The sequence below is a fragment of the Onychomys torridus genome, chromosome 22 (genome assembly GCF_903995425.1).
Source record: "Onychomys torridus chromosome 22, mOncTor1.1, whole genome shotgun sequence".
Lineage (NCBI taxonomy): Eukaryota > Metazoa > Chordata > Mammalia > Rodentia > Cricetidae > Onychomys > Onychomys torridus.
The window spans coordinates 32,042,798-32,113,307 of NC_050464.1; the positions used below are offsets into that span (position 1 = coordinate 32,042,798).

The 70,510-nt window shown below is 49.8% G+C and overlaps 4 protein-coding genes across 4 annotated transcripts in view; 3 read left to right on the forward strand and 1 right to left on the reverse strand.

Moving 5' to 3' along the window:
- Nucleotides 1-5,298, forward strand: part of LOC118572208 (2'-5'-oligoadenylate synthase 1A-like) — a 9,241-nt gene extending 3,943 nt beyond the window's left edge. Inside the window, exons 3-6 of the mRNA XM_036171654.1 lie at nt 216-397; nt 1,690-1,922; nt 2,610-2,763; nt 5,257-5,298. Coding sequence (XP_036027547.1) covers nt 216-397; nt 1,690-1,922; nt 2,610-2,763; nt 5,257-5,298 — 611 coding nt within the window. The remainder of the gene's footprint in view (nt 1-215; nt 398-1,689; nt 1,923-2,609; nt 2,764-5,256) is intronic.
- Nucleotides 5,299-12,649: 7,351 nt separating this feature from the next.
- On the forward strand, nt 12,650-25,190 carry LOC118572522 (2'-5'-oligoadenylate synthase 1A-like). Its single transcript, XM_036172230.1, has 7 exons — nt 12,650-12,832; nt 14,390-14,679; nt 17,237-17,438; nt 20,779-21,011; nt 21,673-21,826; nt 22,982-23,008; nt 25,133-25,190. Exons 1-7 carry the CDS (start codon nt 12,650-12,652, stop codon nt 25,169-25,171), a joined length of 1,128 nt encoding a protein of 375 aa, XP_036028123.1. The 3' UTR covers nt 25,172-25,190.
- Nucleotides 25,191-36,401: 11,211 nt separating this feature from the next.
- Nucleotides 36,402-44,791, reverse strand: LOC118572521 (2'-5'-oligoadenylate synthase 1A-like). Its single transcript, XM_036172229.1, has 8 exons — nt 44,609-44,791; nt 43,214-43,502; nt 40,569-40,750; nt 39,048-39,280; nt 38,238-38,391; nt 36,762-36,788; nt 36,636-36,659; nt 36,402-36,493 (listed from the first exon to the last, which is right to left on the reverse strand). Exons 1-8 carry the CDS (start codon nt 44,789-44,791, stop codon nt 36,461-36,463), a joined length of 1,125 nt encoding a protein of 374 aa, XP_036028122.1. The 3' UTR covers nt 36,402-36,460.
- An 8,891-nt stretch (nt 44,792-53,682) lies between these two features.
- The window catches only part of Oas3 (2'-5'-oligoadenylate synthetase 3), a 20,493-nt gene continuing 3,665 nt past the window's right edge, over nt 53,683-70,510 (forward strand). The window contains exons 1-13 of the mRNA XM_036171655.1: nt 53,683-53,856; nt 57,153-57,435; nt 58,041-58,216; nt 58,717-58,955; nt 60,231-60,384; nt 60,724-61,236; nt 63,094-63,376; nt 64,429-64,604; nt 66,064-66,314; nt 66,634-66,778; nt 67,826-67,999; nt 68,747-69,032; nt 70,312-70,487. Of these exons, the coding sequence (XP_036027548.1) occupies nt 53,683-53,856; nt 57,153-57,435; nt 58,041-58,216; nt 58,717-58,955; nt 60,231-60,384; nt 60,724-61,236; nt 63,094-63,376; nt 64,429-64,604; nt 66,064-66,314; nt 66,634-66,778; nt 67,826-67,999; nt 68,747-69,032; nt 70,312-70,487 (3,030 nt within the window). The remainder of the gene's footprint in view (nt 53,857-57,152; nt 57,436-58,040; nt 58,217-58,716; nt 58,956-60,230; nt 60,385-60,723; nt 61,237-63,093; nt 63,377-64,428; nt 64,605-66,063; nt 66,315-66,633; nt 66,779-67,825; nt 68,000-68,746; nt 69,033-70,311; nt 70,488-70,510) is intronic.

Sequence of the window (70,510 nt, forward strand, 5' to 3'; positions counted from 1 at the left end):
CACTAGGACCAGTAGGTGACAGGTACTTTCCAGGGCCACATGGTGTTTGCAGTCCTGAGGTATGGGGCATATGGCTGTATGGGGAGTGAGGCTCGCTGTGGTAAAAACTCTGCCCTATTCCCTGAAACCCACAGCCTGTGAGCTTGTCACCCTAGATAAACCAAAGTACCTGAGAGAAGGGCTGAGGTGTTAGCTGAATGAAGCCTTCTTGACAGGTCAAATCAACAACATCAAGCCTGACCCTCAAATCTATGCCAAGCTCATCAGCGAGTGCATCTCCCTGGGGAGGGAGGGCGAGTTCTCCACCTGCTTCACAGAGCTCCAGAGAAACTTCCTGAAGCAGCGTCCACCCAAACTGAAGAGTCTCATCCGCCTGGTCAAGCACTGGTACCAACTGGTAAGGCAACTGGCCCGTCTACCATGGGCCCCATCTATACAGGGGGTGGGGAATGGAAGGGGTGATGAAGAGAAGGAAACATGAGGAGCAAGGGGAAGGGAAGGAGTGGTGGGAATGGAAGAGAGAGAATCCAGAGGTGATGGATGTCAAGGGAGGGAGAAGGAGGGGAGAGAGGACCTGGGAGGAAGGACTTCCCATGCTTGTTATGGATGATTTCTTCTAGTCCTGTTTCCAGTCAATTAATTCACTCTTTAGCTGTATCTAATTCATTCTTAACATGTCATTTTGATCTTAGGATTTCTATTTTTTCTTTTTCTTTCTTGAATTATTTTGAGACTTATTCTCACTAGGTAGTTATTGATGTCCTAAATCTCACTATGTTGACCAGGCTGGCCTTGAACTCTCAGATCTGCCTACCTCTGCCTCCTAATGCTGGGATAAAACATATGCACCATCACACCCAACTTAACCTATAGATCTCTAGTTTGTTTGTTTGCTTTTTAACATGTACTGCTATTTCCTATGGCTCTGATTTTCATGATGTATCAAGCTATGGTTGCTTTAAACATCCATCCTGCAATATTTCTGAAGTTTTGATATGTGTGTGAGATGTATATGGTGTGGGTATTATGTATACCTGTTCATGGGAGCACATGCCTGTGTGTGTGTGTGTGTGTAAGTACATAAGCTGAGACCAGAGAGTGATGCCAGATCCTCAGTCACTCTCCACCTCTTATATCCAAGCAGGATCTCACACTTGAACCACTGTGTGCTGAATCATCATCTCTGGACCTTCATCAGGTCCTGGGGACCCCCATTTCCATCTACTTGGGCTGGGGCTATGAGTCAGCTCCCTCACAAGCCTGAGGTTCAGGTGCATGCTGGGGAATCTGAACTCTAGTTATTACCCTTGCAAGGAGAGGAGAACCCTTCAGCCACTGAGCTGTCTTCCTAGCCTCTAGTTATTCCAGAGCCTGTGATAAAACCTTCAAGAGTGAGCATCATTACTATCCCGCCCCCAGCCTCACTCCCTGACTGTCACTCAAGATGTCAGGATTCCACCTGTGCCTGCTGGTAAATGCTCAGTCTTTGTGGACCACACAGTCTTCATCTAAACCACTCAGCCATTGGTAATAGCACAGGAGCATCCATGGACTGAATCTATATGAACAGGTGTGGCAGTGTGCCTGTAATGACATCATCAGGTTGCTGCTGAATTGACCCTGTGAGAAGTTGTCCTCACATAGCAGCTGACTGACAGCCTGTTTTTCTCATTGTCTTTCTCTTCTCAGTGTAAGGAGAAGCTGGGGAAGCCGCTGCCTCCCCAGTATGCCCTGGAGCTGCTGACAGTCTATGCCTGGGAACGTGGGAGCGGAGATACTGAGTTCAACACAGCCCAGGGCTTCCGGACAGTCTTGGAACTGGTCACCAAGTACAGGCAGCTTCTAATCTACTGGACAGTGTATTATGACTTTCAAAACCCAGACATCTCCAACTACCTGCACAGTCAGCTCAAAAGAGCCAGGTAGTCTGTCCCCTCATGGCTCAGCTCCCCACAGGGAGGACCAGGCTGCAGCAGTGTGGAAATGGGGAGGTGGGAACTCTGAATCAATGGAGGATTTCCTTTCCTGTCACTGTGCTGGGCCCTGTCCTGCTGTCAGCTGATTGACATGAGGACCTCCAGTCCTGGGAGGCAGGCTGGGCATTCCTGTCTGCAGATGTGGAGACCAAGTCTCTTACCTTGCCCAGACTCAAACAGCAGAGGGAGGGGTGTCCATGGAGTGGTAACTGAGATGTTCTAGCTGTAACAGTATCATAAGGGCTACTATGCATAGTACAGGGCTGGACTAATTAACTGTAAACAATATAGTGAAATTATCATCTGAGGAAAGGACCTGTCTTGATCCTGTGTTATCTTCACCCTTCACACCCCATCTTTTGAGACGGGCTGATTCAATTCTCATCATTACATAGATCAGAGAGACTGGGGGACCTATCACAGGATACACAGCTACTAAAGGGTAGAGGATTTGAACCCAGGCCTTCCAGATCATGGTCAAGGATCCCTCCATTCTTGCTCTATGCTGTGGGGTATAGTCTCAGGACAAACTTTGGATAGGGGTACTCTGCCGGGCTCCTCCACTGCCCCTGTGCAGTGGTTCCTGGGACACTACACAGCTGGTCAATTCCCTCTCTGAATGTTGCTCTGCAGGCCTGTGATCCTGGACCCTGCTGACCCAACAGGAAATGTGGCTGGTGTGAACCCAGAGAGCTGGTGTCGGCTGGCTGGAGAGGCTCTGGCCTGGCTGAACTACCCATGCTTTAGAAATTCGGATGGCTCTGGAGTGCTCTCCTGGGATGTGCTGGTGAGAACCTGTCACCATCATGTCCCCTTGCACACAGCTTTGGTCACTCCATCTATTGGGAGAATATTCAGACAAGCATGTGGTCTTCCCAAAGATGCCCAGGCTTGCAGGTTGTCCTGCCACACTGCTTGCTTCTCAGTCACTCTGGCCTCAGAGACTGTCACTTCCCCACTGCAGAGTTCCTGCCAATCAGTGTCCTAAGGAATGACAGCCTCTGCACTGAGTGTCTGCTTTGTGCTCAGGCTCCGTCCTCTGATTTTTTTGATAACCATAACTCACTGGATCCTCACACATGCTCATCCTGTGTTCTTTATCATACAGTAACTCACTGGATCCTCACACATGCTCATCCTGTGTTCTTTATCATACAGTAACTCACTGGATCCTCACACATGCTCATCCTGTGTTCTTTATCATAGATAGAGTAACTCACTGGATCCTCACACATGCTCATCCTGTGTTCCTTATCATACAGTAACTCACTGGATCCTCACACATGCTCATCCTGTGTTCTTTATCATACACTAGCTCACTGGATCCTCACACATGCTCATCCTGTGTTCTTTATCATACAGTAACTCACTGGATCCTCACACATGCTCATCCTGTGTTCTTTATCATACAGTAACTCACTGGATCCTCACACATGCTCATCCTGTGTTCTTTATCATACAGTAACTCACTGGATCCTCACACATGTTCATCCTGTGTTCTTTATCATAGATAGAGTAACTCACTGGATCCTCACACATGCTCATCCTGTGTTCTTTATCATAGATAGAGTAACTCACTGGATCCTCACACATGCTCATCCTGTGTTCTTTATCATACAGTAACTCACTGGATCCTCACACATGCTCATCCTGTGTTCTTTATCATACACTAGCTCACTGGATCCTCACACATGCTCATCCTGTGTTCTTTATCATACACTAGCTCACTGGATCTTCACACATGCTCATCCTGTGTTCTTTATCATAGAGTAACTCACTGGAGCTTCACACATGCTCATCCTGTGTTCTTTATCATACAGTAACTCACTGGATCCTCACACATGCTCATCCTGTGTTCTTTATCATACACTTGCTCACTGGATCCTCACTAGTCCTCTACAAGGTATACTTAATAACATCTTTCTCTTTCTGATGAGCCGAGAAGGCTCAGGGCCTGGGATATGGCTCAGTCAATAAAACACCTGTCATGTAGTTAGGGATGAGAAGCCTAATATCATCCCCAGACACATGTAAAAAAGCCAGACAAGGAGACATGCCCTTGACATTCCAGTGCATACATGGACAGCAAGATCCCTGCACAGGCTGAGAGGGAGCAGAGTTTCCTTGGTGAGTTCCAGTCCAGTGTGACCCAATGCCAAGGTGGACAGCACTTGAGGAAAATAGCACGCTCTGCTATTTTCACACACACACACACACACACACACACACACACACACACACACACACATACATGCAGGACAGAAGGGAGAATCAGGAGGATATGCAAGCTGAAGCCAATGGCTCTGGGACACTCAGCTAAGGAATGGTCGGGCTGGGATTCCTGTGGACTCTGAAGCCAGTGCTCAGGTCCAGGAAGCACCCCATCTTTCCTGTCTCATTGTCATGTGGTCAATGGGACTGGGGGCAGGGGAGGCATAGTGTCATAGCCAAAGAGGCACAGAGGGACCTGCACTTGGACTTTTCCTCTCATGGGGCAGGGGACTTTCTGATGCTAGGGAACAGATGAGGTCATGTGTGGACTCAGGATGCAGCTTTGTATGGGCGCAGGCATGTGGGAAGCAAACTTCAGAAGGTCAGGAAGGAAAGAAGGGACCCAGGAGTGAGGCGGCTGTGGCTGCTCTGGCCTCTGGGACTGTCACACAGCACACAGGTGGCTAGGCTCTGTCCCCCATTTGGCAGATCTGTAACTGAATTAGGGGACCTCCTTTGGGGCCATATATACCTTCATTGTGCTGACCCCCCACAAAGTCCTGATGGCCATCTTCCCAATGGATATATGCTGTCCCTTTTCCTGATGGGCTCTGGTTGCCAGTCATGGTACCCACTCTCAGAGTTCATTTGTATACCCTTCCAAGTAGAAATGCAGGCTGTGACATGATTGTATGTTTTCTATTACAGACCTAAGTTCCTGTGCCAGAATAACAGGTTAGCTATTTTTCTTTGTTGTTTTTGCTTTGGTGAGGGTGTAGTCCTAGGTGGCCTGGAGCTCCCCAGCCCCCTGCCTTAGTGCTGGAATGAATGCAGTATAGGCTTGATGAACCCTGCCTTCCCTCCAGCTGCAGATGGACAAGGATTGAGTCCTCCTGTGAGCACAGCAGCTCCTGCCCAGAGGGCTCTGGAGTCTGGGGATGTGCTCCTCTGCTGCAGGCCTTGAGCAAAGATGGCAGGATGCTGCCCAAGGCCCCAGGGAGGGAGTCTCCAAACTGGGGTCAGGTTTCTGACCCCTGACTTCTGACCCTTCCATCCTGTCCCATCACAGACACCCTTCCGGAAAGCCTGCTTCATCTGCCTTATCCTCTGACATGTTCTCTGGGAGACAAGAGATTAAGAAGGGGAGAGAAGAACTCCAGCTGGACTCCTGTCTGTGCACTGATTGGAGGTTCTGTCCAATGTCTGATCAACAACAATAAACCACAGCACATGTCATGAGGGGGTGTGAGACGAGTCATACATGTATAGGAGTGTGTGTGTGTGTGTGTGTGTGTGTGTGTGTGTGTGTGTCTGTGTGTGTGTGTGTGTGTCTGTGTCTGTGTGTGTGTGTGCATGGTTCAACCTGATGCATTTATTGAGCACATATTACATGTTTTTCATGGGCCCAAGCACAGCACACTCTGTAGAAAACAGACACGAAGCAGAACCAATACACTACAGCTTTGATGCTAGGCAGCTTAGTATTCTACCATATTCTCTTATTTCATATAAACCTGATACAGGAATCCTTGGTCCCTTCTGTCCATGTCTCCAAGCAAGATTTTAGACCTGCTCCATGCGGCACAGGAACTGTTCCCCAGCTGCACATGGCTGAGAGGCATTGGGAATGTGAGCATTGCATATGAGGATGCACTGTGGCTGCAACATGCAGGCTGGGGTTTGAGGAAGTGCATGAAAAAAAAAGTGCATGGAATTTGTGACTCTGGTGGTCACAAAAACAGAAGCATGGTTGCCTGTGGTGATGACGAGCTTTGCATGCACTGAGTTAAACCACAATGAATGTCTACTTCCTCATTCTGTTTCTGAGACAAGATCTCATTATGTGGCACAGGCTGGCCTGGAACTAACAGGCATCCTCCTGCCTCAGTCTCCTAAGTTCTGGAAACAAATACACACACACACACACACACACACACACACACACACACACACACATGACCCTCCACACAGAGACCTAATGGTTCCATAGTTCCATGTTGCAAACCAGAGGCTTATTAGTCAGACCCAAAGACACACATGTAAGCTGACCTCTTGTAACCTGCTTACTTAAGAGTTCAGGGCTTTTTTTTTTTTTTTTTTTTTTTTTTTGCACAGGGCCATCCACTCCCAAAGCAGGCTCATATCCCCAGTGCTCACTTTCTCAATAACTCTGTGTGTGTGTCCTTCCAATCCTATTTCATTCAGTTCTCATTCTAGTGACCCTGACAACAAGGAGCCCCAATGTCCTGGGGCATGAGAAGACACATGTCCCCTAGACATCAGAATACACCACATTCTGCCCTATGCTCTGAGCCCTTGGTGGACCCCATGATGCTGGTCTATGATTCCAGTCTTGCCTCTTCTGAAACACCACCAGATACACAGAGAAAGTTTCAACAAACAATGGCCAGAGGGGCCACCATGTCTCCTGCCCAATTGAGGGAATACATCATGTGACCCAATCATGTACCCCACAGAAAAGCAAGTCTACATGTGACATGTAATGGACACATCCAGAGTCTCCATGATGGAATGACTCCCTGTGTGGACCTCTGAGAGCCTTCCCAATGATAAAGACCATGGAGGTTAACAGCAGGCCATAGGATGTGTGATGAGCAGTCCTAGGGAGGAGCCACAATGTGGCAGGATCAGGTTTGCATGACAACAGAGTAACTGAAGATCATCTCTCAGATGGAAAAAGATGTCCACAGTTGACATTTGCACACCCCTGTGTCTGACTGCCATGTTGTGAAGCATCATGCTTGTTCCAGACTAGACCTACTCAAGAGCCCTTTGGCCCTAAGCACAGTGCTCATCCCTGCTCTTCCTGTGGGTGCCATGTTGGTTCTGACTTACCATCCACCCTGTTCAGGAAAGAGCTGGAGTTTGATGACAGAGACTTTGGGTTTCCAAACCCAGTCTTCAACTTTGATCTTCTGCCCAAGGTCAGGCGCCTCCTCCTTTCCAGCCTCCACCCACTGAGTAAGTAGTACAAGCCAACTGAGGGGAAGCATGGCTCTGTCCACCATATTACCACAGAGTTTGGTTTCCCAGGAAGCCACTTCATCTACACTCAATGGGTTCAACTCTGAAACTCAATCCAGGTCAGTAACTGGGGGACAGACCTGCTGTGACGGCCATGGCTCTCACCCTCTAGACATCCCTTGTGGTTCCTTCTAATGGCCCACAATGGCTCCTCTTCATGGCCAGCTTCACCAGCCTTAGACCCTCCATGGAAACACCTCTGGATGTGTCTGTGGGGACATTTCCAGAAATGTCTACTGACTGCTTCCTTCACTGAGCAATGTTCCATAGCCTGCTGTCAGCCCACCTCCCCATTTGTGGAGTTTTGTGTGGATTCACATGGGCTAAATGATGTTAGAGAAGATCAAGCATCACAATGTTTAACTGGTTTCTGACCAGGTTACCAAGAACACATAATGGGGGAAGAAGGGCCCTTCTGCAGAGGGAACTGGGAAAGCTGGATCTCCACTGACTGGAATCAATCCCACCCTCACTTTGGGCCCTGTACAAAGGCCATCCAAAATGGAAGCAGAGACTCCCCAGGAAACAGAGAACAGCTTAGCCATGATGACCTTGGCTGTTTTCTGGACTTTGTCATCAAAACCAAAGGCAACTCAGGAGGATTCTTTTATGTCAGGCCTCATGCATGCTGGGTAAGCACTCTGCAATTGAATCACACCCACTGCCTCTCACTGGAACACTCTAGAAAGTCTTTCCCTGCTGAGCCACACCCCTGCTGCCTTTCTGCTCTCAAAGGTCCACACAAGGGGGCTCATTCCATTGTGGAGGAATGGGATGAGGCCATGACATACAACATATGGACTTAAATTGGTGTGGGGTAACATGACATGTTGAGTCCACAGCATGGCAGGAGACCTGGGGGACACCTGGGCATTGTTACTAAAATGGTCTCTGTGTATTCAGGATTGTTTCAGAATGGGCAAACATGGAATCTTAGACCAGCATCATTGTGTCTGAGGGTCAGAAAGAACATAAGGCTGAGTGTGATGTGTTCTGTGGTCAAGAGGACATGATGTTCTCACACCCCAGGACACTGGGGTTCCTGGTTCTCAGAGCCACTAGAGTGAGAACTGAATGAATGAGGGTCAGGGAGACCCACCCCTCCCCCACCACAGTGATTAAAGAGTGGGCTTTGGGGACAGGAGCTGGTGAGTCTGAGCAATGTCCTGCTCCTTGAGTGAGCAAGGTCCATGTGATCACACATGTGGGTCTTTGTGATCATGGGATTTGTGTATTTATGCATTCAACACACTGAACTATGGAACCATTAGGTCTCTATGTAAAGGGTGGTGTGTGTGTGTGTGTGTGTGTGTGTATCTGTGTGTCTGTGTAATCCCAGAACCTGGGAGACTGAGGCAGTCAGGTTTCTGTGAATTCCAGGCCAGAGTTGGATATACAATGAGATCCTGTCTCAGAAAGAAGGAAAGAGTAAGAAAGAAAGAAAGAAAGAAAGAAAGAAAGAAAGAAAGAAAGAAAGAAAGAAATAGATTTAAGATTGATCAGTGAATTTTTATTTAATTTCACTGCTTCAGATGTCATCATTCCTCAGACGACTAAGTTTAAAGTCACTGCTGTCCCAGATTCCAGGCAGTTTTAGTGTCCTGCACTGCACATCCCCTGACTCTGCAGCCTTCTGGGCAGGAGCTGCTGCTCCCATAGGAGGATGCCATCCTTGTCCACCTGAGGATGGAGGGAAGGCAGGGCACATCAGGCCTACACTGCAGTTATCCCAGTACAAGGCAGGAGGATGGTGAGATCTAGGCCAGCCTGTGCTAATTATCAGAAGCCCTCATCAATACACACAAAAAACAACAAAGAAAAATAGGCAACCCGTTGGTTTGTTTCAGGATCTCAGGTCAGTAACAGAAAACACACAATCATGTCAGGAGCACACGTCCCTACCAGGAAGGGTATGCAAACGAACTCTGAGGGTGGGCACCTGGAAGAAGCCCACAGAAGAAGCACATCCCTACGTTGGGAAGATGGCCATCAGACATCTTTTCAGCTCAGCTCCCTGAGGGTCCATGGAGCCCTACCTGAGGTCCCCTCATTCAGTGACCCATCTGCCAACTGGAAGAGAGGCCTCGCCACCTGTCTGCTGCGGGACAGCACTAAAGGCCACCACAGTCACAGCTGCTTCCATCCCGTGAACTCCCCCACTCAGCTCACCTCACATTTCCATCTCACTTCCTTCCTGACCTTCTGAGGTTTGGCTCCAAGTCACTACACCCATAGTAAGCTCCATCCTAGGCCATGCATGACAACATCCGTTCCCTAGCATCAGAAAAACCCCTGCCCTAGGAAGGGAAAGGCCTGTGATGTCCCGCCACACGTCTTTGGCTGTGGCACAGCCCTGCTGAGTCTCACTGGCCACATGACAATGAGACAGGAAAGATGGGTTGCTTATGGACCTGAGAGCACTGGCTTCAGAGTCCATCTGAATCCCAGCGACACAACTCCTTAGCTGAGCATCCCTGAGCCAGTGGTTTCAATCCAGTATGAGTTTCCTTCACACTCTCTATGCGTGTGAATGTATGGGTGCACCTGTGTTTCCATGTGTGTGTAAGAGTATGTATGTGTGGGTATGTGTGTGTGAAAGTGTTTTAGTGTTTCTGTATGTGTGAGCATATGAGTTTGCATTAATGTGTGAGCGAATGTATGTATGTGAGGTGTGTGTGTGTGTGTGTGTGTGTGTGTAAATGTGTGTGTGTATTTGTGTGTGTGTTCACTTGTGGAACAGCACAGAGGTGAAGGTCAGAAAAAACTTGGAGGAGTTGGTCTCTCCTTCTACCATAGGCTTCTAGGGATCAAGCCCAGGTCACCAGTGTTGGCAGCACAGGCTTTACCCGCTGAGCCATCTTGCCAGCCTGTGACATCTCTGAATGCTGCTAAATTGGCTGGAAAATGAGGAGGGAGCTGGCCTCCCTAGGAGTGTGGAGACTTTCAGCCAAAGACCACATCACTTTTAGAGTATTCTCCAAAAACATGAGTGTCAGACGCAGTGTGCAAGAGGACAGGGTACATGCGTGCATGAATGTGCCAAGATTGCACAAGTGTGGGACAGATAGTCATCTTGGTCTGTTTTTAGGGTTCTGTCTATGTTGGAAATCTGGAGTCTTCAAATGGTGATCATAGCTGGCAGACAGACAGAAAGAGACAGACAGACAGGCAGACAGGAAGTGATAGACAGACAGACACAAACACATACACACACACACACACACACACACACACACACACACACACCAAACACAGGAGAGACAGAGAGAGAGGCAGATAGAAAGAGAAAGAGCTTGCTTTATACCAATCCAGGTCTCGCCAAGCTAGTATGGACACCCCTAGACCCACATGCTGTTCTAGGCACACAATTTGGGCACTCCAGGACAGCATACGGTTTTAGGAAACAGTCTGATGGTGCTGATGTCTGCTCCGCCCCCAGCCTGCCTTGGGCATCACACACCGTGATTCTGTTCATGCAAGAGGTCATGGCCCTGGGGATTGCTGGAAACCAAAGGTGTCCTTAGTCTGCTGTGATCACTTAGCTGGGGAAGGAGCTAAGGGGGCTCAGAGCTATGCACCAGGATTAGGAAGTAAAAGGTGTCGGGAAACATCTGAGTGTGGGAGCCCCTGGGGATGTGTTCCATGTTTTAGAGCAGCTGGCTCAGGCTACTACACTGTCCACTGAACTCCTAGCATCCACACTTTCTATAGAATCCAGGTACAGAATTACCAGCCTGTACCTACAGGTCCGGAGAGGGACAGAGGGTCTGGGACATGCTCCAGTCTTTCTCAAAGAAGAGAGACTGAGGTCTAACTCTCAGGACCTCAGGGTGAAATGTTATTAAGAAGTGGGGCTGTGCTAAGTGATGGTCTTTAGGATGGCTCCTGGCCTGAGGCTGCTGTCTCTCTGGTGTGATGGAGACATTGGACAGAGCTGTGCACACAGGGCACTGTGATGTGAGGGAGGAGGCAGGGAGTGGACAGCAGGAGCCAGCAGAAGGCAGAGGTGGGAGCAGAGTCTCCCTTGGGACACTGGAAAAGACCAGCCCACTGATGTCTTGTCCTTGGGTCTCTAACCCAGAGCCACTCTGCTCTTGAATCCCACTGTTACTCTGTCATATGAGTATTTGCACACTTTGTCCCTGCAGCCCTAGGGAATGACCCGCCCCCTTGCCATCTCCCTGGCTCTCCTGTTTCTATTTCAAAAATCCTTATAACCACCTATTGCTTGTGGCCATAACCATGAGCAGAGCCAATTTTTTAAATTTCTTCCTCAGGCTTTGGTTCCTTGCTCTCTGCAGTGATTCTAACAGTAATTTGGTGTGTGTGTGTGTGTTTCTGTGTTTCTGTGTTTCTCTCTCTCTCTCTCTCTCTCTCTCTCTCTCTCTCTCTCTCTCTCTCTCTCGTGTGTGTGTGTGTGTGTGTGTGTGTGTACTTGTTTTTCTCTTTTATGAGACAGGGTCTCATCATGTAGCCTAGGCTGGCCTCAAACTCTTCATCTTCTATGTCAGCCTCCCAGGACTTGGCATCACAAGTGTGGATCACCTTCCATGCTCAACATCCACTCCTGCCTGGCCAGGAGACTTTGGCATGGAGACAGGCTTGTCCCTCATGGTGATATGTCCTGGGTATAAGTCAGCACTCTACATTATTGGAGATTGGCATCTGATAATTCAGGTGGTCACAGCCTGGCAGAGGGGCACACACCTGTAACTCCAGTACTTGAGAGGACAATGCTGTAGATTCCCAAGTCCACATCTATCCTGGGCAACATAGTGAGATCCCTCATTAAAGAAATATGAACCCTTCATCCTTTATGAGGGATAGTTGGGGTGGGGACTGGAGGGCAGAGAAACTGTTGTGGATGATGCCTTGGATGATGGCCACATGAGTGTGCACCTGAGAACCCATGAACAGTGAGACCTGAAGGCTGCACTTAAGCTAGCCATGGCCTGGGCAGACAGCTCATTATCATGTCCAGTGTGGACCAGTCACCTCTCACACACCCACCACAGCAGTGGTGAATCTGGATGCCAGCCATCTTCTGGGTGTTTCTCACTTGCTCTTCATGTTTTTGCTGATTGTATTTGTGTGTGTGTGTGTGTGTGTGTGTGTGTGTGTGTGTGTGTGTGTGTATTGCTGTTATTTATCTAGAATGCTATAAAACTATTTTTCTTCAGTTACAATAGAAGACCAAGAAAGAAAGAAGGACAAGAGACAACATGTTTAAACTGTTTCATGCCTCCTGGCCACAGCCTGCTGTGACTCACCAGAGTGTCTTGGAGCCCAGGAGCCATAGACCACAGAGGCAGAGGCAGGATTTGCATAGCCCCGCCCTTTCTGGGAAATGGACACTAGCTATGGCTATAAAAAGCAGCTGATCCCAGAGGCAGTCAGAAAGCACAGCTGGCCAGAAGATGGAGCAAGAACTCAGCAGCACTCCAGCCAGGGAGCTGGACAAGTTCATAGAGGACAACCTCCTTCCTGACACCAGATTCCGTGCTGAGGTCCAAGCAGCCATCAACATCATGTGTAAATTCCTGAAGGAGGAATCCTTCCAAGGTGCCAATCACAATGTGAGGGTCTGCAAGGTGGTGAAGGTGAGCCCCCCTCAGCCTGAGCTGACCAGATGGGGAGGGAGAGGACCCTCAGGAGCCAGGCTGCAGTCCTGAGTGGGGGTGGGTTACCTACCTTCTCTGTGTCCCTGTGTTCTCTTGGGAACCCAGCTGTGGCACAGGGTAGAGAACAGAACAGCGCCCCCACCTGCTGGATGACTGGACTGATGGAACCTCACTGTCCAGGTTTCCCATCTGTGAAATGGGACAACATGACAGGGGTACATGGTGAATCTGGATGCCAGCCATCTTCTGGGTGTTTCTCACTTGGTCTTCATGTTTTTGCTGATTGTATTTGCGTGTGTGTGTGTGTGTGTGTGTGTGTGTGTGTGTGTGTATTGCTGTTATTTATCTAGAATGCTATAAAACTATTTTTCTTCAGCTATAGTAGAAGACCAAGAAAGAAAGAAGGACAAGAGACAACGTGTTTAAACTGTTTCATGCCTCCTGGCCACAGCCTGCTGTGACTCACCAGAGTGTCTTGGAGCCCAGGAGCCATAGACCACAGAGGCACTGTCACGGCCACTGAACTGTCAGTTTGTAATGCCAGTTGCACTGTGTGTGTGTGTGTGTGTGTGTGTGTGTGTGTGTGTGTGTGTAACTCAGAACATTTTTTAGGAAGGCTCTCCACAGTATCACTTCTTATTTTCTCTTTGTGAATTCAATTCTCTTAACTTTAAATTTTATTCTGAGACTTTAAATATTGTTAAACATTATCTTCATGCAAGCCTGTTGTGTGCTTCTAGTGGACTCTCCTTAATATTCTGATAATTTCAGGGATGACAACAGTTTTATATGTCTGTGTTAATTAACTCACAGTCTCCTACTCACTACCATCTGCCCCTGCCCTGTACACCATCACCTCTGATTTCATGTAATGTGTGCAGCTAGATCTGGATTCCACATAAGAGAAAATGTGAGGGCTGGAGAGATGGCTCAGTGGTTAAGAGCACTGACTGCTCTTCCAAAGGTCCTGAGTTCAGTTCCCAGCACCCACATGGTGGCTCACAACCATCTGTAATGAGATCTGGTGCCCTCTTCTGTATATATAAGAAAGAGAGAGAGAGAGAGAGAGAGAGAGAGAGAGAGAGAGAGAGAGAGAGAGAGAGAGAAACAAAGAAACAAAGAAAGAAAATGTGCTCTTTGTCTCTCCCCAATTGCCCTCCCTTGATCCTCACTTCCTTTAGACCCCCATCCCTCACCTCCTCCTCATAGCCCCTCTTCTATCACACACACACACACACACACACACACACACACACACACACACACACACACGGAAAGGGAGAGGTACATTTATAAATCTAGACTCCACAGATAAACACGAGTCTGGCTTATCTCTTGTACCACAAGGAGATCCAGAACCTCCTATTTTCCTACATAGATCCTGATTTCACACTTCAAGGCTGACTAGTATTCCACTGTGAATGTGCCGGTTTTGTTATCCATCCATGACCCTGGGTGGTGGACCCCTACGCTGTTGAGGGTCTGGATCCCTGGGCAAGGCTCTGTCTGCTGCTGATTCTCTTCACTGTCTTTCAGGGCGGCTCCTTGGGTAAAGGCACCGATGTCAACGGCAGGTCGGATGCTGAGCTGGTCGTCTTTGTTAACAATCTCAACAGTTTTGAGGATCAGTTAAAGAAATGGGGAGAGTTCATCCAGGAAATTAAGAAACAGCTGCGCAAGTTACAGCGTGAGAATTTAATTCGACTGGAGTTTGTCATTAAGGGTGAACAATGGCCCAACTCCCTGGCACTCAACTTCAGGCTGAGGTCCCCTGACCTGGATCAGGAGATGGAGTTTGATGTTCTGCTCGCCTATGATATCCCTGGGTAAGCTGGGTAAGTCAGTCAGAGCCTCAGCTCACCCTTCCATGAGCCTTGATCTTCTCTCTTCTCTGTCTGTCTGTCTGTCTGTCTCTCTCTAATGATGTGTGTGTGTGTGTGTGTGTGTGTGTGTGTGTGTGTGTGTGTGTGTGTGCTGTGTGTGCTGCATGTGCCATAAGTTGTGCCTGGGTGATTGTGAACTGTAACTAACACACCTCAGCAGTCATCCATCATTCTTGAGACCTGGTCTCTCCCCAGCCTGAAATTCCACAATTAATCTTGGCTGGCTGGTCAGAGCCCGGGAACCCTCTTGTCCCCTCCTCAGTGCTGGGATTACAATCCTAAATCACCATTCCCAGCTTTTCCCTGAGTCCTGGGCTCCAACACGGGTCCTCATAATTCTGTAATAAGCATGTTACTGACTAACCATCTCCTCAGCCCTCACCTTCTATTCCTGAACTGAAAACCCTTATCTTTTGAGAAATTCACCCAGAGTATCTCTCTTTAAAGCTGAGATGAGGAAGACAGACTTTAGAATTTTGGGAGTGGGAGTGAGAATCCACCAGAGAAGGACATTAAGTAGCACGCTGGTTCAGTGAGGGGATGAAGGTACGTTAGATGACCCCTCGGCTGCCCAGTGATATTCAAGGCTGGATGTGGATTTTCTCTTTCTAAACATGAGGCAGCATATATTTCCCTAAAAATTAATATATGAGGCATTTTTCCCAAAAAATGGAAACCTCAGACCTGGGCAGAGGCCTGGGTGTCTGTGGAAGGGTTAGTGCAGGATGCAGAACTTCTCAGAGGGCTGCTGTCTGCCTCAGGAAAACTAGAAATCCAGCCATGGCCACCTCAGCCCCCACATGTACACACCTTGATACCATTAAACATACTCTATATAAAGATCCCCTATATAAAGCTCTTACACCAGGCCTGACACACAGTGTGTCTCTAAAATGACAAATTGCCCAACTCTACCCAAAGACACTCATGAGCACCCCTGAAAGCACAGTGGGGACTTGGGGAACTGAGAGAATACTTGAGACTTTACATCTGGGGGACACAGCACCCCTGATGGCCACTGTGAGAACTGCTGCTATTAACTTGGAGACAAGGCCACAGCCCTTGGCTTAGGAGAGCCATGGAAACAGTGCAGAGTCTCAGGCAGCAGGGAATGAGAGGCCAGCCTGGGAGCAGGAGCAGGGCAGCATGCTGTGGGAAGCTGCAAGGGGCTTAGAACCCTGCTGAGTGGAAGGTGCCAGAGGGGGTGACCCAGAAATGAGCTGGGAGGGCGGCTCCCCAGAAGCCTGACTTGGTCATGGACTTCCCCAGCCTCAGCAGCTTTCCAGTGGGAAGTGGGGCCACCACAGAAGGACTGCCTTGGAAATGGCAATGTGGGTGACAGCCCAAGAGAGGACCCGAGCCACAATTCTGCCCATGATGATTTAGCTGATGAGCCTGATTGTGTGCTGGGCCCCCAAAGTGAATAGAAAACCATGTGTGAGAGACCTTCCTGGGTTACCGATTGACTAGGTGTGTCCCTAACTCCAGAAGTATATGCATTTGCCCTGGGTCAGCATCAAAGCCTGATGGTATGGCCTGCTGCAGCCATGACCACACACCTGAGCACACCTCGGGACAGCCTGCTGCCTATCTAGTCTCCTCAAATGGGCACATATACCCACACACAGACACACATCTGCACCTATTCCCTAGTCTGCTTCCCATCCACTCTATAAGTATAGGACTCACACAACACACACACACACACACACACACACACACACACACACACACACAGCCACATCCTTCAGCTCTCTGGACTTGCAAGATCAAGACCACATACTGGTAAGTTAGACATTACAGAAAATCATGCACTGAAAACATTGGGGAGATGGCTAAGTGGATAAGGGCAATAGCTGCACAATCATGAGGACCTGAGTTCAAATCCCAACACCCATCTAAACTTAAAAAGTGATGCACAGGGACCTGTAACCCCAGAACAATGAGGGACAGAGACAGGAGAATCTCTGTGGCCTGCTGGATGACAGCCAAGTTCCTCATTCACAGAGAGACCCTGCCTCAAAGGGAGAAAGAGACAAACTATAAAGGGAGACAACCAAGTCCTCCTCTGGATCTGAACATTCATATATACCTCCTTGTAAACTCACACACACTACACAAGACAGAGACTCTGTAAGCATGAGATACATGATATATAAACACAGCAGACTGCTCCACAATAAACTCTGACACAACCAGGAGTGTACACACACATGACAAGCCCCGTGCAGAAGATACTGGACACCAGAGCAAGGTTGGCCATTATTAGATGAGTGTGCAGCTCTCTCATCTGTGACCTCAGTGTGCTGTCTCCTCCCACCCCTGTCTCCAGGCCTGTGAGGAAAGCACCACACTAGGACCCAGTTGGGGGCAGATGGCTGTATGGGGAGTGAGGCTTGCTGTGGTAAAACCCTGCCCTGATCCCTGAACCCCACAGCCTATGAGCTTGTCATCCTAGAGAGATCAAAGAACCTTAGGAAAAACTGGGGTGTTAACAGAGTGAAACCTCCTTTACAGATCATGTCAGCATCAACAAGAAGTCTATGCTCAAAATCTACAGAGAGCTCATCGAGACTTGCACAACCCTGGGGCTGGAGGGTGAGTTCTCCACCTGCTTCACAGAGCTCCAGCAAAACTTCCTGAAGGATCATCCAGACAAGCTGAAGAGTCTCATCCGCCTGGTCAAGCACTGGTACCAACTGGTATGTCTTCCAGCCCAGTCACCTTGTCCCTTTCTGTACAGGGAGTGGGTGCAGGACAGAGAAATGAGGAATATTCTAGTTTGTTTTCTATAGATGTGATGTCTTTATCACATGACCAAGACTCTGTTAGGACAGAAAGGTCTTATTAGGTCACACATCCCAGTCACAGTCCATCACTAAAGGAAGAAAGGTCAGTCACTGAAGCAGAGACCATGGAGGAATTCTGTTCACTGGCTTGCTCTCCATGGCTCACAGTTTGCATTTATATATGAGTCAGGGTCACCTACTTAGGAATGGCACCAGCCACATCAATCACTAATCAGGAACATGTCCCCACAGGCAACCCTAAGCCAGTGGGTTGGAGGCATTGTCTTGATTAAGGGTCCCTCCTACTAAATGACTTTATCTGATGTCTAATTGACAAAAACTAACCTTCACAAATAACACACTTTCAAGTAGATACTCAAACACACTGTATTAAACCATAACCTTTCCTTTCTTACTCATCCCTAAGATCTCATGTCCATACCATGTTATAAACACAGTACAGCTTTAAAATTCCAAAGTTTTTTATTCCTTGAAATTCCAAACTTATAAAGATTAGTCTCTCTACTGTGGGCTCCTATAAAGTTAAAAACACAATTTAAATACTTTCTTACTCCATGAGGGAAGAGCCAGGAAACAGTTACAATCGGATCAAACAAAACCAAACCCAATAGTGCAAAAAGCTCAGTGTCTGGTATCTGGGACTCACCATTTTCTGAGCTTCAAAGTCCTGGGCAGTTCTCCTTCTCGGGCTCTGCCATCCACAGCACAGCTGGTCTCACAGCCTCAGGCCAGCTCCCTTCACATGTTCTGCTCTCCTGGCAGCGGTCTCATGCTCAGGGGACTCCAGTATCTTGGGGTCTCCACTACAGTTGAGGCTGCACTTTCTCCAATGGCCTCTCCTGGCCTCTCTCAGTGCCAGGACTCAGCTGCTCTCCATGACCCCTTCAATCCTGCTGCCTTGGAGGGACTAAAATAAAACCACCTAGAGACCTCTCCACTATACCAGGTCTGGCTGTTACCCTGAGAGGCAGTCTTGGACCCCTGGACCACCGCTTCTGTGTGTGACCATGAGAAAACTCTTCCCAGAAGACTTGGCCTCCATGGTGCAGGTCTTTTCTTATTCAGAGCTGATTTTCCGCCCCATGTGATGCGAAACCACTGTTTCTTAATGCAAAGATCTCACACAAACAGCCAGATAGAGTCTTTGCCTCCCTCTGAAACCTCACACACCAGCCTCTGTCATCTGCCTATCTACATCTGTGTCTTCCAAGTTCCCACAAACAGTCCATTAGACTCTAAACACTCAACAGCTTTTCCAACCCAAAGTTCCAAAACTCTTCCACTATCCTCCCAAAGAGCTACATGGCAGGTGTGTCGAAGCAGTGGACCATTCTCTAGGACCCATTTCTGTGCTCTCACCGTGGGAAAGATGATGGCGGAAAGAGGTTTAGGAAGTAAAGGGACTGTGTGGCTTACACTTCCACATCACACTTCAGCACTGAGGGAATTGAGGCAGCAAGTAAAGGCAGGAAATTAAGCAGTGGCCATGAATGAACATTAGTTGCTGCCTGATACCTTGTGTTTGATTTTAAAATGATATGCGGTCCTGGTTACCGGCACTGGTAACCACACAGAAAGGTCGCAAGCCATGACAAAACCCAGTGTCAGATGTTTATTAGGAGGATGGGAGCAGAAAACCCGGCCTGGGGGAGATGCACGTGCAGAGAACAGAAAGAAAAAGAAAGATGGTGGAGGGAAGAGAGAACAGAACAGAGAGAGGGGAGGGTCTGTGCCTGTCTTTTTAAGGGTTCCCACGAACATGCATAGGCAGGCTGACAGAGCTACACCATGCATGTGCTGATTGCGTGACCATGCCATGTGCACGTAATCACCAGCACATGATGGCATAAGACCCAAGACTGTGCTTTAGGTCACAAACTGCTCATGTGCAGTCATGCAGCTGGACCACAGCAGAATCCCAACACCCTGGGCTGCTCAACCTGCTTTTCTTCACATAAACAATGACCCCCTGCTCATGGCTGTCACCATGCACAATGGGTTGGGCCCTCCCACCTCAATGATTGGACAAGAAAATGCCACATAGGCTTGTCCACAGTCCACTCTGATGGAGGCATTTTCTCCTTTGTGGGTCCATCTTCTGAAGATGACTCTAGTTTAAATCAGATTGACAAAAAGAACAAAAAGTGGCCTAAGAGGTGAGAAAAAATAGAAAATGGAGAAAGAAAACAAGGGAAAGAAAGCAGAGGGGAGAGGATGAGAGAGAAGACAGGGGTGAAGGGAGAGAGCAAGGGAAGGTGATGCTGTAGGAGGGAGAGGGAAGGGGAAGGAGGGGACCTGGAAGGAAGGAGGACTTCCCTGCTTCTTCCAATTGATTTCTTCCAGTCCACTTTCCAGTCAGCTAACTCTCCATTCACCCATGTCTAATCCATTGTTCCCTGGCTGCTGCTTCAAGTATCTCTGGATTTTTCTTCCTTCTTTGACAAACCCTTCCTGTCACTCTCTCTGATTTCTATATTTCTGGTCCTTTGAAGCTATTAGCTCTTTAAAGGAGTGATTTCCATTATTTTCTGGGTCTTTTTAAATGTGTGTATGGCTTTTGTGTAGGTATACCTGTTCTAGGGAGACCATGTCTATGTGTTTATATGTGTGTGCATAAGCCTGTGCATGTCAAAGAGTGATGTCATGTCCTCAATCACTCCTTACCTTGTATATAGAGGCAGGGTCTCAAAATGAAGCCACAGCATGCTGAGTCAGCAGACTTGAGCAGTAACATAGCCCTGGGGAGCCCCCACCCCCACATCCTGAAGCTGATATTATGAATGGGTTTCCTCACCAGTCTGACATTGAGGTGCATGTTGGGCTCCAGGTCTCATGCTTGCAGGGCAGGCACTTTAACCACTGGGCCGCCTCCCTAGCCCCTCCCCAGGTATCTCAGAGCCTATGATTAAACCTTCAATAGTGAGCATCATTACTAACTTACTGTTCCACGCCTACCCTCCCTCACTCCTTGGTTGTCAATCACTGTGCCATGATTCCTCCTGTGCCTGCTGGTAAATGCTCAGTCATTGTGGGCCACACAGTCTCCATCTCAACTACTCAGTCCTTGGCTACAGCACAGGAGGGTCCATAGACTGAATCTACATGAACGGATGTGGGTGTGTGCCTGTCAACCTGTAATGACAACATCAGGTGGCAGCAGTATTGATCCTGTGAGAAGTGGACCCGTAGAACAGCTGACAGCCTGTTTTTCCCATTGCCTTTCTCTTGTCAGTGTGAGGAGAAGCTAAGGAAACCGCTGCCCCACCAGTATGCCCTGGAGCTGCTCACAGTCTATGCCTGGGAACATGGGAGTAGAGCCCCTGAATTCAACACAGCCCAGGGCTTCCGGACAGTCTTGGAACTGGTCAAGAATCAGAGGCATCTTCAAATCTACTGGACAGTGTATTATGACTTTGAAGACGAGGACATCTCCAACTACCTGCAGGGACAGCTCGAAAGAGCCAGGTAGCCTGTCCCCTCATGGCTCAGCTCCCCACAGGATAGTCTAGGCTGCAGCAGCTGAAAGGGGAGGTGGGAGCCCCGAGTCAATGGAGCATCTTCTGTTCTGTGTCTGTGCAGGGAGGGCCCTGTCCTGCTGTGACCTGATTGACATGAGGACCACCAGCCCTGGGAGACAGGAGTAGGTTCTCCTGTCTGCAGAGGAGGAGATCAAGGCTCTGGATTTGTCCAGACACAGATAAGAGAGCGTGGTGGAGTCTACATGGAACTGAGATATTCCAACAAGAACAGTATCATAAGGGCAGCAAGGCTGTAAATATTCCAGTCGACTTGTCACCCAAGACAGTGACATGTCTTGATCCTGTGTTCTGTTCAGCCCTTACACCTCATCCTTAGACTCTGGTTGGTTCAACTCTCTCCATTTCACAGATCAGAGAGTCTGAAGTACCTGCCCCAGCACCCACAGCTACTAAAGGGTAGAGGATTGGAAACCAAGCCTTCCAGGTCATGGGCAAGTGGCCCTCCAGGCTTGCTCTATAATGTAGGGCAGGGACTCAGGACAAACTTGGGATAGTGTTCCTCTGCTGGGCTCCTCCACTGCCCCTGTGCAGTGGTTCCTAGGACACTGGGCAGCTGGTCAATTCCCTCTCTGAATGTTGTTCTGCAGGCCCCTGATCCTGGACCCGGCTGATCCAACAAGAAACGTGGCTGGTGGGAACCCAGTAGGTTGGTGGCTGCTGGCAGAAGAAGCTAGGGCCTGGCTGAAGTTCTCATGTTTTAAGAATTGTGATAATTCCACAGTGCGCTCCTGGAAGGTGCCGGTGAGACCCTGTTATCACGCTGTTCCCTTTACACACTGCTTCCATCACTTCATCCGTTTGGAGAATATTCTCCCAATGATGTGATCTCTGGCTGAAAGTCTCCACACTCCTAGGGAGGCCAGCTGCTTGTATGTATTGCAGCCATTTTAGCAGCATTCAGAGATGTCACAGGCTGGCAAGATGGCACAGCAGGTAAAGCATGTGCTGCCAACACTGGTGACCTGGGCTTGATCCCCAGAACCTTTATGGTAGAAGGAGAGACCAGCTCCTCCAAGTGTTCCTCTGACCTTCACCTCTGAAGGTGAACACACACACACACACACACACACACACACACACACACACATTCTCATATACATATATTCACTTACACATTCATGCAAACTCATATGCTCACACACACACACTTTCACACATACTCACATCCAAACTCTCACAAACAAATGTAAACACAGACATACTCACAGACACAGGTGCACCCACACACTGACACACATAGAGAGTGTGAAAAGGAGACTCAGAGCTGAAGCCACGGGCTCAGGGACTCTCAGCTAAGGAGTGGTGGGGCTGGGATTCCCATAGATTCTGAAGCCAGTGCTCAGGTCCATGGAGCAGCCCATCTTTCCTGTCTTGTTGTCATGGGGTCAGTGGCACTCTGGGGGATGGTGTCACAGCTAAAGTGGTGCAGAGGGACCTGCACTTGAACTTTTCCTCTCATGGGGCAGGGGACCTTCTGATGCTAGGGAACAGAAGGGGTCATGTGAGGACTCAGGATGCAGCTTTGTACGGATGCAGGCATGTGGGAAGCAAACCTCAGAAGGTGGGGAAGGAAAGGAGAGGGGACCCAGGAGGGAGGCAGCTGTGGCTGCTCTGGCCTCCAGGACTGTCACACAGCACACAGGGGTCTAGGCTCTGTCCCCCATTTGGCAGATCTGTTACTGAATGAGGGGACCTCAGGTTGGGCTACATGAACCTTCAATTTGTTAACCCTACCCCCCAAAAAGTCCTGATGTCCATCTACCCAACATGGATGTGTGCTGTTCTTGTTCTGAGGGGGTCCAGTGGCCAGTCATGGTGCCCACTCTCAGGCTCATTTGTTTCGTCTTCCAAGTAGGAATGTGGGCTCCTGACATGAGTGTGTGTTTTCTGTTTCAGATGGAGTTGGATGTACCACATCAGCAGGTGAGCTTTTTTTCCCCTTGGCTTTTTAGCTTTTTTGGTTCCATCATAGCAGCGACAGGTAGCATTTGAAGTTCATGGTGTCAGCCACCTGGAGGAAACTCTCTGGTGGGTCAATCTAGGACAGACAGGCAAGGCCCCAAAACCACAAATCTCAGAATGTTTTTTGCTTCTGCTGTGCATGTTTACATGTTTACTATGTTTACATGTGTACTGCTGCTGTCGCTCTGGTATCTGGCATGGTGTGAATGGGTGTGTGGATCCCCACTGCCTGTAATATAGTGTGTTTTCCTCATGGAAACAGCCTGTTCCAGTAGGCATTTTTACCTGTGGATTATTATGACGATGATTTCTTCCTAAGCTATACTGTCTAAATGATAATAATAAATGTTAGTTTAAATAGCGTTTGAAGATTAAAAATATAAACAAGGAAGTGTCACACAGCTAGAATACATGAGTTTCCATTGAGGAGCCATATAGACTGTGGCTTAGGTTAATGATTAAGAAAAACAATTGAGTCCCAGAAGCCCAACTATGTAGTTGAAAGTTTTCCTGTGCTCGCCCGGCTCCCACAGCCTCACCATCCCACGGCTGCTCAGACCCAAGTGACCACACATAGGTTTGTATTAATTATGAACTGTATGGCCTACTGGCTCAGGCTTCTCGATAGCTAGATCTTACATCGGAAATTAACCCATTTCTATAAATCCATACATTGCCATGTGGCTGGTGGCTTACCGGTATCTTTACATCTTGCTTCTCATGGTGGCAGCTGGCAGCTTCTCCTCTGCTCTGCCTTCTCCTTCCTCCTCTCTAGTTAGAATGTCCTGCCTAACCCTATTCTGTCTCACCATTGGCCAAACAGCTGTATTTATCAACCAATCAGAGCAACATATTTTCACAGTATACAGAAAGACATTCCCCTATCACAACTAACTTAATTTCTTCTAATTTTAATGTTGAGAAATATGTTCCCAGATTTTGGAGTGCATCACAGCTGAAACAAAGCTTTGAAAATAACTTAAATTAGATTAAGATGTTTTTGTCAAATAGATTTGAGGTGGAAAACCCAAGAAGACAATATAAAATTTTAGAAAGGGACACAGTTGAGTAAGGAACTTGTTAAGGTCAGAAAAGAAGAACAAATCATCCCAATTATCATTAGCTGATGTGCCTTTCTTGTTAGGATTGGTTGATGACCAAAAGAGATAATTAATTCCTTGTACCCATTCCTGCCCTCAATCTCCTGACATAAAAAGTTACCAACGAGTGAGTATGCACCCTAAAGATTTAAAGTAGAGCTAGCTGATTCATTTTCATATATAAAAGATAGCTTTGTGATTCCTTTACAATAATACTACCTTTCAAGATAAGTAATAACATAATTGGCCCCTGCTTTGTATCTGCAAAATGCAGCCCGCCAGTAAAAGACCTGACTGAGAGGAATACCTTGCTTGCCCACACAGTTAATGTATAACAAATTGCTTGGGTATGAATATACGTCGGCTCTTGGGATAATTTTTTCACCTGTAATACATAAAATATTTAATCATACAAGAGATACAGAAAACATGCTGTTTTTTCACTATTTATTTGCATTCATTGTAGTCATTCACTTGAAAAACAGAATAGAACCACATAGTAATTTTATACTACCTGAAAGATTTTGCTGGGGTATATAAGCTGTAAGAAAAAGAATAAAGGTAGAGTTAAAATTGGCTGAAAAGAAAATATCAAGAATGAGAGTTAGAAGGAACTAGCAGGGAAACATCAAGAATAAAGACAGTAAGAAGGAAAACATCAAGAATGAGAGAAGGAAATCACCAGGACAATAAAGAATAGAAAACACAAAAGGAGAATAAAGAAAAGGTCTGAAGGAAATTGTCAAGAGATTGTGTCTTTTCCCTACCCCTCTCAAATTAAAAAAAAAAAAGTCTAGTATGCACTGATACTGTGGAATTCCCTTTGAGCCTGAGCTGTCTGGAGGCTGGTCCCCCAGGAAGTGATACCCTTTGTTTTGATGTGAGCTTCTGCTGTGTAGTCCTGGAGTCCTGGAGCCCACCATCCTCCTGCCTTAGCGCTGGGATAACTGCAGTGTAGTCCTGATGTACCCCATCTTCCCTCTAGCCTCAGGTGGACAACAACTGGCCATGTCGCCCCATGTGATCACAGCAGTACCTGCCCAGAAGGCTCCAGAGTCCAGGGATGTGCTTCTCTGCTGCAGGCCTTAACCAAAGAGGGAGAGTCCAACCTGGGGTCAGACTTCCATCCTGTCCCATCACAGACAACTTTCCTCACAGCCTGCTTCATCAGCTGTACCCTCTGACAGCGTTCTCTGGGGGACAAGAGATGCAGAAGGGGAGGGAAGAACTCCAGTATGAATTCTGTCTGTGCACCTATTGGGAGGTTCTCTCTAATGTCTGATAAAGAACAATAAACCACAGCAGATGCCATGAGGGTGTGTGAGCCATAGACAAATAGGGGTGGGGGTGGGGTTTGTGGGGGTGTGTATATGGTTCAACCAGATGCATTTATTGAGCACATACTATATACTCCTTGTGGGTCCAGGCACCAAACACTTAGCAGTGGACAGAGCAGAACCAATCCACTACAGCTATGATGCCCCATGGTTTGGGATCCTTCCAGGTCTCTTACATCACATAAATCTCAGTCAGGAATCCTTGGTTCCTTCTGTCAATGTCCTAAGACAAGATTTGAGACCTGCCCCTTGTGACTCAGAAGCTGTCCTGCAGGTGCACATGGCCAAGAGGACCTGGGAATGTGAACAGTGCATGTGAGGATGCACTGTGGCTGCAACATGCAGGCTGGGGTTCAAAAAGTGCATGACAAATAAAAATTGCATGAAGTTTGTGACTCTGGTGTCACAAAATCAGAAACCTCGTCGTCTGTGGTGATGACGAGTTTTGCATGCACTGAGTTAAATCACAATGAGTGTCCACTTCCTTATTCTTTTTCTGAGAGAAGATCTCATTATGTGGCATAGGCTGGCCTGGAACTCACCAGCATCCTCCTGCCTCAGTCTCCTGAGTTCTCAGTCATACACACACACACACACACACACACACACACACACACACACACACACATGACCCTCCACACAGAGGTTCCTAATGGTTCCATAGCTTCATGTTATGAACCAATGGTTCATTTGTCAGATCCAAAGACACACATGAACACTTACCTCTTGTACCCTGCTTAATTAAGAGTTAAGGACATTGCACAGGTTCACCCGCTCCTAAAGCATGCTCATGTCCCCGTGCTCACTTTCTTACTAACTCTGTGTGTGTGTGTCCTTCCAGCCCTCATTCATTGAGTTCTCATTCTAATGACCCTGACAACAAGGAGCTCCTATGTCCTGGGGCATGAGAACACACATGTCCCCTAGACCTCGGAATACACCACACTCTGCCCTGTGCCCTATCTGAGCCCTCAGTGGACCCCATGATACTGGTCTATGATTCCAGTCTATGATAAAGACCATGGAGGTTAACAGCAGGCCATAGGATGAGTGATGAGCAGTCCTAGGGAGGAGCCACAACGTGGCAGGATTAGATTTCCATGACAACAGGGTGACTGAAGATCATCTCTCAGATGGAAAAAGATGTCCACAGTTGACACTTGCACACCACTGTGTCTGACTGCCATGTTGTGAAGCATCATGCTTGTTCCAGACTGGACCTGCCCAAGAGCCCTTTGGCCCTAAGCACAGTGCTCATCCCTGCTCTTCCTGTGGGTGCCATGTTGGTTCTGACTTACCATCCACCCTGGTCAGGAAAGAGCTGGAGTTTGATGACAGAGACTTTGGGTTTCCAAACCCAGTCTTCAACTTTGATCTTCTGCCCAAGGTCAGGCACCTCCTCCTTTCCAGCCTCCACCCACTGAGTAAGTAGTACAAGCCAACTGAGGGGAAGCATGGCTCTGTCCACCATATTACCACAGAGTTTGGTTTCCCAGGAAGCCACTTCATCTACACTCAATGGGTTCAACTCTGAAACTCAATCTAGGTCAGTAACTGGGGGACAGACCTGCTGTGACGGCCATGGCTCTCACCCTCTAGACATCCCTTGTGGTTCCTTCTAATGGCCCACAATGGCTCCTCTTCATGGCCAGCTTCACCAGCCTTAGACCCTCCATGGAAACACCTCTGGACGTGTCTGTGGGGACATTTCCAGAAATGTCTGATGACTGCTTCCTTCACTGAACAATGCTCTGTAGCCTGCTGTCAGCCCACCTCTCCATCTGTGGAGTTTTGTCTGGAGTCACACAAACTAAATGATGTGTGAGAAGATTAAATATCACAATGGTTAACTGGCTTTTGACTGGGTTACTAAGAACACATAATGGGGGGAGGAGGGCCCTTCTGCAGAGGGAACTGAGAAAGCTGGATCTCCACTGACTGGAATCAATCCCACCCTTACCTTGGGCCCTGTACAAAGGCCATCCAAAATGGAAGCAGAGAATCCCCAGGACAGAGAACAGCTTCACCTTGATGACCTTGACTGTTTTCTGGACTTTGTCATCAAAACTAAAGGCAACTCAGGAGGATTCTTTTATGTCAGGCCTCATGCATGCTGGGTAAGCACTCTGCCACTGAACCACACCCACTGCCTCTCACTGGAACACTCCAGAAAGTCTTTCCCTGCTGAGCCACACCCTGCTGCCTTTCTGCTCTCAAAGGTCCACACAAGGGGGCTCATTCCATTGTGGAGGAATGGGATGCGGCCATGACATACTACATATGGACTTACATTGGTGTGGGGTAACATGACATGTTGAGTCCACAGCATGGCAGGAGACCTGGGGGACACCTGGGCATAGTTACTAAAAGGGTCTCTGTGTATCCAGGGGTGTTTCAGAAGGGGCAAGCCAGGAATCTTAGACCAGCATCATGTGTCTGGGGTCAGAAAGAACACAAGGCTGAGTGTGATGTGTTCTGTGGTCAAGAGGACATGGATGTTCTCACACCCCAGGACACTGGGGCTCCTGGTTCTCAGAGCCACTAGAGTGAGAACTGAATGAATGAGGGTCAGGGAGACCCACCCCTCCCCACCACAGTGATTAAAGAGTGGGCTTTGGGGACAGGAGCTGGTGAGTCTGAGCAATGTCCTGCCCCTTGAGTGAGCAGGGTCCATGTGATCACACATGTGGGTCTTTGTGATCTTGGGATTTGTGTATTTATGTATTCATCACACTGAACTATGGAATCATTAGGTCTCTATGTGAAGGGTGGTGTGTGTGTGTGTGTGTGTGTGTATGTGTGTATGTGTGTGTGTGTTAAATTCCAGAACTTGGGAGACTGAGGCACTCAGGTTTCTGTGAATTCCAGGCCACAGTTGGATATACAATGAGATCCTGTCTCACAAAGAACAAAAGAGTGAGGAAGAAAGAAAGAAAGAAAGAAAGAAAGAAAGAAAGAAAGAAAGAAAGAAAGAAAGAAAGAAAGAAATAGATTTAAGATTGATCAGTGAATTTTGATTTAATTCCACTGCTTCAGATATCATCCTTGCCTCAGACCACTAAGTTTAAAGTCACTGCTGTCCCAGATTCCAGGCAGTTTTAGTGTCCTGCACTGCACATCCCCTGACTCTGCAGCCTTCTGGGCAGGAGCTGCTGCTCCCACAGGAGGATGCAATCCTTGTCCACCTGAGGGAAGGCGGGGTACATCAGGCCTACACTGCAGTCATCCCCGCACAAGGCAGGAGGTGGTGAAGGTGAGCCCCCCTCAGCCTGAGCTGGCCAGATCCAGAGGGAGAGGACCCTCAGGAGCCAGGCTGCAGCCCTGAGTGGGGGTGGGTTACCTACCTTCTCTGTGTCCCATTCTCATGGGTTCCCAGCTGTGGCACAGGTTAGAGACCAGAACAGCGCCCCCACCTGCTGGATGACTGGACTGATGGAACCTCACCGTCCTGGTTTCCCATCTGTGAAATGGGACAACATGACAGGAGTACCTCCCTCCCTGTCACTGTGACGGCCGCTGAACTGTCAGTTTGTAATGCCAACTAAATACTCTGTGTCTGTGTGTGTGTGTGTGTGTGTGTGTGTGTGTGTGTGTGTGTGTGACTTGTGGGTTCACTTGTGTGTGAGTGTGTGTGTGTGACATGTAGGTTCACTTGTGTGTGAATGTGTGTGTGTATACACAAGATGAGGAACTTCTCAGAAAACTGGAAATCAAGCACACACACCCCATGTGCACACATTTATCATTGAACATAAAATGATCCTCTATATAAAGATCTTACGCCAGACCTGACACACAGTGTGTCTCCAAAATTAGAGACTGTTCCCAAAGACACTCATGAACACCCCTGAAAGCACAGTGGGGTCTTGGAAAGCTTAGAGAATACTTGAGACTTTACATCTGGGGACACAGCACCGCCTGCTGGCCACTGTGAGAACTGCTGCTATTAACTTGGAGACAAGGCCATTGCCCTTGGCTTAGGAGAGTCATGGAAACAGTGCAGAGTCTCAGGCAGCAGGGAATGAGAGGCCAGCCTGGGAGCAGGAGCAGGGCAGCATGCTGTGTGGGAAGCTGCAGGGGCTTAGAACCCTGCTGAGTGGAGGGGGCCAGAAGGGGGTGACCCAGAAATGAGCTGTGAGGGCAGCTCTCCAGAAGCCTGTCTTGGTCATGGACTTCCCCAGCCTCATCAGTTTTCCAGTGGGGAAGTGGGGCCACCAAAGAAGGACTACCTTGGAAATGGCAATGTGGGGGACAGCCCAAGAGAGAACCCGAGGCACAACCTTCCCAAAGTAACTTGTGTGATGAACTCTACTGTGTTCTAGCCCCATAAATGAAAATAAACACAGGCATGAGAGACCTTCCTGGGTCACTCTGTGACTGGGTGTGTCCCCAACTCCATCAGTAGGTGATTTTGCCCTGTGTCAGTATCAAAGCCTGATGGTATGGCCTGCTGCAACTATGACCACACACCTGTGCACACCTAAGATACAGCCTGCTGCCTGTCTGGTCTACTCAAACGTGCACATGCACCCACACACAGTCACACACCTGCACCTGTTCCCTAGCCTGCTGCCCATCAGCTCTAAAAGTTCACAGGACACACACACACACACACACACACACACACACACACACACACACACACCCTTCAGCTCTCAGGACCTGGACAAACCAGACCCCCAAATGGTAAGTTAGGCACCACAGAAAATCATGCACTGAAAACACACAGTGGCTGGGGAGGCAGCTCAGTGGTTAAGGGCAATCACAGCACAATTGTGAGGACCTGAGTTCAAATCCCCAACACCCAGCTAAACTTAGGAAGTACCACACATGGACTTGCAACCCCAGAACTATGGGGGACAGAGACAAGAGAATCTCTGTGGCCTGCTGGATGACAGCCAAGCTCCTCATCCACAGAGAGACCCTGTAACAAAGGGAGAAGATGACAAAGTATAAAGGGAGACACCCAATACCCTCTTCTGGCCTCCAAACATGCATGTATATCTCTTCCCCGCCCCCGATACACACACACTCACACATTCACACACTCTATACACAAAAATGGGCAGACTCTGTAAGCAGGAGATACATGATATATAAATCTAGCAGAATGCTCCATAGTAAACTCTGACACAAGCAGGGATGTACACACACCACAAGCCCTATGCAGAACATACTGGAAACCAGAGCATGGTTGGCCATTATTAGATGACCCTGAAACTCTCTCATGTGTTACCTCAGTGTGCTGTTTCCTCCCACCGCTGTCTCCAGGCCTGTGAGCAAGGCACAACACTAGGACCAGTTGGGAGCAGGACTTCTCAGGGCCACATGGTGTTTGCAGTCCTGAGGTGTGGTGGGGCAGATGGCTGTATGGGAAGTGAGGCTTGTTGTGGTAAAACTCTGCCCTGATCCCTGAACCCCACAGCCTGTGAGCTGGTTCCCCTTCCCCGATGGAGACTCAAGAACCTCAGAGACGGGTTGAGGAGTTGAAATGAATGAAGCCTTCTTTACAGGTCATGTTGGCATCTACGGCAAGCCTGACCCTGAAATCTATGGAAGCCACATCAGGGAGTGCACCTCCCTGGGGAAGGAGGGTGAGTTCTCCACCTGCTTCACAGAGCTCCAGAGAAACTTCCTGAAGCAGCGTCCACCCAAACTGAAGAGTCTCATCCACCTGGTCAAGCACTGGTACCAACTGGTATGGCATCTGGCCCAGCCACCGTGAGCCCCGTCTGTACAGGGGGTGGAGAATGGAAGGGGTGATGAAGAAAAGGAAAGATGAGGAGCAAGGGGGAAGGGAAGGAGTCGTGGGGAGGGGAGAGAGAGAATGGAGAGGTGAAGAGGAGTCAAGGGAGGGAGAAGGAGGGGAGAGAGGACCTGGGAGGAAGGACTTTCCATGCTTGTTATGAGTGATTTCTTCTAGTCCAGTTTCCAGTCAACTAACTCACTCTTCAGCTGCATCTAAGTCATTGTTAACGTGTCATTTTGATCTTAGGATTTCTTTTCTTCCTCACTCTTTCTTTCTTCTGTTATTTTGAGACAGGATCTCATGATGTCCTGAAACTCACTCTGTGGACCAGGCTGGTCTTTGATTCAAAAAAAGATCCACCTGCCTCTGCCTTCCCAGTCCTGGGATTCAAGGCTCACTCTATCACTGCCTGGCTGGATCTTTAGATTTCTAGTACTTTTTTTTTTTTTTTTCAAACATACCCTGCCACTTTTTTCCCTGGTTTTTCAAGGCAAGGTTTCTCCCGTGTAGTTTTGGAGCCTGTCCTGGATCTTACTCTGCAGACCAGGCTGGCCTAGAGCTCACAGAGATGCGCCTGGCTCTGCCTCCCGATGCTGGGATTAAAGGCATGTGCCACCACCACACGACTACCTGCCATTTTCTATGCTTCAATTTTCTTGACCTGGGAAACTATTACTTTTTAAAGATCCATTCATTAGTATTTTCTGGAGTTTTTATACATGTGTGAGAGCTATCTAGTTTTTGGTGTGTGCATACTGTTCATGGGAGCACATGCCTTTGTGTGTTCATAAGCACGTGGAGACCACAGCGTGATGCCATGTCCTCAGTCACCCCCCCCAATTTGTACATACAGTCAGGATCTCACACCTGCACCCACAGAGTACTGAATCAGCAGGTCTTGACAATCATGTAGTCCTGGAAACACCCATCTCTACGCTCTGAAGCCGGGATTATGAGTCAGTTTCCTCACTAGCCTGACATTCACGTCTGTGCTGGGGATCAGAACTCCAGTTCTCTCCCTTGGACGGGGAGGGAGGCACTTTACACACTGAGCCATCTCAAAAGGCTTTTCCTAGTTATTTCAGAGCCTGTGATAAAACCTTCAATATGAGCATCATTTCTATCCATCCGGCCCCCTCCCCTATTCCCTATCTGTCAATCACTATGTCGTGATTCCTCCTATACCTGCTGGTAAATGCTCAGACTTTGGGGACCACACAGTCTCCATTCCACCACTCAGAACTTGGCTATAGCAAAGGGGGGTCTGTAGATTGAATTTACATGAATGGGTTTCTTTAAACATCCATCCTGCAATATTTCTGGAGTTCTGATATGTGTGTGAGAGAGATCTGGGGTGGGTATATATATATATACCTGTTCGTGGGAGTACATTCCATTTGGCAAATCTGTTATTGAATGAAGGGACCTCAGGTAGGGCTACAAACACCTTCAATTTGCTGACCCCCCCCCAAAAAAAAAGCCCTGATGGATATCTACCCAACATGGGGGTGTGCTATCCTTCTTCTGAGGGGCTCTGGTGGCCAGTCAAGGTGATCACAGACAGAGCTCATTTCCATCCCCTTCCAAGTAGGAATGAGGGCTCCAGACATGACTTTGCCTTTTCCATTTCTGACTGATGTTTGTCAAACCAAGTTATCCTTTTTTTCCTTTGCTTTTGTTTGTTTTGATGTGGATTTCAGCTGTCTAGCCCTAGGTGGACTGGATCTTTCCATCCTCCTGCCTTAGAGGTGGGATGACTGCAGTGTAGGCCTGATGTGCCCCGCCCTCCCTCAGGTGGACAAGGATGGCATCCTCCTGTAGGAGCAGCAGCTCCTACCCAGAAGGCTCCAGAGTCAGGGGATGTGCAGTGCAGGACACTAAAACTGCCTGGAATCTGGGACAGCAGTGACTTTAAACTTAGTGGTCTGAGGAATGATGACATCTGAAGCAGTGAAATTAAATCAAAATTCACTGAGTTAAACTTAAATCTATGTTTTTTCTTTCTTTCTCACTCTTTTGTTCTTTCTGAGACAGGATCTCATTGTATATCCAACTCTGGTCTGGAGTTCACAGAAACCTGACTGCCTCAGTCTCCCAAGTTCTGGAATTTAACACACACACACACACACACACACACACACACACACACATACACACACACACACCACCCTTCACATAGAGACCTAATGATTCCATAGTTCAGTGTGTTGATTACATAAATACACAAATCCCAAGATCACAAAGACCCACATGTGTGATCACATGGACCCTGCTCACTCAAGGGGCAGGACATTGCTCAGACTCACCAGCTTCTGTCCCCACTCTTTAATCACTGTGGTGGAGGAGGGATGGGTCTCCCTGGCCCTCATTCATTCAGTTCTCACTCTAGTGGCTCTGAGAACCAGGAGCCCCAGTGTCCTGGGGTGTGAGAACATCCATGTCCTCTTGACCACAGAACACATCACACTCAGCCTTGTGTTCTTTCTGACCCCAGACACAATGATGCTGGTCTAAGATTCCAGGCTTGCCCCTTCTGAAACAATCCTGGATACACAGAGACCCTTTTAGTAACAATGCCCAGGGGTCTCCCAGGTCTCCTGCCGTGCTGTGGACCCAACATGTCATGTTACCCCACACCAATGTAAGTCCATGTGTGATATGTCATGGCCGCATCCCATTCCTCCACAATGGAATGAGCCCCCTTGTGTGGACCTTTGAGAGCAGAAAGGCAGCAGGGTGTGGCTCAGCAGGGAAAGACTTTCTGGAGTGTTCCAGTGAGAGGCAGTGGGTGTGGTTCAGTGGCAGAGTGCTTACCCAGCATGCATGAGGCCTGACATAAAAGAATCCTCCTGAGTTGCCTTTAGTTTTGATGACAAAGTCCAGAAAACAGTCAAGGTCATCAAGGTGAAGCTGTTCTCTGTCCTGGGGATTCTCTGCTTCCATTTTGGATGGCCTTTGTACAGGGCCCAAGGTGAGGGTGGGATTGATTCCAGTCAGTGGAGATCCAGCTTTCTCAGTTCCCTCTGCAGAAGGGCCCTCCTCCCCCCATTATGTGTTCTTGGTAACCTGGTCAGAAACCAGTTAAACATTGTGATGCTTGATCTTCTCACACATCATTTAGTTTGTGTGACTCCAGACAAAACTCCACAGATGGAGAGTTGTGCTGACAGCAGGCTACAGAGCATTGTTCAGTGAAGAAAGCAGTCAGTAGACATTTCTGGAAATGTCCCCACAGACACGTCCAGAGGTGTTTCCATGGAGGGTCTAAGGCTGGTGAAGCTGGCCATGAAGAGGAGCCATTGTGGACCATTAGAAGGAACCACAAGGGATGTCTAGAGGGTGAGCGTCATGGCCGTCACAGCAGGTCTGTCCCCCAGTTACTGACCTGGATTGAGTTTCAGAGTTGAACCCATTGAGTGCAGATGTAGTGGCTTCCTGGGAAACCAAACTCTGTGGTAATATGGTGGACAGAGCCATGCTTCCCCTCAGTTGGCTTGTACTACTTACTCAGTGGGTGGATGCTGGAAAGGAGGAGGTGCCTGACCTTGGGCAGAAGATCAAAGTTGAAGACTAGGTTTGGAAACCCAAAGTCTCTGTCATCAAACTCCAGCTCTTTCCTGACCAGGGTGGATGGTAAGTCAGAACCAACATGGCACCCACAGGAAGAGCAGGGATGAGCACTGTGCTTAGGGCCAAAGGGCTCTTGGGCAGGTCCAGTCTAGAACAAGCATGATGCTTCACAACATGGCAGTCAGACACAGTGGTGTGCAAGTGTCAACTGTGGACATCTTTTTCCATCTGAGAGATGATCTTCAGTCACCCTGTTGTCATGGAAATCTAATCCTGCCACGTTGTGGCTCCTCCCTAGGACTGTTCATCACACATCCTATGGCCTGCTGTTAACCTCCATGGTCTTTATCATAGACTGGAATCATAGACCAGCATCATGGGGTCCACCGAGGGCTCAGATAGTGCACAGGGCAGAGTGTGGTGTATTCTGAGGTCTGGGGGACATGTGTGTTCTCATGCCCCAGGACATAGGAGCTCCTTGTTGTCAGGGTCACTAGAATAAGAACTGACTGAATGAGGGCTGGAAGAACACACACACAGAGTTAGTAAGAAAGTGAGCACAGGGACATGAGCATGCTTTGGGAGCAAGTGAACGTGTGCAATGTGCTGAACTATTAATTAAGCAGGGTACAAGAGGTAAGTGTTCATGTGTGTCTTTGGATCTGACAAATGAACCATTGGTTCATAACATGAAGCTATGGAACCATTAGGAACCTCTGTGTGGAGGGTCATGTGTGTGTGTGTGTGTGTGTGTGTGTGTGTGTGTGTGTGTGTGTGACTGAGAACTCAGGAGACTGAGGCAGGAGGATGCTGGTGAGTTCTAGGCCAGCCTATGCCACATAATGAGATCTTCTCTCAGAAAGAGAATAAGGAAGTGGACACTCATTGTGATTTAACTCAGTGCATGCAAAACTCGTCATCACCACAGACGACGAGGTTTCTGATTTTGTGACACCAGAGTCACAAATTCCATGCACTTTTTATTTGTCATGCACTTTTTGAACCCCAGCCTGCATGTTGCAGCCACAGTGCATCCTCACATGCACTGTTCACATTCCCAGATCCCCTTGGCCATGTGCACCTGCAGGACAGCTTCTGAGTCACAAGAGGCTGGTCTAGAATCTTGTCTTGGGACATGGACAGAAGGAACCAAGGATTCCTGACTGAGATTTATGTGATGTAAGAGACCTGGAAGGATCCCAAACCATGGGGCATCATAGCTGTAGTGGATTGGTTCTGCTCTGTCCAATGCTGAGTGTTTGGTGCCTGGACCCACAAGGAGTATATAGTATGTGCTCAATAAATGCATCTAGTTGCACCATGCACACACACACTCACATCCCTATATGTCTATGGCTCACACACCCTCATGGCATCTGCCGTGGTTTATTGTTCTTTATCAGACATTAGAGAGAACCTCCCAACAGGTGCACAGACAGAATTCATGCTGGAGTTGTTCCCTCCCCTTCTGCATCTCTTGTCCCCCAGAGAACGCTGTCAGAGGGTACAGCTGATGAAGCAGGCTATGAGGAAAGCTGTCTGTGATGGGACAGGATGGAAGTCTGACCCCAGGTTGGACTCTCCCTCTCTGGTCAAGGCCTGCAGCAGAGGAGCACATCCCCTGACTCCGGATCCTTCTGGGAAGGTGCTGCTGTGCTCACAGGAGGATGCATGTCCGGTTCTCATCCCCCTGAGGATGGAGGGAAGGCAGGGTCCATCAGGTCTACACTGCAGTCATCCCAGCACTAAGTCAGGAGGATGCCCAGCTCCAGGCCACCTAGGATTACACAGCAGAAGCCCAGGCAAAATAAAAACAAAGAAAAAAAGCTAACCTGATGATATGGTACATCCTCCTCCTGAAACAGAAAACACACACTCATGTCAGGAGCCCACATTCCTACTTGGATGGGAATGTTTATGAGCCCTACATCAAAATAAAAACAAAGAAAAGAGCTAACCTGCCGATATGGTACATCAACCTCCGCCTGAAACAGAAAACACACAATCATGTCAGGAGCCCACATTCCTACTTGGAAGGGGATGTAAATGAGCTCTGAGGGATGGGTACCATGACTGGCAACCAGAGCCATTCAGAGGAAGAACAACACACCCCCATGTTGGGTAGATGGACATCAGGACTTTTGGGGGAGTCAGCACATTGAAGGTGTATATAACCCAAAGGAGGTCCCCTCATTCAGTAACAGATTTGCCAAAAGGGAGAAAGTTCCTAGCCACCTGTGTGCTGTGTGACAGTCCTGGAGACCAGAGCAGCCCCAGCTGCCTCACTCCTGGGTCCCTTCTCCTTTCCTTCCCCACCTTCTGAAGTTTGCTTCCCACATGTCTGTGCCCATACAAAGCTGCATCCTAAGTCCTCACATGACCTCATCTGTTCCCTAGCATCAGAAAGTCTCCTGCCCCATGATATGAAAAGTCCAAGTGCAGGTCCCTCTGTGCCTCTTTGACTGTGACACCGTGCCTCCCCCGCCCCCAGTCCCATTGACCACATGACAATGAGACAGGAAAGATGGGCTGCTTCCTGGACCTGAGCACTGGCTTCAGAGTAAACGAAAACCCCCTGAGCTGATCATCCCTGAGCCATTGGCTTCAGCTTGCATATTCTCCTGACTCTCCCTTCTGTCCTGCGTGTGTGTGTGTGTGTGTGTGTGTGTGTGTGTGTGTGTGTGTGCAAAAAACAGAGAACGCTATTTTCCTCAAGTGCTGTCACACTGGCATTTGGGTCACACTGGACTGGAACTCACCAAGGAGACTATGCTCCCTCATCAGCCTGTGCAGGGATCTTGCTGTCCATGCACTGGAATGTCAAGGGCAAGTCTCTTTGTCTGGCTTTTTTACATGTGTCTGGGGATGATATTAGGCTCCTCATCCCTAACTACATGACAGGTGTTTTATTGACTAAGCCATATCCCAGGCCCTGAGCCATCTTGTCTCATCAGAAAGAGAAGGATGTTATTAAGTACACCTTGTATAGGACTAGTGAGCATCCAGTGAGTTACTGTACTATAAAGGACACTGGACGGAGCATGTGTGTAAATCCAGTGAGTTACTGTATGATAAAGGACACAGGATGAGCATGTGTGAGGATCCAGTGAGTTACTGTATGATAAAGAACACAGGATGAACATGTGTGAGGATCCAGTGAGCTTTCATATCATAAAGAGCAGAGGACGGAGCCTGAGCACAAAGCAAACACTCAGTGCAGAGGCTGCCATTCCTTAGGACATTGATTGGCAGGAACTCTGCAGTAGGGAAGTGACAATCTCTGAGGCCAGAGTGACTGAGAAGCAAGCAGTGTGGCAGGACAACCTGCAAGCCTGGGCACCTTTGGGAAGACCACATGCTTGTCTGAATATTCTCCCAATAGATGGAGGGACCAAAGCTGTGTGCAAGGGGACAGGATGATGACAGGTTCTCACCGGCACATCCCAGGAGAGTACTCGGGAGCCATCCCTGTTCTTAAAGCATGGGTAGTTCAGCCAGGCCAGAGCCTCTCCAGCCAGCCAACACCAGCTCTCTGGGTTCCCACCAGCCACGTTCCCTGTTGGGTCAGCAGGGTCCAGGATCACAGGCCTGCAGAGAAACATTCAGAGAGGGAATTGACCAGCTGTGTAGTGTCCCAGGAACCTCTGCACAGGGGCAGTGGAGGAGCCCGGCAGAGTACCCCTATCCAAAGTTTGTCCTGAACCCTGCCCCATGCATAGAGCAAGGCTGGAGATCCTTGCCCATGACCTGGAAGGCCTGGGTCCAAATCTTCTACCCTTCAGTAGATGTGCATCCTGGGGCAGGTTCCTCAACCTTCTGATCTGTGAAATGGGGAGAATTGAACCAGCAGAAGACAGCGCAGGATCAAGACAGGCTCTTATCTGGGGTGACAATTCTACTGTATTGTTTATAGTTAATTAGTCCAGCCCTGTTCTATGCCTCACAGCCCTTGTGATACTGTTACAACTGGAACTTCTCAGTTCCTCCTCCATGTAACCCCCCCTCCCTCTGCTGTATGGGTCTGGACAAGGTCACAGCCTTGTTCTCCTCATCTGCAGACAAGAGAGCACACCCCCATCTTCCAGGGCTGGTGGTCCTCAAGTCAATAAGGGGCCAACAGACAGGGCCCAACAAAGTGATGGGACAGGAGATGCTCCATTGACACAGAATCCCACCTCCCCATTTCCACACTGCTACAGCTGGGTCCTCCCTGTGGAAAGCTGAGCCGTGAGGGGACAGGTTACCTGGCTCTTCTGAGCTGACTGTGCAGGTAGTCAGAGATGTATTGGTGTTGAAAGTCATAATACACTGTCCAGTAGATTCGAAGCTGCCTGTACTTGATGACCAGTTCCAAGACTGTCCAGAAGCCCTGGGCTGTGTTGAACTCAGTATCTCCGCTCCCACGTTCCCAGGCATAGACTGTCAGCAGCTCCAGGGCATACTTGGGAGGCAGCGGCTGCCTCAGCTCCTCCTTACACTGAGAAAGGCAATGAGAAAAACGGGCTGTCAGCTGTTGTGTGGGGACCACTTCTCACAGGGTCAATGCAGCTGTGACGTGATGATGTCATTACAGGTTTATTGGCACACTGCCACACCCGTTCATGTATGGACACCCCTGTGCTATACTTAAGGGCTGAGCAGTTGAGATAGAGACTGTGTGGTCCACAAAGACTGAGCATTTACCGACAGGCACAGGAGGAATCACAATACCTTGAGTGACAGCCAGGGAATAGGGGTGGGGGCAGCATAGTAATGATGCTCACTATTGAAGGTTTTATCACAGGATATGGAATAACTAGGAAAAGCCTAGGGAGACAACTCAGTGTGTTATGGGTCCCCCTCTCCTTGCAAAGGTAATAACTAGAGCTCAGATCCCCAGCATGCACATGAATGTCAGGCTTGTGAGGGAGCTGACTCATAATCCCAGCCTAAGCAGATGAAAATGGGGGTCCCCAGGACCTGATGAAGGTCCAGAGCTGCTGATTAAGCACACTGTCTGGATATGAGAGGTAGAGAGTGACTGAGGACCTGGCATCACTCTCTGGTCTCAGAATGCTTATATACTTACACACACACACACACACACACACACACACACACACACACACACACACAGAGGCATGTGCTCCCACGAACAGGCATACATATACCCACACCATTTATATCTCACACACATATCAAAACTTCAGAAATATTGCAGGATGGATGTTTAAAGAGACCTTAGCTTGATACATCAGGAAAATCAGAGCCATAGAGAGTAGCAGTGCATGTTAAAAAAACAAACAAACAAACGAGAGAGCTATAGGTCAAGTGGGGTGTGATGGTGCACACCTTTTATCCCAGCATTAGGAGGCAGAGGTAGGCAGATCTGAGAGTTCAAGGCCAGCCTGGTCTACAGAGTGAGTTTCAGAGCTACATCATGAGATCCTGTCTCAAAATAACAGAAGAAAGAAAGAGAAAGAGAAATCCTAAGATCCAAATGACACGTTAACAATGAATTAGATGCAGCTGAAGAGTGTGTTAGTTGACTGGAAACTGGACTAGAGGAAATCACTCATAACAAGCATGGAAAGTCCTTCCTCCCAGGTCCTCTCTCCCCTCCTTCTCCCTCCCTTGACTCCTCTTCACCTCTCAAGTCTCTCTCTTCCATTCCCACGACTCTTTCCCTCCCCCCTTGTTCCTCATTTTTCCTTCTCTTCATCACCCCTTCCATTCCCCACCCCCTGTACAGACAGGGCTCACGGTGGCTGGGCCAGATGCCATACCAGTCGGTACCAGTGCTTAACCAGGCGGATGAGACTCTTCAGTTTGGGTGGACGATCCTTCAGGAAGTTTCTCTGGAGCTCTGTGAAGCAGGTGGAGAACTCACCCTCCCTCCCCAGGGAGGTGCACTCCCTGATGAGCTTGGCATAGATTTGAGGGTCAGGCTTGATGTAATTGAGTTGACCTGTCAAGAAGGCTTCATTCAGCTAACACCTCAGCCCTTCTCTGAGGTTCTTTGGTCTGTCTGAGGTAACAAAATCACACGCTGTGGGGTTCAGGGAACAGGGCAGAGTTGCACCACAGCGAGCCTCACTCCGCATACAGCCACGTGCTCCACCACACCTCAGTACTGCAAACACCATGTGGCCCTGGAAAATCCTGCCCTCAACTGGTCCTAGTGTGGTGCCTTCCTCACAGGCCTGGAGACAGTGGTGGGAGGAAACAGCACACTGAGGTCACACACAAGAGAGCTGCACACTCATCTAATAAGGGCCAACCATGCTCTGGTGTCCAGTACCTTCTGTACGGGGCTTGTCGTGTGTGTACACTCCTGCTTGTGTCACAGTTTACCATGGAGCAGTATGCTGTGTTTATATATCATGTGTCTCATGATTACAGAGTCTCTGCCCTGTGTAGTGTGTGTGAGGAGGAATATACATATGTTTGGATCAGAGAAGGACATTGGGTGTCTCCCTTTATGGTTTGTCTCCTTCTCCCTTTGAGGCAGGGTCTCTCTGTGAATGAGGAGCTTGGCTGGCATCCAGCAGGCCACAGAGATTCTCCTGTCTCTGGCCATGTACAGCCTGGGTTAGAGGTCAATGTGTGGTCCTTTCTGTATAAATGGGTGTTGGGGATTTGAACTCAGGTCCTCATACTTTTTCAGCAATTGCCCTTATCCACTGAGCTGCCTCCCTAGCCATTTTGTGTTTTCAGTGCATGATTTTCTCTAAGTGCCTAACTTAATATCATGTAGTTTTGTTAGGCCAGGTCCTGAGAGAAGTAGGGTGTGTGTGTGTGTGTGTGTGTGTGTGTGTGTGTGTGTGTGTGTCCTGAACTTGTAGAGTAGATAGGCAGCAGATTAGGGAATATATGTGGGTGTGTGGCTGTGTGTGGGTGGATGTGCACACTTGATTAGACTAGTAGGCAGCAGGCTGTATCTTAGGTGTGTGCAGATGTGTGGCCATGGTTGCAGCAGGCCATACCGTCAGGCTTTGATGCTGGTACAGGGCAAATCACCTACTGAAGGATTTGATGACACAGCTAGTCACTCAGTGAACCAGGAGAGTCTGGAGTGCTTATTTTCCAAAGCAGTCCTTCTGTGGTGACCCCACTTCCCCACTAGAAAGCTGCTGAGGCTGGGGAAGTCCATGACCAAGACAGGCTTCTGGGGAGCCTCCCTCCCAGCTCATTTCTGGGTCACCCCTTCTGGCCTCTTCCACTTAGCAGGGTTCTAAGCCCCTGCAGCTTCCCACAGCATGCTGCCCTGCTCCTGCTCCCAAGCTGGCCTCTCATTCCCTGCTGCCTGAGACTCAGCACTGTTTCCATGGCACTCCTAAGCCAAGGGCTGTGGCCTTGTCTCCAAGTTAATAGCAGCAGTTCTCACAGTGGCCAGCAGGGAGTGCTGTGTCCCCCAAATGTAAAGTCTCAAGTATGCTCTAAGCTCCCCAAGTCCCCACTGTGCTCTCAGGGGTGTTCATGGCTGACTTTGGGTAGAGTTGGGCAGTTTGTAATTTTGGAGCATACACACACACACACACACACACACACACACACACACACACACACACAGACGCCTCAGCACAGGTCTGAGGTTTCTTTCTCTTTCATAGGAGATGCACCAAATGTTAATTTTTAGCTACATCTCTGTTACAGTTTTAGAGACACAGAATTTCCACACTCAGCCACAAGAAGAACTGATTGATGTACCGGTGTTCTCTGGGATACCCCTGGGGCTGGGGAGACAGCTCTGTGGGTAAAGGCCTTGATAGGTTAGTATAAGGACCCAAAAGCAGATTCCCAGCACCCACATAAAAAGCTGCAAGTTGGGGTGGGGGTCCACCCCAAAATCCCAGTGCTGGGAGGTGGAGACAGGAAGATCCTCAGGCCCACTCTCTAACCAGATAGGCAGATCAGCCAGCTCCAGGTCAAAGGTCAACCTATCTCCAAACAAACAAACAAGCCAACCAAGCTGTCTTGTAGGGAGTGGAGGAAGCCTGAGTGAAGTCCTGAATATATCTGAGTTTATTTGTTTACAGCCTGAGAGTCCTCTCCTACAGACACCCCCACTATGAGACTAGGCAACCAACCCATCCCCCACCTGTGCTGTCCCTAATAAACATGCTGAGACTCCAGGTTGCCCGAGGTTGTGGGTGCAGCTCCATCAGAGCACACACCCCACCTGACCCCAGCTGCATACTGCATGAGCCATGAAGGTGGGTGGGCCAGCAAATTCCAGGTAAACCTCTCAACCAAAGCAGGCTCCTAAGTAACAAACATCCAGGACTGGTCTCTGGTCTCTACCCACACCAGCAAACATGTGCATAGGTCTGCACACACGTGAACACCCCATACATATACAGACACACACAGAAGCAGAGAAGAGGATGAAGGCACATGGAAGGGCTGGCTGAGGCTCTGACTGGCTTACCCAGGACATCATAGGCCAGCAGCACATCAAACTTCACCTCCTGTTGAAGCTGGGGGGAGCTCAGTTTGAAGCTGAGTACCCGGGGGTTGGACCACGGTGAACTCTGGATCTCAAACTTCACTCTGATATGTCTCTCACGCTGCAACTCATCCAGCTGTTTCTTAATTTCCTGGATGAACTCTCCCCGTCGCTTTAACTGATCCTCAAAGCTGGTGAGATTGGTAAGGAACACCACCAGGTCGGCTTCCGACTTGCCCTTGAGTGCTGTGCCTTTGCCTGAGGAGCCGCCCTGAAGGACAACGATGAGAATGACAGACATCAGGCAGAGCCTTGCCCAGCAGTCCAGACCCTCAGCAGCCTAAGGGTCCACCACCCAGGGCGAGGGATGGATAGAGAAAGCTGGCACATACAAAGTGGAATACTAGTCAGCCCTGAAGAGTGAAATCAGGATCTATGTAGGAAAACAGATGGTTCTGGATCTTCTCATGGTATCAGCGATGGATGATAAGTCAGACTCTGAAAGATGAACATCAGTGTACATATGTGGGGTCTAGATTTAAGTATGTCTGTGAGTGTGTGTGTGTGTGTGTGTGTGTGTGTGTGTGTGTGTATGTATGTGTGTGTGTGTGTGTGAGATGATAGATGGGGGACTAGGAGGAGGTAAGGGATGGGGTCTAAAGGAAGTGAGGATCAAGGGAGGGTAAAAGGGGGAGACAATTAGCACATTTTCTCTCATGTGGATTCTAGATCTAGCTGCACACACGTGACATGCAATCAGAGAGGGGCTCTCCCGGGGACATCAGTGTGGGGAGTAAAGGACAGGATGGTAGTGGGTGAGAGGAGACTGTGAGTAAATTAACACGGATTTATGAAACTGTTGTCATGATCCCTGTTGTTATCAGAGTGTTAAGAGTAATATACTAAAAGTACAACATACGCTTTCATGAAGATGCCTGTAACAGTATTAATAAGTCAAAGAACAAAAGCATAAATTTAAGAGAATTGAATTCAAAAAGAGAAAGATTCTGAGAAAATAATGATACTGAGGAGAGCCTCCCTAAATAACATGCTGCACACACTCACTAACACACTGCACACCCCACAGAGTGAAACTGGCATTACAAACTGACAGTTCAGGGGCCGTCACAGTGACTGGGAAGGAGGTACTCTTGTCCCATTTCACAGATGGGAAACCTGGATAGTGAGGTTCCATCAGTCCAGTCATCCAGCAGGTGGGGGCGCTGTTCTGTTCTCTACCCTGTGCCACAGCTGGGTTCCCAAGAGAACACAGGGTCACAGAGAGGTTAGGTAACCCACCCCCAATCAGGGCTGCAGCCTGGCTCCTGAGGGTCCTCTCCCTCCCCATCTGGTCAGCTCAGGCTGAGGGGGGCTCACCTTCACCACCTTGGAGACCCTCACAGGGTGGGCAGCGCCTCGGAAGCATCTCTCCTTCAGGAATGTACATATGATGTTAATGGCTGCTCGGATCTCATTACGGAATCTGGTGTTGGGAAGGAGGTTGTCCTCTATGAACTTGTCCAGCTCCCTGGCTGGGATGCTGCTGAGTTTCTGTGCCATCCTCAGGCCAGCTGTGTTTTCTGACTGCTGCACTGCCTCTGGGGCCAGCTGCCCTTTACATCCTCAACTAGTTTCTCTTTCCTGGAAAAGGCGGGGCTATGCAAACAGGCCTCTGCCTCTGATGTTTATGGCCCCTGGTCTCCATGACACTCTGGTGTTTACCAGCAAGGCAGTTATTATGGATTCTCTAGCCCTCATCCTGCAGGAAGCATTTTAAACATATTGGTCTGTTTTTTCCTTCTTGGTTTTCTCTTGTTACTGAAGAAAACAAGGTTTTTAGTTGCTCAGACATTTAACAGCAATGCACACATTTCACTAAAGCTGAAAGGTCAAGTCAGAAACACCCAGAAGATGGCTGGCATCCAGATTCACCACTGCTGTGGTGGGTGTGTGAGAGGTGACTGGTCCACACCAGGACATGATAATGAGCTGTCTGCCCAGGCCATGGCTAGCCTGCAGTTCAGCCTTCAGGTCTCACTGTTCATGGGTTGTCAGGTGCACACCCATGTGGCCATCATCCACGGCATCATCCACAACAGTTTCACTGCCCTCCAGTCCCCACCCCAACTGTCCATCATAAAGAATGAAGGCTTCATATTTCTTTAATGAGGGATCTCACTATGTTGCCCAGGATAGATGTAGACTTGGGAAAATACAGCATTGTCCTCTCAGGTACTAGGGTTACAGGGATGTGCCCCTCTGCCTACCTGCGACCACCTGCATTATCAGTCAACTGTCAATCTCCAATAATGTAGAGTGCTGACTTATACCCAGGATATATCACCATGAGGGACAAGCCTGTCTCCATGCCAAAGTCTCCCAACCCAGCAGGAGTGGATATTGATCATGGCAGGTGATCCACACTTGTGATGCCAACACAGAAGATGAAGAGTTTGAGGCCAGCCTGGGCTACATGATGAGACCCTGTCTCATAAAACAGAAAAAAAAAGCACACACACACACACACAGCAACACACACACACACACACACACACACACACACACACACACCCTGAATCACTGCAGAGAGCAAGGAATGGAAGACTGAGAAAATAACTGGAACACTGGCTCTGCTCATGGTTATGGCCACAAGCCGTGGTCCTTAAGGGACTTTATTTTTAAAGCAGCAGGAATGTCTGTGTCATTCAGGTCAGAAGCCTGCCCTTACGTAAACACAGTCTTCATGGCCTGGTTGGTAACAGAGGCCCCTTGGTTGACCCTGATCTGGTAGTTTGAAGGTACTGGATCTCATAAATTCATAAGGAGAGGCACTATTAGGAGGTGTGACCTTGTTAGAGGACGTGTGTCACTGTGGGGGTGGGCTTTGAGGTCTCACATGCTCATCACACTGCCCAGAGTTACCATCCACTTCCTATTGCCTTCTGATGAAGATGTAGCCAGCACCATGTCTGCCTGCATGCTGCCATGCTCCCCACCATGATGATAATGGACAGAACCTCTGAACAGTAAGACACCCAAACTCAATGTTTCCTTTATAAGAGTTGCCGTGGTCATGGTGTCTCTTCAGCAACAGAAACCCTAAGACACTGACCTTGCCTGAGGGAGCTGCAAAGCTGAAGGCCCCTCACATAGGTCCTAGGATGGGACAAGAGACCAGCCGAGGGTCCTGAGCACATCTGGGCGAGGGCCAGGCTAATTATACATTAGAATATCGTATTACATTATCTCACGTGTGTGAATATGGGGGTCAGAGGACACCTTGTAGGTGTCGGCCTCTCTCTGCTTCCACCATGTGGGTCCCAAATCAAACTCAGGCCATCAGGCTTGGGCACAAACAGCTATACCCTCTGAGTTTTCTCGCTGACCCTTTTTGTGGTTGTATGGGATCTCATAGTAAAATAGGCCAGGTTAGCCTTCAACTTACAGCCATCCTCCTGCCTCAGCACCCTGAGTGCTGGGATTATACTGTGCCATTATGCCCAGATCATCTCTCCACTTCCATACACTCCTGTGTGTCTTCAAGAGATCTGATGTGTCACTCCGCCCAATGAGGCCCACGCCCTGGCCACCCTGACTGAGCCAGGGAGTGCCCGGGTCACAAGGTTTAATCCTCAGCGCTGCAGGAAGTGGTTTCTGCCTCTTGGAGGGCAAAACAACAGTGGAATAAAAATCCTCCTCTACATTTGGTAAAATAGTTTGAAATGTTCATAATATACAGTCAATATATTTTTATCAAATTCACCCTCCCTTATTCCCCACACAATTCATGGTCTACAAAATCCCTTCCCAACTCCATGTCACTTTAGTGAATAAATCAGTGGATCCAGTGAGTGTTTCTCATATTCACACGTGGGTGAGGCCATGCACTGGAGTGTGGGCACCCTGCCAGTGACCACACCCCTGAGGAAAACTGACTCTGTCCTGGCTGGGGTTTATGCCAGCTTGACACAAGCTTGAGTCCTCTGAGAGGCAGGAACTTGAACTGAGGAAATGTCTCCCTAATAGTGACTGTAGGCTAGCCGGTAAGCAGCTCCCTCCATGGCCTCTGCATCCGCCCCTGCCTGCAGGCTCCTGCCCTGTCTGAGTTCCTGCCCTGACTGCTTTTGATGATGAACAGTGACAGGGAATTGTGAGTGAAGTGAACCCTTTCCTCCCCAGGTTGTCTTTGGTCACTGTGGTTTATCCCAGTGTTAGCAACCCCAAGACACTCTGTGTACCAAGGGCCATCAACTGTCAATGGCTTCCCATCCAGGCTAGAAGGTTGACAGGCTTCATCCTGTGCAGGGGACCACAGCTGCCTGAGTTCAGGATGGCAGCTGTCCTGCCGTGTCCAGAAGATGCTAATTGGCCTCAGTTCTCTCCCACCTTACAATCTCTCCACCCTCCCTTCCTCTGTGTCCCCTGAGCCTTGGGAGGAGTGGGTGTAACAGAGACGCCCATTTGTAGCTGAGTGCTCCACAGACATTGATCTCTGCTTCAGTTGACTCCCTGTATTAACCACTTTCCACTGCACAGAGACCTCTCTGTGGAGATCAGAGAGCTACACCAGTCCTTGGGTGCAGAGATGCAGTGGGCAGCCTGAAACTAGGTCCACTCATCAAAATCACCCCAGTGCGTTCATCCCTGGGGCCTGTGAGCTCCCAGCCATGGCTCCTTGGCCAGATGTGCAGGACCAGGTTGGAGTTTCTGCTTGTGGAGTGGGCCTCAGATCCAGTCAGAATGTGGCCAGTGAGCCCCACAGCGTCCCTGCCTCTATTACACCCAGGGTGTATCTTGGCAGGCAGTCCTTATTGGGAGGGTTCCCAGCTGGGTGAGTCTGTTGACGACTTTAAGAGGTAGAGAAGAATGGACAATGTTTTTCACCTGGGATGTTGTGGCTGGAAGATGAGGAAGCTGTGAAGCTGTGAAGATGCACAGTTAACTAAGGTAGATTCCTTTCTAGTTGGAGCAGAGATGAACTCGTTGACCTGAAACGTGCGTGCTCCGTGGTTTGTAACTGAAACCTGGTTTTGCCGGAAGAAGAACGCATTTCTTCCACATAATTCCCTTTCGGTAGCTGTCTGGTTGGCATGATTGTGGGTGTCACTTTCTCCTCATTTGTGGGTCAACGTTAGCTGGAAATGAAGACATTTCTCTATAGCTTCTGTAGGTTTCTTAAGTTCAGCTTTGAATGTGACATTGTTTACTGTAACCACAGGGGCACGTTCACCTTTTTCTGTCAGATGCATAAGATTTCGACAGTCAAAGGTGACAAGCTTTCACAAGCAGGAAGTGAAACTGTCCCACAAAAGCCACCGTCATCCTGTGACTCTTCTCTTTCCTTTTCCTTCCAAGGAGCGGAAGAGGAGAGAGGTTTTTTCATTTTGATTTGATTTGGAGCAGTTAAATTCTTAGACAGGGCCAGGCATGGTGATGCTCACCTTTAATTCAACCAGTGTCAGAGGCAGAGGCAGGCAGATCTCTGAGAGTTAGAGACCAAACCACCCCCAAAAAAGAGTCACCACCTCTACTTGCCCTCAATTCATATATTAATTTGGACTCCTTTTGTGACATTGCTCCAACCACCAGGCTCACAGGTGATGTCTGCGCAGTGTGAGATCAACTCTAATCTCTATGTTACTTAACTCCGAGGGCTCTGCAGCAAGGTTCCATTCTCTCCCTGCTGGCATCTCTCGGGTCTTTTCTCATATTCATTTCCAGCCATTTTTTTCTGTTGCTATGGAGATTCATCTGCCTTCTTTGAGGTCATGCTCCCTAATGGCCTAAAGCCCTCCCGCGAGGCCCCACCTCCAGACGACCCTCCCCCAACTGCACCAACCAACCAGGGAGCAGGGACTGGACATTTGAGATGTAGGGTGTTCCAGGAGGCACTGGGGTGTGAACATGAGGGGATCACAACAGGACAGTTCACAGGCAGAGTCCCCAGGGACAGGGTCCACTCCCAGCTCCTGTCTGCTGAGGAAACAGAACCTATGAATGTTCAAACACCCGAGAAGAGGGTGGCATTTCTAAAGGGAATTAGGACATAGGGGACCTTCTCTGGGACAGGAAGCCTTGACAGGAAGTTACCAGATGAACCCACATGTTGATACACACCAATTCCAAGTGTGTGTCCTGCTGCTGACTTTGACCCCTAAGGTGAGATGTCCCAGTTAGCCAGTCTTCATACAAATCCTGGCACACACGTGTGCACACACAGCCCCTCTCTGCACAGTGGCATCGTGCCCATGCTTCCATTAAGGTGAGTCAGAGCCCAGCCTGGCCTGGGTCCTGCTTCTCAACCCTGTTAGAGGTTGTGACCTTAAACAGACCCTTTATATCCTCCTCACAGGGAAGCAATCTGCTCTTTGTCAAATTGGGAGTTTGGCTACAGTTCCCTGGCTCTGGGATGGATTTTTGTTAGTAATGCTTTAGAGACAGGATTTCTATATGTAGCCCAGGCTGTCCTGGAGCCCTCTAGGTAGACCAGGCTGGTATCATACTCACAAGAGATCATCCTGCCTCTGCATTCTGAGTGCTGAGATTAAAAGGCATATGTCATTGCCAGCATCTGGGAAAGATTTTATGAGCAAATGCTTGAGGATAATGTCAATGTCCAATGCAAAGTTTGTCTGGGAAGTACTGGACCTTATGATTTTTGTAAAGATTTATTTTATAACCAGATGGTGGTAGTACACATCTTTAATCCCAGAAACTGGTGGATCTCTGAGTTCAAGGCCAGCCTGGTCTACAGAGTGAGGACAGCCAGGGCTGTTACACAGAGAAACCCTGTCTCAAAAAAAAAAAAAAAAAGAAAGAAAGAAAGAAAGAGAGAGAGAGAGAGAGAGAGAGAGAGAGAGAAAGAGAAAGAAAGAAAGGAAGGAAGAAGGAAAGATAGATAGCAAAGAAAAAAGATTTATTTTATCTTTTATCTTTTATTTGTGTGTGTGTGTGTGTGTGTGTGTGTGTGTGTGTGTGTATGCACATGAGTGCAATCCCTAGAGAGTCCAGAAGAGGGTGACAGATCCCCAGAGCTGGAATTTCAGGCCACCTGACCTGGGTGCTGGGAACTGAACTCAGGTCCTCTGGAAGAGCAGTCCTCAGTCTTAACACCAAGTCTCTTCGGCCCCTCATGATGCCCTCAGAAAGCCCACAGGGCCAAGCACCCTGAGGGGCGGGAGCTGTGCGGTAACTAGAGCATTGATTGCTTCCTTCTGACTATTCAAAAAGCGTTTTTGTTCAGGGGTGTAACTGAAGTTTTCCTGTGTCTTGCCTGCCTTGCAGTCAGAACAAATCTCTCTCACCCTGCAGTCCAGCATCCGCTCGGACTCAGATTAACACACACAGGCTTATATGTTTTTTAAACTATAGCCATGGCAGATTTCTTGCTATCTAGTTCTTATATCTTAAATTAACCCATTCTTATAAATCTATACTTTGCCACGTGGCTCGTGGCTTACCTGTACCTTGACATCTTGCTTCTCTTGGTGCCTAGCAGTGTCTGTCTCCTCTCTCTGCCCTTCCTCTTGCAGAATCATCTTCTTCTGCTTATACTTATACTTCCTACATGCGTATGTGCCTATACTTCCTGCCTGGCTACTGGCCAATCAGCATTTTATTTATCAACCAATCACAGCAACACAGATTTACAGCATTCAGCACATCCCACAGCACTGGGGAGATGTGAGGGCTCACCACACAGGAGAGCATGAGCGGGACCCCAGCACCCATAGAATCTGGGAATGGCTGAAGTGCCTGCGTTCCAGCCCTGGGAAGGGCAGAGACAGGAGGAGCCTTGGGGCTGCAGGCCACCTAGTCCCACCTAACCACTGGGCTGCAGGTTCAGTGAGAGAGACTGACTCAAAAAATGAAAGGGAAAATGATAGAGGAGTGACCTCTGACCTCAACAAGTGAACACACACACACACACACACACACACACACAGATACACACACAGAGATGCACAGAGACAGATAGACACACACACACAGAGAGACAGACGCTGACAGACACACACATACTCTGAGGAGACAAATGTAAGTGGGGTCTCAAGGCCTACGTGCTGGGAGACATATGCTATCTAACAGGACTGGCTCCCTTCTAACATGATAATGGGGGCGGGCAGGGCAGCTGACTCTGCCTGGGGCCTGGAAAGTGCTCCTGAGTGGCTCCCTGAAGAAGGGAGGTCTTAGCCAAGGACAGAAGCATGCAGAACCTCCAGCCAAATGCAGGAATGCAACAGCGTGCAAGGCCCTGGGAACAGCCTCTGCAGAGACCCAGAGGTGGGAATAAAAACCAGAAGAAACACACAAAGGAGCAGAGTGGGGGAGGGGAGGACAGACAGGGAGCCAGGGAGATGGCAAGGGGGCAGGTCATTCCCTAGGGCTGCAGGGACAAAGTGTGTCATGTGACTCATGTGACAGAGTAACAATGGGATTCAAGAGCAGAGTGGCTCTGGGTTAGAGACCCAAGGACAAGACATCAGTAGGCTGGTTCCTTCCAGTGTCCCAAGGGAGACTCTGCTCCCACCTCTGCCTTCTGCTGGCTCCTGCTGTCCACTCCCTGCCTCCTCCCTCACACCACAGCACCCTGAGTGCACAGCTCTGTCCAATGTCTCCATCACACCAGAGAGACAGCGGCCTCAGGCCAGGAGCCATCCTAAAGACCATCACTTAGCACAGCCCCACTTCTTAACAACATTTCACCCTGAGGTCCTGAGAGTTAGACCTCAGTCTCTCTTCCTGGAGAAAGTCTCAGGGATGTGGGGGCACATCCCAGCTCCTAGGTCCCTCTCTGGACCTGTGCAGGCCAGTAACCCTGGACCCGCCTGATCCTACAGGAAGCAAGGGTGCTAGAAGGTGGGTGGGCAGGGAGGCAGCTTGAACCAGCTGCTCTAAACCATGGAACAGATCCCAGGGGCTCCCGGGCACTGCTTCCCCCACATCTCTCACCCCTAACCTTGGTGCACAGCTCTGAACCCCTTAGCTCCTTCCCCAGCTAAGTGACCACAGCAGATCAAAGACATCTTTAGCTCCTATCAATCCCCAGGACCCCAGCCTATTGAGAGAACAGAATCAGGGTGTGTGATGCCCAAGGCAGGCTGGGGGCAGGGCAGACATCAGCGCCATCAAACTGTCTCCTAAAACTGTATGCTGTCCTAGAGTGCCCAAATTGTGTGCCCAGAACAGCATGCAGGTCTAGGGGTATCCATACTAGCTTGATGAGACCCAGATTAGTTTAAAGTAAGCTCTCTCTCTTTCTCTCTGCCTGCTTCTGTCTGTCTCTGTCTCTGTCTCTCTGTCTCTGTCTGTCTCTGTCTCTCTCTCTGTCTCTCTGTCTCTGTCTGTCTGTCTGTCTCTCTCTCTCGCACGCACGCACGCGCGCATGTGTGTGTGTGTGTGTGTGTGTGTGTGTGTGTCTGTCTGTCTGTCTGTCTGTCTGTCTGTGTATCTGTCTGTGTGTCTGTGCTAGCTATAATCACCATTTGAAGACATCAGGTTTCCAACATAGACAGGACCCCGGTATCAGACCAAGATGACTATCTGTCCCTTGCTTGTACAGTCTTGTCACACTCATGCACGCAGACATGAGCGTGCACTCGCACGCGCACGCGCACACATGGCAGAACCATGGCTTCCTTGCCTTAGGCCTCTATCCATCAGTCCTGCCCTGCCCTTGATTCTATCTGCAGCATCACAGTGACCCATCCCACAGACATGGCGCCAACCACAGCAGCTCCCATTTCTTACCTAGGCCTGTGTGCGGCCCAGGTTAAGGACGGACCTCACCCTCATCAACCCAGCACCTTCTCATGGAGCAACCTTGTGCCTCAGCAGAACAAGGGGTACCAAGTCAAGACACCTGGGACTGGAAGTCCTGGGTTCAAATTCTAACTCTGAGGGTCATGCTGTGTGATGCTGGGTGACTTAGTCAACCTCTCTGTCCCTTGGCCACCCTGTCTCTAAAGTAGATGACAGTCCTGTCACCTTGTGAGACTTTTCAGAGGACTGAGTTAATATTTATATTTAGATCACCACCAGGTGTTTAATGGTAGTTCACAAATACAATCCCATCTTACAGATGGAAAAAACTGAGGCCCAGAGAGTCGATCTCGTAAACACAGGGTCCACAGCAAAACAGAATAGATGAGAACTGGAGCATGGGTGGAGGAGGGGAGGGGACTGCTTCCTCAGGTCTGGTTCTGAGGTGCTCTGTGGGCAGCTTGTCCCAGATAGCCTAGTCCCTAGGGTTCCTGGGCTGCCCAGGGGGTCAGAAAGCGCAAGAGTGGCAGGGAAAGAATGACTTTGACCTGGTAATCTCAAGAGCAACACCCTAAGCTGCTGGAGTCGGGGAAATGAGGGAGGAGGAAATAACAGCCCTGCCTGTCAGTTCAGGGCACGCCCCAAGAACCCTGTGGAGAAACGAAACTCTCCTGAGGACATAGATCAACATGGACCTGTACCACACACCAGCCAGAGCTCTGGACAAGCTGGTGGCCCACAGCCTGTACCCATCCCCTGAGTTCACAGCGGCTGTGCGGGGCGCTCTGGGGTCCCTGGACATCACCCTACGGGAGCGGGGAGCCCCAGGGTCCCAGAGACCAAGGGTGATAAGGATCGCCAAGGTGAGAGGGTGGGGCACCCCAATCACCTGCTTGGTCTTCTGAGGGGTATTCTTCAGATGTTGTTTTAACAAGCCACTCTGTGGGGAAACTGAGGCATCAAGAGGTAACACATTCAGGGTAAGAACACACAGGGTGGCCTGATTGTTTCCGTGCTCTCTTAAAGGATGCCTCACTCATTCACTCATTTATGCAGATTGTAGACCTGATGCTGCCCAGTCTCACAGCTGAGACTGGGGGATCACGCTCATACCCACTGTGGCCCAATCTTTGAGAAAATGCTAAGGAGCAATGAACATGGCCTGGTTAAACCTGTACCGACCCCCTCAGTCTTCATGGTTCCTGAGGTAGAGATTATTGCCAGCTTTACAAATGGGGAAACTGAGGCTGGAAGTGGTTAAGCTACTTCTCCAAGCCAAGTTATGTAGCTTGAGTATCATGTCACATAGCCTCTATAGCCTTCAAATGCTCAGAGAGCTGGAGTTCACAAACTGTGAGCTCCCTTAATCTGGGTAAACCTGGGGATGGGGAGGCATCATGGGTTCCTCGGAGGGGTGGGGTGAGTCTAGAGATTATCCTGAGTAGGTCTCGGGTCACTTTCCAGTTCCTGGGGCTACATCTGATCTGGAAATATGGAAGGCGACTTGGGGCCTTGGAGATGCAGAACCCACTTCTGCCTCTCAGGTGTGGTTTAAATCCTTTGGGAGAGTGGGGGATGTGAGTGAGCATTGTCTGTCCCTCCTCCTAAGGCCCTAAGAACTAACAGAAGAATTCAACCAAAGCTCACCCCAGGGAACCCATGAATCTACTGGGCTTCCTTACTGAGTCTAGGGAAGGGGGTACTTTAAAAAGGAGTACTTATCTTCAACGGCCACACTGGAGAGTCTTCACCCCAGCAGGGATGAGGTGTTCTGGAAGCTGCATAGACAGACAGACAGACAGACAGACAGACAGACACACACACACACACACACACACACACAGACAGAGAGAGAGAGAGAGAGAGAGAGAGAGAGAGAGAGAGAGAGAGAGAAACAGAGACAGAGACAGAGACAGAGACAGAGACAGACACACACACCCTATATACCCTATCCCTCCCCAGGAAGTTAGGGCAGAACTGCATACAGCAGGTGCTAGGAGCGTCCATCACGGGTATAAACAGCCAACAAGCCCAGCTGTGGTCGTGTGTTGCACACAGCCGCAGTGGAACTCCCAAGAAGGCGCTTGCTTGGCTCGGAGGATTGTTTTTGTACTGTACAGAGTTATGAGGGATCCGGCAGGGCAGGAATTGAAGGCTGTCTAAACCCTGGCATCCACAGCTCTCTAGAAAACTCCCACAGGACTTTCAGACTGACACCAACCTGTGGCCTCTGACGATTGCAGCTCTGAGAAAGGAAGGTCAGCTCCCGTTCCAGGGCCACACTCCCCACTGAAAGGGCTCTTGGGATTCTGGGGCTCCTAGCTGGGCCAGAAAGCCAGGAAGGAAGCCACAGAGCTTGGGGCCACAGACCTCAGGAGCCAGCCATGTCAGAATGAACCCTGGTCTCAGGTGACCAACCAGCAGTCCCAGGAGGTGCAAACTGCCTGTCCTGTGGCACACAGCTGCCACTATTTCAGACCTATCATGGCCCCTGAGTACTAGGGTTAGGGGGTGTGGGTCACCACAGGCCACCACCACCAGGCTAGAAATGAGAAATTCCCTTTTCAATCACATAGAGAGATCGGGGAAGAGGTGGAAGGAACAGTGTTCATGGTCAAAACCTCTTTAAACTCCCCATGGCATGGGTTTGAAAACCAAAATTGAGCCCAATACTGTAATGGGAGGAAAAGGATCCTCCTGCTGCATCCCTGAGATGGCATCTGGGAGCTCATTCATCTTCTTTTTTGGCTTGAAGGAAGAGAGATGGAAGTGTCCCCTCCTTGTTTGTTTGTTTGTTTGTTTGTTTTTCTCCATTTTTCCTCTGTGAGGTGAGGGTACAGCTGTACCTTCATCCCAGCATCCTTTGGGAGGGTGAGATGCTCACGTGAGGTACTGGAAGCTGACCAGTGGCCATTTCCTCTCCTCCTTCCCCTCCACATACAACCTGAGGGTCAACAGTGAGGGGCCTGGCCTCATGACTGTGGTAACAAAGGGCCTCAGACTGGGCTGGGACCTGTGCCTCAATCTGATTCTCACCGTCCTGGGCTCGGGCTCAAGTGCCCCTATCTGCCACCACAGGTGGCCACACCAGGGTGGCTATGTGCGGGGAGCAGCAGATATGGGGTGACCGATGCAGAGCACAGGGCATGGAAGGCTCCTTCCTGAGTCCTCAGGCTGGAAGCTTTTGAAACCAAAATATCTGATGGGACACAGCCAGTCACAGCATACTTCTGTACTCACCGCCACAGAGAGCATGAACTTCCCTGGACCACACTTGGTTTGCTCAGCGATTTCAGTTTTTAAAGGGCTAAGAATTCAGCCTGGAGGGACAGCTTGGTGGTGAAAGTATTTGCCACACAAGCATGAGGACTGGAGTTCAAATCCCCAGAACCCACATAATCTCAACCTCGTTCTGAAGGTGGAGCCAGGATCCTCAGAGCAAGCAGGCCAGTGAGACTAGCCATATTGGCACTCTCTGGGTTTGATCCAGGGATCCTGCCTCAGTGAGCAAGGTGGAGGAGTGATGGGGGATGATTCCAGCCATCTCCAGGCACACACACACACACACACACACACACACACACACACACACACACGCATCCATGCACACCCATGTATCCCCATGCACACATGTGCCCACACATTGCAAATAGGCACACATGTAAAAATGGAAAAGAGGGCTGGAGAGAAGGCTCAGAAGTTCAGAGCTCTGGCTGCGTTTGCAGAGGACCTGGGTTTGATTCCCTCCACCCACATGGTGGCTTCCAACTGTTTGTAATTTTGGTTCCAAGTGATCCAGCACCCTCTTCTTGGCTCTGTGGGCACCGGGCATGCATGCACATACTACACATACATGTGTGCGGTCCAAACACTCATACACATGAAATAAAAATAAATAAAAATATTTTTTTAACAGAGAAGAAAAGAGTGGGGGCTGGTGCCCAGCAGCAAATGTCAGTCACGAGTTTACAGATTAAAGTCACTTCTCACAGAGCTCAGGCCTGGCTGCTGTGAGCAGGACCCGGGTTCTGCCTAGTGTTGGATGCAGAGAGCTGCGTGGCTGCCCCTCCTCAGCCCATCTGGCCCACCCAGTCTTTCAGGATCCCCTGTCTGGGTAGAACTGGAGTACATGGTCCTCAGCTGTCTTTCTTCTTCACAGGGAGGAGCCTATGCCCGGGGCACAGCTCTCAGGGGTGGATGTGATGCCGAACTTATTGTCTTCCTCAACTGCTTCAGGAGCTATGGGGACCAGAAGACCGGTTACACAGAGACCCTGGGCACCATGCGGGCGTTGCTGGAGTCCTGGGGACGCCACCCTGGGCCTGGCCTGACCTTTCAGTTTTCTGAGCCAAAGGCGTCCGGTGTCTTGCAGTTCCGGCTGACGTCAACAGACCAGGAAAACTGGATGGATGTTAGCCTGCTGCCTGCCTTTGATGTCCTGGGTGAGAGGTCCTTGGCCTGATCCAGAGTTGGAGGCGCCATTATTAGGAGAAAGATAGGCCATTACATTCTGACCTTCCACCCACTTGCTGTGTGACCTAGGAGAGCCCTTAGCCCTCTCTGGACTCAGTTTTTGCCTAAATGTAGCGAGTTTAGACACCACAGGAGCTAGGTACACCTAGGGGTCTGTGGTACTGAGGTCGATGCTTGGCCCTCACCGGGTAGCTCTGGCTTCCCTCAGGCCTGAAAGCCAAGGTTTGGTTTTGTTTTGTTTTGTTTTTAATATGGTCATGATGCTGGGGAAAATGCTCTCTTGGTGCCTTGACTGAGAACGTTGAATTATCATATACGCTCTAGCCTCCATCAGCATCTGGGAGTTAGGGCAGCCCATTGGTCGCCTGGTCATCTCTGTGACCAATGCCTGACCACAACCGCCAGGCCCCCAGCGTCTCTGACTTAGCCGGAAGCTCCTATCTATTTAGCCATTTTGAAACCCCACTTTTCCTATCAGCCCCCCTCCCCCCAAGTCCACTGCCCTCCCAGGGACAGACTGACAGTTCAGTGTCCACTGTCCTTCCTAACCCCGCCACCCCCTTGCTGCCCCCAGGACAGTCCCATTCTGGAGTCAAGCCCACACCTGAGGTGTATGCCTCCCTCATCAGCAGCGGATGCCGGGCCGGGGAGCACGCGGCCTGCTTCACAGAGCTCCGAAGGGACTTCATCAACATACGCCCAATCAAGCTTAAGAACTTAATCCTGCTGGTCAAACACTGGTACCGCCAGGTGAGGCCGCTTGGCTGGGTTCTGCTGGCAGCCTATGGTTGGTTTGTTTTCTTAGTGGCCATTTCAGTCTCTTTCTAGGATGCCCTTGCTATGTTCTTTGTTTATGGTTTTCTTTGATAAGCTGACTTCTTGTTGGTTCAATGGTGCTCTTTCTATATGGTGGATGATCCTTATTGACCTATAGTAATGCAAATGTGTCCTCCCAGTCTGTGGATTGTCTTTCTGTTATCTTTAAGAGCCATTTGTCACTGGAAATAGTTGAATTCGAATGTCACCAGGCATAGTAATTTCTTCACTGCGGCCCGATACTCATTCCATCCTGTCCCCTTAAGTCAATCTGAAACCTCACAGGCAGATGAGAAAGATGGGGGTGGGGAGGAGCTGGGTCCTGGAGTAAGTGGAGGAAGCAGCACCCTGCCCCAGGCTCAGGCTGCAGAGTGCTGTGAGCCCCAGCTGTGTCCCCGTCACTGACCGAAAGAAACCCTTCTTGCCACTCACAGGTGCAGACACAGGAGACCACAGGGGCCACACTGCCCCCTGGTTATGCCCTGGAGCTGCTCACCATCTTTTCCTGGGAGCAGGGCTGTGGGAAGGACAACTTCAGCCTGGCCCAAGGGCTCCGGACCGTCCTGGCCTTGATCCAGCAGAACAAGTACCTCTGCATTTTCTGGACAAAAAACTATGACTTTGGGGACCCTGTGGTGGGGAAGTTCTTGAGAAGGCAGCTTGAGAGACCCAGGTATTTCCTCGGTTTCCCCTCCCTGCTCTCTTGCCCTGCGTAGTAGGGGAACGATTTGGTCCTGGTTAATGAACCACTTGGGGGAATTTAGAAACAGAGCCCTATCCAGGGCTCATGTTGTTGTTCCTGTTGAACTGATATGTAGCATACATACATACACACATACATACATACATACATACATACATACATACATACATACATACATACACTGATAACAGTTCACACCTGTGAAGCCACCCCCCAGGCCACAGAACATGCCCAGCATGCCAGTAGACCCTCCCACACCCCACAAGTATCCCTGCTCCGATTTTCATCATCAGAATCTTGCCTGCTCTTAAGTCATATTGGGTGGAATCTGGCAGCATGTATGCCCGCTTGTGCCTGGCTGCGGCTCACTCCTTCACATTAAGTCTCTGTGATCCAGCCGTACAGTTGCGGCTCACTCTTTGCTGATGTGAAGTATTCCTTTGTGTGAATTTTCATGCTATGAATTGCATCCTGTTTCTTGGGGATTTGGGGCTTGTTTGGGGAGGATTTGTGAACAGGGCTATTATACAGAGTTTTGTGTGCATTTGGTATATATGAACCAAATGAACATGCACACCTAGTACCGATATCGCGTGAGTTAGAGTCCCTGGGGGTAGACCCTGTTTACGACCATGTACCTCTGCTGTGGGGCCGGATGTCTCAGTTATTTTCGGTTGCTATGAAGAGAACACCATGAACTTATAAAGCAAAGCATTTGATTGGGGTTCCAGAGGGTGAAACCATCATGGCAGGAAGCATGGCAGCAGGCAGCCAGGCAGCCAGGCAGGCATGGTGCCAGAGCAGTGGCTGAGAGCTCACATCCTGATCCAGAGGCAGGAAGCCGAGAGGGGTGGGGGAAGGGGAATGTCTAACAGGAAATGGGGCGAGGAGAGTCTTTTGAGATCTTGAAGCCCACCCAAACTCCAGTAACACATCCCTCCTCCAACAAGGCCACACCTCCCAATCCTTCCCAAATAGCTCCACCAACAGGAGAACCAAGATTTTAAATATATAAGCCTATGGGGAAGAGCTGTTCTCGAACCACTACACTGGAGCTCAGGACCTGGCTCCAGCAGAGCAGGTGATGTCATCCTTATGCAAATGAGACAACTCATTAGGGCTGGAAGAAGGGGGGTCATCTGCCTGGACACCAAGCTGAAAAGGGCAAAACTGGGGTGAATGCCAGGTCTGCCCTAACTCTGACCTTTCTCACTGCCCGGAGCCTTCTTGTCTCCGCAATGACAGGCCTGTGATCCTGGATCCAGCTGACCCGACTTGGGATGTGGGCAACGGGACAGCCTGGCGCTGGGATGTGCTGGCCAAGGAGGCTGAATCCTGCTTTAATGGGCAATGCTTCCTGCAGGCGTCTGGAGTGCCTGAGCAGCCTTGGGAGGGGCCGGTGAGTGAGAGAACACTAGGGACCTCAGGCTTGACGCTGATGTGCCAGGGGCTGCGGGCTGCAACAGTTGGGATAGTGAGCTCAGGCTTTGGGGTAGAGTACCCGGGGCTGTCTATAGTGTCCTCCACTCTCAGGGTATGTCCATCCACCTAGCAGTCCTCACAGCTATCTCCCTATCCAGGCACCTGTCCTGCTCAACACCAAGGCTCACATCTCCCATGACTCTCTCCCCTCCTCAAGCCTCCGTCACCTCAGTTATGGTTGGAGGGGCTGAGAGAAAAGCTGGGTGGTGAGAGAAACCTCTGCTCTGGCTGATGAGGCTGGGTCACCACCTTCCAGGGCCTTCCACGTGCTGGCATCGTGGGTTTGGACCACCCCGTCCAACACAGGCTTAACCAGGCCCTAAAAGACAACAAAGGTCACAGTGCTGTGCAGTCAAGGGCAGGGAGTCCGCAGCCTTCACATCCAGCTCAAAGACTCCTGGAAGCAGCCATCAAGGTCGCTCCTATGCAGAACCCAACAGCCTGTAAAGTCAGCCAGAACCTCAAAAAGGCAGCACCACCAAGGACTGTCCATGAAACAGTGCTGAATGTCCCAAGTCACCTTCAGATCACCCAGAGCACACCAGCCTCAAATGTGCCTCTTGGCCGCTCAGGGGCAGCCAGCATCTCCACCCCTGGGTCAGTGATGGGCCCAGATCTGTCACAGATCCCCAGCAAGGAGCTGGACTCCTTCATCCAGGACCATCTGAGGCCGAGTCCCCAGTTCCAGCAGCAGGTGAGGCAAGCCATTGACACCATCCTGCGCCGCCTCCGAGAGAAGTGTGTGCACAAAGCCTCCAGGGTCAGCAAGGTGAGTCCTAAGGTAAAGATGCCATTGGGATGCCCCCAGGGAACCACGGTGGGCAGGGAGGCAACAGAGCCAGGGAAACTGGATGTCCTTGGAGGTGTGGTTTGCTGGCTAGGTGTGGACAGACAGCAGCTCCATAGCTTAAGTGGAGTCCCATCCTAACTTGCGGGAGGCCAGCTCCTGCTTTTTAAAATGGTTCTTATGAGGAGGAGAGAGGGATAAGAAACTTTTAGATAGAAAGATAGCGAAGAGGAGAAAGACAGAAACACAGGATAGCTTCAGGAGGACCTGGATCAAAACTCACTGGCACCTCTGCCTCTTCAAAAGGGTCTTTATAACAATGCCATGGGGCAGGGCAAAAGACCTCCCCCTTGCTAGATCAAAACACACTGCACAGCCAAGTGCAGACCCTTCCAAACACCTGGTAACCACGCCTGTGGTCAAATCATCCCCTTATGCAGCCCTGGTGGGTAAAGCAAGCCCAGATTCTTGGACCCTCAGTAAGTTCTCACTAGGAAACCTCTGTGGGTCTCTACACTAATTTAACTGGAAATACTGTAAATCAAAACTATGTAGGGGTTGGGGATTTAGCTCAGTGGTAGAGTGCTTGCCTAGCAAGCACAAAGCCCTGGGTTCGATCCTCAGCTCTGGAGGGAAAAAAAAAAGCCAAGAAAACAAAAAAAACTATGTTATGTTTGGATATTTTTTTAAGTTAGGGACTCACATGTAACCTGCAGTCTAGCCTCAAACTCCAGGCAATCCTCTGCCTCGGGATCCCTAGAACTGGGATTGCTTGTGTGGACTACCGCATATGGCTTGTTCTACTTTGCACAATACAGTTCTGTTGTTCATTTGGTCTGTCTTTTGGCTGATACCTGGGTCTTGCTACCCTCAATAATTGTTCTACCACTAAGCTACACCCGTGAAGTTGTCTAGGACTTTGCTGTTGTTGTTGCTGCTTTTAAATCACTGTTAAAACAGCCATATCACTTCCCTCTTGAGCTCAAAGTCTTCTGTGTTCCCCCCGAGGGTTGTGGAGCCAGTTCTGAATGCTTCTGACTCTCTCTAGCCTCACACTGACCCCTTTACCAGCTCCAGACTCACCACCGGGGCTGCTCTTTGGGTCTTCTCTCTGGACCACACTATTGCCCTGGGCTCCACTCTCTCACATCCCTCCCCTCTGCTAAGACTGGTCCAATGTCTAACCATGGTATTTTTAAAAATCAATCTCACTGAGGCCAATGGCACACACCAGTCATCCCAGCACTTGAGGGACAGAGGCAGGGGGCTCTTGAGTTCAAGGTTAGCCTCAGCTACATAGGTGGAGACCCAGACTCTTACACACACAAAGAGCTAGTGTCTCCAGTGTCAGACTTCAGTCCCCAGCACCCTTCCTGCCCTGGCAGGTTCTAAGCAAAGCCCAAAGCCAGGGACTTTCTGTTTACCAATAGTGAATTAAATTCCTGAGTGAGGGAGTGGGTAAAAGCTGAGTGATTGACTGGACCAGGGCCAGCAGAGCACACGAAGCCTCATTGGTCCCTAGGACATGGACATCCACCTTCTGATCAGGATATGCTTGGAAGGAACAGATGGGGCCGGCACTGGTCATTGCCTCTACTTTCTCTTGAGTTATCAGCCATTCACTGGTCTGTCTCAGTGGACCTTGAGGCAGGCTCCTCAGATACACCTCAACTCCTGAAGCTCCCGAGGGTTGGGCCCCAGGGCTGAGCTGAGGTCCAGACCCAACATCAGGGAGAGCCACATCCCAGGCCACTGCAGGGGTGCTGGCACAGCCCCCAGGTTCCTGGAGGGCTGGGGTTCCTGGAGAGCCCAAGGTCTGAGCTGCACTTCTCTCCACAGGGAGGCTCTTTCGGCCGAGGCACGGACCTCAGGGGTGGCTGTGATGTGGAGCTGGTGATCTTTTATAATGTCCTCAGGGACTTCAAGGACCAAAGGTCCCACCAAAAAGAGATTCTGGATGACATTCGGACCCAGCTGCAGTCCTGGTGGCAGGACCCGGTGCCTGGACTGAGCCTCCAGTTCACTGAACAGAGCAGGCCCAATGCTCTGCAACTCCAGCTAGTGTCCACAGACCTCAACAGCTGGGTGGATATCAGTGTGCTGCCTGCTTTTGATGCTGTGGGTAAGAGAGTGGTGGGACCCCAGGGGACCAGGAACAGGGATTCACCAGACACTGAAAATCCCTCTGGGAGATCTTAAAGTGATCATCAAACCTTCTCCAGCACCAGCCACCCATGCAGCTGTTTGAATGTTGCCTCCCTGTTTCTCAACTCTCTGCTCTCAGACCATCTGCACCACCTCTGCTGTCCTCTTGATTTCCCCATTCATTTTATTTTAAACTGGGTCTTGATATGCAACCCAGGCTGGCTTCAAGCATGCCATCCTCCTGCCTCAGCTTCCCAAGTCTTCTGGGATCATAGGTGTGTGAGTCTGGGTCCAGTTTCAAATGGTTTTTTTTTTTTTTTTAAATGTGGATGAGTGTACATGCATGCAGTACCTGTAAGAGCCACAAGAGGATGTCATGTTTCCCCCGGGGCTGGAGTTACAGAAGGTTTGTGAGTTACCAGGAATCAAACCCAAGTCCTCTGCAAGAACCAGTGTTTTTAGCTATTAAGCCATCTCTCTAGGCACCTCCACCCTCCCCGTGCCGTTTCAAGTCAATTAAGTGCTAAATCCCCCAGCCTTGAAGACGCTCCCTCCATCATAGTGGACCACGTCCTTATCTGTGACTTGTTACGGAGAGCCCCACAGGTAGATGGGACATGCCTCTCATCCACTGAACCCTCTCTTCAGCCTCAAGAACCCCTTTTACAAGTGAGAGAGCTGAGACCCAACGAGGCAGTCCACACAGATTGGATTTCCACCCAGGCCTGTCTTGCTCCGGAGCTCATTGCAGAATTAGTGGGGGGTAGTGAAGACTACGAACCGGATGGCATATACCTATCATCCCAGCACTTGGAAGGCTGAGGCAGGAGGACTGCTGCAAGTTCCAGGCCAGCCTGGGTTACTACATCTTGCACGGATGCTGAGACACATTACAAGTTCTGACGTCTTTCGGATTTTAGCTCATAGCTGCCGGCGGCGGCGGCGTTGAGTCATTAATGTGAAGCTTAATGACACCAGCAGCCATGCACAGGTCGGCTGGGGGCTCACTCACGTTCTGTGCTTCTGCAGGGCAGCTGAAGTCTGGCAACAAACCTCAGCCCCAGGTGTACGCCTCCCTCGTCAGCAGCGAATGCCAGGCCGGGGAGCACGCGGCCTGCTTCGCAGAGCTCCGAAGGAACTTCGTGAACAATCGCCCGGCCAAGCTTAAGAACCTGATGCTACTGGTCAAACACTGGTACCGCCAGGTGAGCACCCTCACCCCTCCCAGGCAGCCACTACTGTCACAGGCATCACCTCCAAGTGCCTATAATGGTCTCCACCACCAACTCTTTTCGAGCTGTGCTGCACCCTGAGCAGCTTCTAGAACCTTCTCCTCTGAAGGCCAGCTTGCATTCGTACCACTGACAAGAACAGAAAGTAGCTCTCCCCTCAAAGGGGATTAAAATTAGTATAACCTGGACCAGAATACAAACAACCAGATTTAGGTCACCAAATTCCATGGTCCATGGGGACAGTTTCATGGCATTTTATAGTAACAGAATAAAGAAAGCCCTAAGGAAGCCAGGTGTGATGGCGCATACCTTTAATCCCAGCACTTGGGAGGGAGAGGCAGGTGGATCTCTGTGAGTTCCAGGACAGTCAGGACTACATAGAGAGACTGTCTTAAAAATACTACAAGAAGAAGAAGAAGAAGAAGAAGAAGAAGAAGAAGAAGAAGAAGAAGAGGAGGAGGAGGAGGAGGAGGAGGAGGAGGAGGAGGAGGAGGAGGAGGAGGCAGCTGGGCAGTGGTGACGCACGCCTTTAATCCCAGCACTCGGGAGGCAGAGGCAGGTGGATCTCTGTGAGTTCAAGGCCAGCCTGGGCTACCAAGTGAGTTCCAGGAAAGGCGCAAAGCTACACAGAGAAACCCTGTCTCGAAAAACCAAAAAAAAAAAAATAAAGAAGGAAGGAAGGAAGGAAGGAAGGAAGGAAGGAAGGAAGGAAAGAAAGAAAGAAAGAAAGAAAGAAAGAAAGAAAGAAAGAAAGAAAGAAAGAAAGAAAGAAAGAAAGGTCATAAATCAAACAGTTCTGAAATACAATGGTGGGTATCAGCAAACAGGGCTCTGCTACAGTCTCGTATGCTATTGATAACAATTTTAGCCTTTGGGTTGGTGGGAGGTAGCTGTTAAATCAGCATATTCTGAAAGGCTTCCTGTAACAGTCACAAGGATGCTAAGTCAGGCCCAGAGCTGGGCAATGAATAGCCATCAAGGGTGCTAAAGATAACCCCAAGTTCTGGCCCTGCAGCATTCCAACCTCCTCATAATCACTGATGTTCTGGTCAGTGCAGCAATCCGGCAGGTGGGCCTTAGTCCACAATCACTGTGTATTCCACAAGCACCTGCCAGAGCCCACATTTACCACTTGTGGGATGGGTGATGAGATACCATGATGGACAGATTGCAGCCCCCATTCCCATATAGCTCTTCATCCTCCTTGAGGGAAGTACCACCCAAATTTGAGCTCCCCAACTCATGGTCTAACCTGGAACAAGTCACAACCATCCTCCAGACCTCCGTTTCCCCAATCTGTAAATCACAAAGCATCATCCAGGCTGTCTTTGTGACCCAGTTCTTCTGATGTTTTACATACCCCTATCTCTTCCTAAGTCCTGAGGGCCAGCCTCCAGGTGACCACGTTGACTGATCTCTGGTTGGGTGACAGGTTGCCACTCGCGATAGAGGAGGAGAGGCAACAGGCAGCGCTCTGCCCCCAGCCTATGCCCTGGAGCTCCTGACAATCTTTGCCTGGGAACAAGGCTGTGGGAAACAGGGGTTTAGCATGGCTGAAGGCCTGCGGACCATCCTGAGGCTGGTCCAGCAGCACCAGTCACTCTGTGTTTACTGGACAGTCAACTACAGCGTGCAGGACCCGGTCCTCAGAGCACATCTTCTCAGCCAGCTTCAGAAAGCCAGGTACATACTCCCCAGTGCCCACCTCAGCCCCATTTTCCCCCTCACTCCTGGAGTCTGTGTACTGGGAGGGACCATGGTAGGCTTTTGACCACCCATCCCACCCTCCCTGCTTGCCTGGGAATTCTGATGAGGAAGCATGGTGCCTGAGAGGACTCTAGAGCCCATTTGATTAGCACAATTAAACATCATTAGAGTTAAGGACCCCGAGAGTTCTCTGACCCGAGGCAGCTGGCTTAGACTCCATCTAATGTTCCTTCCGGCTCCTCCCAGCAGCTCATCACTGACTGTCCTTCCCTGCCTGCATCTGCTCTGTCCCCAGGCCTCTAGTCCTGGACCCTGCAGACCCAACCTGGAACGTGGGCCAGGGCAACTGGGAACTGTTAGCTCGGGAGGCGGCAGCTCTGGAGTCACAGGTCTGCCTTCGGAGTGGAGATGGGACTCCTGTACCACCCTGGGATGTGATGGTAAGAGATGGTACCCTGGGGCCATTAGGACGACCCAGCAGGTAAAGGGCTTGCCCACCAGCCGGACAACCTGAGTTCAGTTCCCAAGAACCCACATGAAGGCAGAAAGAGGGAAGTGACCCCGCCAAGTTGTCCTCTGACCTCCACAGATGCTCTATGGCACAAGTGCGCATGCTTGCTCATGCTCGCACGCATGCACTCACACACGCACTGCGCATTATAATAAATGTTATGTTTTTAATTTTTTTAAGGAGACAGGACACTGTGGTGGTGGGCACACTGGAGTGATGAGCACTTAAGCTCCCCTCCAGGTCTCTGCATGGTCAGGACGAACCTCCCCAGTCACTAGGAATGCTGATGGTGACAGCTACCCCCCCCACTCCCTCCCCCCCCTCCCCAGCTGACCTCAGCCAGTGCCCCGGTGACATTTGGAAACAATAAACTGCCTTTGTATGGGGTTCAGTCCCCGGGCTGGAAAGATGGCACAGAGGTTAAGAGTATTAGCTGCTTTTACAGAAGTCCAGAGTTTAATTCCTAGCAACCACATGGTGGCTCACAACCGTCTATAATGGGGTTCAGTTCTCACCCCTGAGCTCCCTGAGGCCGGAGCCTGTGCCTGGCTGAACCCCGGCTTCTTATCCCGTTCACTCTCTTCTGCCTCCCTGGTGGCTTTCCGTTGCTGGGATAGATACCATAACCAAAAAGTAACGTCACAGTCCATCACTGAGGGAAGCCAAGGCAGGAACGTGGAGCTGAAGCAGAGGCCATGGAGGAGTGCCGCCTACTGGCTTGTTCCTCATGGCTTTCTCCGAGCACCCAGGATGACACCATGAGGCTACATGTCAGTGGTAGAAACAGACCTGGAACTCAGGACCCTCCCATGCTACTACATCAGGTCATGCCAGCCAGAGGGGAAGGATAGTGGGTACGGGAGATGTGGGAGACCATGGGCTCATCATCATCCCTGGATGTTGAAAGGTCAATGCTTGAGTGTCCCTGGCATCCTGCTCCAGCTAGGGACTGGCTCTAACCCATTTCTCCCCACAGCCAGCTCTTCTTCACCAGACCCCAGCTGGGGACCTGGACAAGTTCATCAGCGAATTCCTCCAGCCTGACCGTCATTTCCTGACTCAAGTGAAGAAAGCTGTAGACACCATATGTTCCTTCCTGAAGGAAAACTGCTTCCGGAATTCTCCCATCAAGGTGCTCAAGGTGGTTAAGGTGAGGCCCAGGGAGCTGCAAGTGAGGGGCCTCCTGTGGTCTGGAACCTTTCTCCATCCCACCTGGTGGGTTCTAGTGATGTCCATGTCTGAAGCAAAGGAACAAGGTGGCTGATCTAACAGCAAGCTGGGGAGCAGTCTGCTTGTAGGCACAGACAGGGTGATCCAGGGGCATCCACAGGGTACCAGGGCTGGCTGTTCTCTCTGGTTCTTGGATCTGCTTTTCTCTCTCTTTTTTTAAACTAAAAACACAAAAAATGATTAACAATCCTAATGACAGTCAGCTGTCTTGACTGTGTATGTCTTCCTATGTGGCAGCCCTTGGGAGTGCTAACTTCCAGAGAGGAGGATTCTCTTTTCTTGGAGGGAATGTTGCTTGCCTGGGAGAAAGCTTATCTGGCATATAAGAATCCCTGGGTTCCATCCCCAGCACTGCGTGAACTGGGCATTATGGAGCATGCCTGTGATACCCGAACTCCTAAGTAGAGAGAAGACCACCCCTGGGGCTCCCTAGCCAGTCAGCACAGCTGGATTGGTGAGCTCCTGGCTCAGTGAGAGATCTTGTCTTAATAATAATAATAATAATAATAATAATAATAATAATAATAATATTGATGGAGACACCAATGTCGACCTCTGACCTCCACATGCACACACACACACACACACACACACACACACACACACACAGGCTGTAGGACATCAAAGGGCACTTGAGGGCTCAAACCACCTTCCATGTCCTCCCCAGGGCGGTTCTTCTGCCAAAGGCACGGCTCTACAAGGGCGCTCAGATGCTGACCTGGTGGTGTTCCTCAGCTGTTTCCGCCAGTTCTCTGAGCAAGGCAGCCATCGGGCAGAGATCATTTCAGAGATCCAGGCTCAGCTGGAGGCGTGCCAGCAGAAGCAGAAGTTCGATGTCAAGTTTGAGATCTCCAACAGGAAGAATCCCCGAGTGCTCAGCTTCTCGCTGACATCGCAGACACTGCTGGACCAGAGCGTGGACTTTGACGTGCTGCCAGCCTTCGATGCCCTCGGTGAGGTGCCCAGACCTAGGCCGGAGGAGGGGAAGAACACAGGCAGGAGTGTTCTAGGCAGTCCTACAGACCAGGCACTGTGTAACCAGGCCACACCTATTTATCACAACTTCCCTGTAGTGTGTGGCAAGGCCCCCACTTTTGATTCCCACAAAGATGCTAGGTGAGGGGCTGAGGACCTGGCCTGGTGATTAAGAGCACATATTGCTCTTGCAGAGGACCTGTCTTGGCTACGGTTCTGTAGCTGTGAAGAGACACCATGACCAAGGCAATTCTTATAAAAGAAAGCATGTAACTGGGGGCTTGCTAACAGTTTCAGAGGGTTAATCCATCATCATCCTAGAGGGGAGAATGGCAGCAGGCAAGTGCTGGAGAAGTAGCTGGGAACTTAAATTCTGATCCCCAGGCACAGGGGTGGGGGGGAGAATTTTTGAAGTGGGTGAGGTGGGGGGGTGTCTGAAGTGGGTGTTTGAAACCTCAAAGCCCACTCCCAGTGACACACCTCCTCCAACAAGGCCACACCTCCTAATCCTTCCCTGACAGTCCCACCATCTGGTGACTAAGCATTTAAATATATAAGCCTGTGAGGGGATGTTCTTATTCAAACCATCACAGGACCCAAGTTCAGGTCCCGGTGAATGGGGAAAAAAAAAATCAAAAGGAAAGAGAGGAACATGGCCACTCCTCGGTGTGATGGAGGAGAAAGTTTATTGTAGATAAAATGGAAAGCACAGACAGAGGCAGGGACCCCTGGGAGTGTCCAGAGTGGACAGAACCAGACTGAGCCAGGCCGTGTGAGGAGAGGGGGTGGGGAGAGACAGGAATCAGCCAGGAGGCCAAAGGTATGAAAAGGGCAGGTAAGCAAAATGCCTGGATTATAGAGAGAGAGCCCCTGGGGGAAGGGCAGCCCAGCCCCTGGGCTGGAGAGTTCAGGGTAGAGTGTGGGTTATGCCAGGCATATCCTGGAAGATAGGGACTGAGGATTCTGGGAGAACCTGGAGGCCAGGTCTACTTTGATATGTTAAGTAGGCACCTCAACCATTTGTTGAGGCTGGTGGCTGGAAAGGAGCCAGGCAGGGAATTCCACTCTCATGAGGGATTGAATCTGGGCTGTGCCACACTGAGGCCCTCGATAAAACACCTGGTGACCTCTCAGTGGATCTCAGATCATCCTTAGACAAAGGACACTAGGGATGTCTCAGACCAACTTTGTAAGCCGGCCCACCCAGGCCCACTTTACCAGGAGGCAAAGTGACTCTAACCTTTTCCCTCCACGCAGGCCAGCTGAGGTCCGGCTCTAGGCCTGATCCCCGGGTCTACGCAGCCCTCATCCATAGCTACAGCAATGCAGGCGAGTTCTCTACCTGCTTCACAGAGCTGCAGCGGGACTTCATTAGCTCCCGTCCCACCAAACTCAAGAGCCTGATCCGGCTGGTGAAGTACTGGTACCAACAGGTGAGGCACAGGGACCATCAATC

Coding starts and splice junctions, on each gene's coding strand:
- LOC118572522 (XM_036172230.1), top strand. CDS start 12,650: ATGGAGCAAGAACTCAGCAGCACTCCAGCCAGGGAGCTGGACAAGTTC. Junction 21,012..21,672: donor GGACAGCTCGAAAGAGCCAG/GTAGCCTGTCCC, acceptor GTTGTTCTGCAG/GCCCCTGATCCTGGACCCGG. Junction 21,827..22,981: donor TGCGCTCCTGGAAGGTGCCG/GTGAGACCCTGT, acceptor TTTCTGTTTCAG/ATGGAGTTGGATGTACCACA.
- LOC118572521 (XM_036172229.1), bottom strand. CDS start 44,791: ATGGCACAGAAACTCAGCAGCATCCCAGCCAGGGAGCTGGACAAGTTC. Junction 36,789..38,237: donor TACTCTCCTGGGATGTGCCG/GTGAGAACCTGT, acceptor TTTCTGTTTCAG/GCGGAGGTTGATGTACCATA. Junction 36,660..36,761: donor TTGATGTACCATATCGGCAG/GTTAGCTCTTTT, acceptor TTTCTGTTTCAG/GAGGAGGATGTACCATATCA.